The sequence below is a fragment of the Saccopteryx leptura genome, chromosome 6 (genome assembly GCF_036850995.1).
Source record: "Saccopteryx leptura isolate mSacLep1 chromosome 6, mSacLep1_pri_phased_curated, whole genome shotgun sequence".
In the NCBI taxonomy this organism is placed as follows: Eukaryota; Metazoa; Chordata; class Mammalia; order Chiroptera; family Emballonuridae; genus Saccopteryx; species Saccopteryx leptura.
The window spans coordinates 17,078,377-17,150,465 of record NC_089508.1 but is presented as its reverse complement, the minus strand read 5'-3'; positions in this window follow the sequence as shown (position 1 = coordinate 17,150,465).

The window sequence follows — 72,089 nt, the reverse complement described above, 5'->3', positions numbered from 1 at the left end:
GTAATTTGATTACACATTTAATTTTTTTTTCACAGACAGAGAAAGAGATACAGAGAGAGGACAAATAGGGACAGACAGACAGGAAGGGAGAGAGATGAGAAGCATCAATTCTTTGTTGTGGTCCTTAGTTATTCATTGATTGCTTTCTCATATGTGCCTTGTCGGCAGGCAGGAGGCTACAGCAGAGCGAGTGACCCCTTGCTCAAGCCAGCAACCTTGGGCTCAAGCTGGCGACCTTGGTGTTTTGAACCTGGGTCCTGTGTGTCGCAGTCCAATGTTCTATTCACTGTGCCACCACCTGGTCAGGCTACACATTTGCATTTTTAAAATTCTTCATTCACAGATATTTATGAAGCACCTACTAGGCGAAGACGCTGTGCTAACTAATGGGTATATACAAAGTCACTGAATAAAGAATCAAACATAGGTCCTGTCTAACAAATTGGATGTGTGATTTGAGGGGAAAAATAAGGGTTTTGTAATGTGAAATGTGTGTTTCTCTGCATCTGTGTGTGTGTGGTGAAGGGGTAAAGGGGTAACTAAAGTACTGCAAAAAAGCTTCTTAACAAAGGAGGCATTTCAGCTGCTACCTGAAGATGTAAATCATGTGAGGGACATCACTGAGGTTGGACCTGGGCCTGGGAGAAGAGATTTGGACGAAGTTGAAGGAACAGCATCTGCTAAAGTTCCATGGAACAGAAAGCTTGGCATTCTCAAGACATGGAAGGCCAACATTTTTGCGATGCATCAAGTGAGACTGAGTGAGGGGCCAGACATGGCACAACGTTTAATTATAACTCAAGAATGCTACAAAAAGCCATTGAAAATTTTAAAGTAGTGATTTCAAGCAATTTGAATACCAATGTTTTTCTCTTTGAAAGCTTGCATAATTATTGTTAAAGTATCTGCCTTTTTTTTTTTTCTAAGATGAACATTTTTTTTGTCCTAAGTCTTGCTCATTCATTATCAACCAGTGTCTTCCTATAGTACCTAATGGAAACTAGCTGTTCATTAAACAATCTTTGAATTAAATGGAAACAATTTAACTACTGATTTAGTTTTCTCAAACCTACCAATTATCTCACTGTGTATGTTAAATAGTACTATATAACAAATCCCCCAAAACTTAGTGGCTAAAACAACAAAAATCACTTATTATCTTTCATAGTTTCTGTTGGTTAGGATTTTAAGAGCATCTCAGTTGGGGAGTTCTGGCCTGAAGTCTGCCCTGGGGATGCATTGACTTGGGCTGCAGTCATCTGAAGGCTTGATTGGGGCTACAGAATCCATTTGCAAGGTGCTCACTGTCTAGAAAGTTGGTGCCGGTTGTTGATACAAAAGTCTCAGTTTCTCTCCACCTGAGCCTCTCAACAAGGATATGTAAGTGTTTTTATGTCATGTTGGTTGGCTTCCCCAAAAGAGTAATCCTGGAACCCAAGGTAGAAGCATCAATGCTTTTAATGACCTAGCCTTAATTCAGTGTGGATAGACAGTTGCAAGAGCATGGATGTGAGGAAGCAAGGCTCCCTGGGAGCCATCTTGGAACTGGGTTACTGCAGGTTATAAGCACTTAATACTAAATTTGTTTACCATAGATTGCTTAAGAGTTTCATACTATGTTTTATCTTTGCTAAGCCTATTAGTGTTCAGCGAGGCTACTGGTGAACTTAACTTCTATTGGAAAAGGAATCTGGAGGTTGCAAGCCAGATGATCTGGTCCATGCAGAACTCTCCGTCTGGCTGCTGAATCGGATACAGTCTCTCTTTCCATCTCAGTTCTGTTTCCTTTTTGCCACCATGAAAACCAGATGGTATACCTCTCAGGGGGTACTGGTGGCTTTTAAAACATATTTACAAGATTATATGAGACAGTATGTCTTTAATTTGCTATTTAGCTGAAGATAATGTTTCTCTATTTGGAAAATGATTTTGTCAAGGTACCGGAACAAGGAATATGAAATTAGGATTTGTAAGATCAATTTTCTAACTGACTTACAAGTTGCTGTGTACCCTTCAGCAAAACACCTAATGTGCTTGTCTGTAAAACAAGGATATAAAGAATAAATCCCTACTTCAAGGGAATGCATCATAGTTGAATTCACATTAATGTAATAGGCTTTGAAAAATCTCACAAGAAAAGTGCTATCAAATGCAAATTATTACAGCGTAAAGCTCTTTGGAATACAAGGTGTTATGTGCCTGCAAAATATTAAATCAGCCTATTCTACATGTTTAGAATTGTTGCCTTTTAATTTCAAAAAGCACATAATTTTCTTGAGTTGTGACATGACAAAGGACAATCTCAAATTATGTTTGGTAAATGATACATTATTATGTGGTAAATGATACATTATATTGGTAGCTGTCATCTCTATAATCTTAAAAAGTGCTCTCTATCATTCTTATGTGAGACTTACCCTTATAATCAAATAACACCATTCACATTTAATTTTGACTACAATGTTAACAGGAAAAGTTATATCACATTAATGTTCAGATTTTTTTTATTGGTGAAAGTATAATTTTAGTAATTATGAAAGTCTGGGAGAGGGTTAATGAGGAGGAAAACTAAGGTATAGTAAGTTTATGGCATGCTTAATGTATATAATATATATAATATTCCATTTGTTTTAAATTTCATATCTGATATATAATATTTAAATCAAAGATTATTATACTCAAGTTCTTAAAGGTGATTTTGGTGTTGTTTTAAGAAAGGAGAATGAGAGGTAGATATTTAATATCTTAGAAGTCTTATGAATCACTCCATTATAAGAATTGTTGACAGCACTCATGTGCACATATGATCAAGTCCACTGATGGCAAAATGTAGAGTAGCTGGATCTTTAGAGTTCTCTCCCTCCCACAAGACAATTTCTTATTTCTAATCAGTTGTACTTCCTCTCTCTACCTGTAATATTCATAATCTCTTATTGTTTCTCTATCAAAAGCTCTTTTTGAGAATGGAATTGAATTTTTTTTCTCATGAAAGCCAAATGGGACAGAAAACAGGATAAAATATGAGCTCAGCCTAGGTTGTCTGAAATTTAAACAGGGATGAAGGTCTTGTGTGGAAGTTGGCAAATGACCTTTAACTAAATGTCTCTTAGTGACCAGACTTCTTCACCCATAGCGAGTATGATTGGCTCTGCCCACAAGAAATCTAACATCAGTTTGAAATCCTGTGGGAAGTGTGAGAAATGGTGAAGAGAAGGCAAAAATTAGAATGAGAAAAGTGCAGGAATCAAGTTTAAAGCCTCCTGAGCAAATCTTCACATCCTCGGTGTTTTCTTGTCACTCTTAACACTTAAGCATTTTTTTTTATCAAGGAGAAATCACTGCATACTTTCTTCTTCTTTTTCCTAGGTACGAGGAGGGTAGATAGTGAGGCAGACTCCCACATGTGTCCTGACTGACAACCCCAGTCTAGGGCTTACGTTCAAATGCCTAGCTAGTTTTAGTGCCTGAGGCTGATGTACTGGGACCGACTGAGTTATCCTCAGTGTCCAGAGCCGCACTCAAACCAATTGAGCTGGCTGCCAGATGGGAAGTGGGAGAGAAGGGGGAGAGGAAGGGGCGGAGAAGCAGATTGTTGCCTCTTCTGTGTGCCCTACCCAGAAATTGAACCCAGGACACTCATACACTGAGTTGACACCCTATCTGCTGAGCCACCAGCAAGGGAAGGCACAGTTCCATTTATCAAGGAAAAAAAATACTCTGCTAATAGAAAAACAACAGTGATCTTATTTATTGGTTATTTTTTGGTATATAGCAAATTATTTCAAGACCTAATATTTATAACAACAAATATTTGTTTTTCATGGTTTTGTGGACGAACAAGGTATTTTTTCTGGGTTGGGTCAAGTTACCTGGGGTAGGATGATTTAGTAGTACCTCATGAACTATCTGATGGCTAGTAGTAGTTGGCCTACGGGTGCCTCACTTGCCTATCTGATGGCTGGCTTATGTTACATGGAGCAAAGGCACAGATACCTCATTATCCAGTAGGCTAATTCAGGTTTATTACTATGAAAGTAGCAGGTTCCCCAGCAGCAAGAACAGGCAAACCCCCAGTGCACAAGGGCTTTCTTTATGTCACATGTGCTCTTACTCCATTATACCAAGTCAGTCTAGTGAGTGTTTGAGAAATTGACTCTATTTTTGAATGGGAGGAGATTCAAGTAATTTGTGACCTTTTTTTTCAATCTCTCACAAATTGTAAGTTCTCTCACTATGTCCTGAGTCTCTCCTTTCTTATTGTCCCCTAACATTAAAAATATATATATTCTTTCTTTCTCAATGCATACCTAATACCCAAGTATTCTAGTTTTGTCCTCCCTAATAAAAAATACGTTTTTTGAGAAACAGTATAAAATTTTTGTTTACTTTGATGGCAGGTAATCTTCCTCTTTCCAGTAGTCTATCATTTTAACATGGGAAAAGCATAATGAGACTACTGTTAACATAGTAATTAGAATCAGAGATTTCTATAGACGGACTTGGGGAGAGATATTGTAAGGGTAAAGCTAGGAATTCCAGTTGGTTTTGAAATATCATGTTTGTTTCAAGGTTAATAGGTTGTCTTTCCTTTAAAAGAATCACTGTTCATCTAAGAGAAACCAAGCTCATGTCTGTCCTTCAAAAGCAGTGCTGACGCTGAAAGACACCATCTACTGGAAATCCAACTGCTATCATATCTATCTGTCAGTTTTCCATTTTTTTGTTTTGTCTGTTTGTGTGTTTTTTTTAATATGTGGTCACATATCTGTAATCTCAAATACATCCATTCTTCCATGCATTCACTTGCCCATCTATTCCATTAATATTTGTGTATCATGTACCACAATGTGACTGTTACTATTCTAAGAGCTGGAGATACAGCAGAGAAGATAGGGGACAATGTCATACCCATCATGGAGCTTACCTTCCAGTGGCCATGCTGGTTTTTTTACCCTTCCCTCTTCTAGATTTACTCCCATCCTTCTCCACTCTGACTTGTGCTCCAGACTTTATCAATGTACTCCTTTGTTCTTTGGCTTTTAGGAGATTTTGAACAGTGAGAGACATCAGCAAGAGAACAGAATATGAAGAGAAAGAAGTCATGGTATTTATTTCTAAGACAGGATTTTTGTTGAAATTCTATAGATTGGTTGCACCTTTCTACCTAATGTTCAGAGGCAACATTTATCATTTGAGACAAACTGGGCACAATTGTCACAATAAGTCATTAGGAAAGAGTTGTAATCAGAATGTTTATATCTACAAGGATCTGTTGTGATTATTAATTAGTCACAGAATCCTGAAGAACTAGATAAATACATTGCTTCCTAAGAAGCTGCTTGACATATATATTTATATATGAGCAGACCTTTTCTAAGCCTGATAGAAAGAAACCAAATTTGACCCAATGCCATTCAGATAATGTCCCTTTGCAAAGGGCAGAAACCAATTAACAAATCTAGATTACCTGAGGATAAGACATGGCGCCTTTGAGAAAGACCCAATAATGTGGCTTGAGATATAAACCATGAATCTTCACCTAAGCCTTTTTCAAAGTGGTGATTGGCCATTTTCAGAGTGAAAGTGGTCTTGAAAAGGTAAAGTTTCAGACTTTCTTGTTGATATTACATAGTGGCTTTGAACTTATATGAATCACCAGACTTAAAAGTACCACTCTAGTTCACTGGTTAAAGAGATTTATAGATATCAGGAGATAATTAAAGCTTAGATAAATCTATCTCAGTCTCTCCAGTAAGACTGAGAGTTCAACTTTTGAATTGTTTGGTTTTCCAGATTCAGACTGGTAAAAATGGATATGCTAAGTAACTGAAAGGATAGTCATAATGGATCCCTAAACTATAGTCTTTTATGGTAAGGAAGGGCATGTGGAAGTCTCTAAAAATGCCCATCCCATGACAGTAAATGAAAAGCAATCTGGTAATTTGGTACTTTTATAAATGTTTCAATAGATGCAAGAGTCTTGATCATTAGCTCATTCTCATTTACGTTGCAAATTGGTCAGTAAAAAGAACTAAACAATTCATGTAAAATGGCTAAGATTATTGTAGAAATAATGAAGTCATGTTGTAATTCACAGTTGCAGATCCAAATGTGATATCTTTATTGAAACAAATAAATAGAGACTTGGGCACCTTTTTACTGACCTGGATATCCAACTTTTTGACTCACCCTGCAAATCTTTGGATTTGTCCACATTCATAAATATGTGAGTAAATTCCTTAAACAAAATCTCTTTGTGTATATATCCTATTGACTCTGTTTCTCTGAAGAATCTTGACTAATATTTAGAGTAATAAATACATATTAAACAACTATTTACTTACTGGAAGAATATGCTATAACATCAACAACAACAGCAACAACAACAAGTAAACAGTCACCAACTAATTTTTTCTTTTTTATATAGCTACAAATACTTATTTTGAATGATTCATTCCTTCACCTGTCATTGCCCTAACTCTTATTTTTTAATCTCCCATTTCTGAATTAATATTACTGACATCCTGAAACATCAATGGTAAATAAAAGAGCTAATAAAAAATTTTTAAAAGCACCAATGTGTACCAGAGTTTATTCTAAAAGCCTTATTCATTAATTCACTTAGTTTTATATAAGGTAAATATTATCCTAGAAAAAGAAAACATAATTTGTTAAGCATTTTTTTAATGCCAGCCCCTATGCTAGGTGTTTCATATAAATTATCACATTAAAAGTTTACTATAAACTTATGAGTTATAGACATAGCACTGCTATTCACTGATTTTAATCATCTCTTCATACAATGTGGGAGACGTCAGTTGGAAACTAATGTCTAAGTACTAGCCAGTCTCTTTTCCCTCCAACATTCTAATTGGACTAAGGCTAAAATATAATGTCTCTTTTCTTTTCTTTTTTCTTTTCTTTTCTTTTCTTTTCTTTTCTTTTCTTTTCTTTTCTTTTCTTTTCTTTTCTCTTCTCTTCTCTTCTCTTCTTTTCTTTTCTTTTCTTTTTTTTTTAAATTTCTGAAGCTGGAAACTGGGAGAGACAGTCAGACAGACTACTGCATGCGCCCGACCGGGATCCACCCAGCACGCCCACCAGGGGCAACGCTCTGCACACCCGGGCGTCGCTCTGTTGAGACCAGAGCCACTCCAGCGCCTGGGGCAGAGGCCAAGGAGCCATCCCCAGCACGCGGGCCATCCTTGCTCCAATGGAGCCTTGGCTGCGGGAGGGGAAGAGAGAGACAGAGAGGAAGGAGGGGGGGTGGAGAAGCAAATGGGCGCCTCTCCTGTGTGCCCTGGCCAGGAATCGAACCCGGGTCCCCCGCACACCAGGCCGATGCTCCACCGCTGAGCCAACCGGCCAGGGCCTAATATCTCTTTTCTTAACGTAAGCACTTTGGAATACAGGGTTGGAGGACTATGACAACTCTTTTAGGGTATAGCAGGGTCTGTCCAAGTGAACACTGTAAACTTGTATAAGGTTCTGTACATTGAAAGTCCTGAGTGAGTGCTTATCAGTAAGGATCAGTAAATAACAAAGAATGAGAATATATAGACCTTGTTGACATAAGAAACTTCTAAGCCTGTAGAGAATTTTTAAAGAGTTTATTTGAGCCAAAATGACAACAACTGCAGGGAAGCAAAATCTCAGTGGCTTGAGAAAATTCTCCAGAGAGTAGCAATAGCACCACTTATTTCATACATCAGATTCAAAGGAGAAGATGGGAAGTGGTTACATGAAATTCCTTGGTGATAGATTAGGGAGACAGAAAAACTGAAGTGGAAAAATCTCTGAAATTGGTTAGAGTAAAATGGATAGACACATATTTCTTTTACATCGGTGGATTTAACAATGAACATTTCCAGCACATTGAGATGGTATGGGCAAGAACAAGATAATAATGAGTGGTTCTGTACTTTCATTTTCTAGTGGGAGATTATGCCTTGAAGGGTCTGGAAAAAGGAGATTACTCTGACATTCCAAAGGTATGCAATAGTAGATGCAGAAAGATAATAGACTCAGGTAAGGTAAAGGCTGACCTTTGTCAAAGGAGATGCCAGCCTAGGACATGACTACCCACCAATGCCTTGTTTTTAGTTACAAAGTTTCCATTTCAGACCATCCTATGTGGTTACTTTAGGCCCACTGCATTTGTAAGGCCCTCCGTGTAGGCTTTCCCGTACTTGTCTGGATTAGTATGGGGTCCCATTTTTATCCACAATCTTAACAAGAAACTATCTTAGAAATTTCAAAAGAGGATGAAGTCTAAGCTGCAACCAAGGTGGATCTAACACATATGTATGAAAGAAACACACATTCAGACCTGAACACCTGCCATTCCATGAGCTCCTTCCACAGCTTCTCTCTTTTCTGAATACACTCTGTGTTTATTTATTGCTTCTGAACCATTACAAAAAGTTTTCCTTGGCCTTTTAATGAGTCACCATCTTTAATATCATAGTGACCTATCTATATGTTTATATTCTATCAATTCATACATTGTGTACTTTGTCCAATCCTCCAATCAATCCAATGATGTGTTTTTATACTTAATCATGTTTCCAAACATTAGTAGAGATGGTATTGTCTATATGCCCAGAAAAATACAAGCCCACACACTTTTAAGAGTCCCTTTTCAAAGAAACAGCCCCATTGGGGTTTTCCCTGAGGCATTTTGATTGCTTGCTGCTTACCCAAAGCTCGGCGACCTTGACATTTGGGAAATACACACTGTCCCTGAAGAGCCATGCATTTAGCATTTAGCACTTGCCATTTGCTTTTTAGTTTACGAAACTAATTCCTGTTTCTGCTAGTTTGTGTCAGAAGTCTTAGCAGATGTTTTGGCCGCATGAACCATAACTGGTTTCGTTCCCTGTATGTATGCTTTTCATGCCAGAATTAATGAGTCAACCACTTACAATGTCTTATCAAAAAATAATTTCAAAATAGAACTCCAATTTACTAAATTTTAAAGCTTCTTGAAAGAATATAAATTTGCTTTTAACTATGTAACAGAGATTTAAATTGTGCAATAAATTAAATTAAGATGATAAAGAATATAAGATACTATGGATATTGTTTCTTATATGTGTTGAAACTTTGTATGTGAGGGTAATAATGAGAGTTGGTATATAACCCATGTGAAGATATCCAAACATTTTTACATTTTTTTTACTAATATTATCCCAACCTCACTGAATTATTACCTTTTGCTAGTTTTTAAAAGATTCTACTCAAAGCAGATTTGTGACTGCATACCATTATTAAAAAAAATTAAACTCGGCATAGTTCCTAGAAATCTTAACGAAGTACTCCTATTCTTATACATAGGGGGAAATCTGAAAATGCCCCACCCTCTTTTCTGTAAACAAAAGTAAAAAAGTTTGGATAAATATTTTGATAATAATGATCATTTTCCACTAATGATCAAATTATTTGATGTAGATAAAAATAATTCTTTATTTTCCCTGATTTTCTTGGCAACTATACAAGCTTTTCATATTTTTATCATGCGTGATCATGGCTAGGAATATTTTCAAAAGTATTCTTGGAGAGAAAAATATCAACATAACTTTAACATCATGATATATGATATAAGTTTAAGACTATGAATAAATTACTTCCAAATAATATGAAACCCTATGCCAACTTGTATTTTGGTCTTTTTTTTTTTTAAAGAAAATACCTTACTTACTAATTCAGTGGTAGATTCTTGGTCTTTCCAAAAAATGTTACTGTGAGCATTCAATATCAGAATTTTAAACAAAGTTTGTAATGTAGAAGGAGCTTTCAGGGAAAACCTGAAACTTGATGCAAATTACCTCTTTTATGGTTATAGTTCTTTGTAAGACTTTAGCTACAGTTGGGAATAAAGTGAAAATATTGTTTATAAGCATGGATAGTTCTATGAAAAGTAAAAGGCAGAGTTGTATGTATTAATCAAAAGATAAGCATATATAGCATATGTTCACCTCAATAAACTGAAATGATAACAATTAAGGTAGTAGCTAAAATATTAAGACTAAGTTGGGGCCCAAATATTTCTCTAAGATTAGGAGAATAATTAGAATAAATATTATAAAAATTATCTTATCAACTCTGGAGGCATGGAGTACAGAATAAAATAAGTTCAACAGCACCACAAGCAAACAGGGGACCCCAGGCTATAATCAACACAGGGTCTTAATAACTAAATTTAGTCCAGTCATCAGATTATAAATTGTTGGTATGCAAATCTCCATCAAGCCACCAACATGGAGACCTCTCTCTCTCACTCTCATTTAAGTTAGGTTGAAAATCTGTGGGTAGCACCACAATTTGCCCACTCCCTTATGAGAAGTATTGGAGATCTGTTGGGACTTGCTGTATCAGTTAAATTGTGAACGTTTGGGGTAAGAGTAGTTAAAAAACATTTCATTTTTTAAGACAAGTCTCAGAAACACAAAGTTTTCCTACCTTCCCCCCTCCTTTATTTTTTCCCTTTCTTTTTATCTCTTTAAAAAAAAATCAATATCTTTGTAAACGGATATAAGTCGTATATATCCAGAGTCCTTCCTAACAGGAAACAGATGGCACATTGTAACCAGTAATTTGAAGAAATTTAGTAAAGAGACTATTAAAAGGGCTTTGGAATAATTCAGCAAAATCAATAAGGAAAAGTGGAGAACCCTGGGGGGAATAACAGTCCTCCAAGGGCAAAAGGCTGTTGAAGTTCAATAAATTTGTGAAAAGGTAACTCTTAGGACAAGAGCTCTGGTTGAACAATGTAGGCAGAAAGAAAGTTGGCCTTATATTCCTTTCACTCCATCTCTACCTTTTGTTGGCTAAAACCAGTGCCAAGAGGGAAAGCGTCCTTTGATGCAATTCAAAAGGCTGAGTCACCCAGGGTCTAAAGCAGAGTAGTGAAGAAAGAGGTATCTGAAGAAGGCATAATGATATTTAACAGATATGAGTAAATTAAACCACCCTTCAAGAAATTTTTATATCTGCCTTGGGACAAAATGGTCTGATGCAAAAACTAAAATTCATAAATTTTCTTTAGATTTTTGAAATTGCATTGTAGTCTTTCACAGCATACAAGATAATGTCAACAGGGAAATGTTTTACGAGATCAGAAATGAAAGAAATCCACAAGGTAAGAAGAGTTCAAAGTAAAACAGGGGAAAATGCGGACTTAGAAGCAGATTGCACAGTTCTGAACAGCCAAGGAGGTCCCATGGTTTCCCAAAGTAGAGTTCTTTGAAATCTGGCCAAGGCTTGGGGTTGACCTGTCTGACTTGGACAGTCTTTTCCTTTCTATCACCCTATGTAAAGATCTACTAGTTGTTGTTTTTTTTCTAAAATTTGTATATATATCCAGTTCATTGAATATTTTCTCTCAGCTAGTTGTGTTGGTATAGAACCTGATGGGGATTTGAATCTCTTCACACTCTTCCATCTTTCCTCGCCCCTCTTGCCACGTGTTACTCAACAAAGACTGCTGGCATGAGATGCAGAGGAGTGGCTTTATTAGAAAAGGCAGAGTGACCCTGCAGTATGCATTCTCTTAACTCTTACCAGAGTGAGTTTTTGTTTTGTTTTGTTTTGGTTTGGTTTTTTTTGTTGTTTGTTTGTTTTTTGTATTTTTCTGAAGTTGGAAACAGGGAGGCAGTCAGACAGACTCCCACATGCGCCCGACCGGGATCCACCCAGCACGCCCACCAGGGGGCGATGCTCTGCCCATCTGGGGCGTTGCTCCGTTGAGACCAGAGCCATTCTAGCAGAGGCCATAGAGCCATCCTCAGTGCCTGGGCCAACTTTGCTCCAATGGAGCCTTGGCTGCAGGACGGGAAGAGAGAGACAGAGAGGAAGGAGAGGGGGAGGGGTGGAGAAGCAGATGGGCGCTTCTCCTGTGTGCCCTGGCCATGAATTAAACCCGGGACTCCTGCACACCAGGCCCACGCTCTACCACTGAGCCAACTGGCCAGGGCCCAGGGTGAGTTTTTGAAGCAATCATATGCTATAAGTTGGTCTGATAGTGACATGGTGGGGTTTAAAGAGTGGGGGGAGAGATATGAATATTGCATGAGGAACCTAGTAAGGGCTGTAAGAGAGATGAGCAAGATGAGAAACCAGCATAAATAGAAAGGAAAATTAATGAAAAATTTGAAGATATTTATGTAGGCTAGCTATATGACTATCTTTAAAACAATACATTCAACTGAACAATGCCTTCAAATATGATAGCATGAGTTTACATTCAATAAATTGTTAGGTGTTACAGAGGGGGGAAATGTAGATATTATGTGTTTAGTGCCTCAAGGACCTTTTCAACTAGTTAAGAAGGCATAAAAATCCACCCAGCAATGAGTTTCACACTGTATCTCATTGTTGTTGAAGTGCCCAGTGAGTGGTCCTGGCATTGAGTGCTGAGAAAGAATGCCACAAAAAAGCCTATGAAAGATGAAGGTCAAATTATAACCTTAGAAAAAGGGACTGTACAGATTGTAAGAGGAAATGCTTTTTTCTAAAACAAGTCTAAGCGTCTTCCATCCACTTTCAAACTAAAGGGATAAGGAATTATAGCAGCAGTGGAGTTGGCAAAGAGTATCAGGTTCTTGACCTCTGAAAACTTTCCTATCTGTACTTCTGACTTTCCCTCTGTCTCAGCAAAGATGATATCTGTCACAATTTACAGTGTCAAGAATTCTGAAACTAGAGCCATTTGGGATTCATAGTAAATCTAAAACGTTTGTACTATATCGGTTTGTGCATTTGTATATGTGTGCATAAAATACCATATTTCTAAATGTGAATATACACATACACAGATATGAATATATTTACAGTATTTTAAAGTGTTCAGAGTCAGTGGTATTATAAATAATGTACTGTTAAACATTTAAACACCACCCAGGTTTTGAAAGCATAGTAAATTTTTATAACGATTCTCAAACATTTTCGAAGAAACTTTCAGTTTTCCATTGCTTTGTTAACTTTTCATCAATATTTAGTTCTCATGAAGAAATAGTATGTTTCTCTGCATGGACTTACCATAATTTCTCTTCTCATGCTTGATTATTTAATTCAATATCAGATTGCTTGGTTTGGCAAGACCTTTTAACATCCAGGAAGATAAAATCAGGCATTAAAAATTACACCGTATTCTGTTTCATTATGTGAGCAGGGCTTATTTTACACGTTGTCTCTATTTTAACAGAGTACAATTATGTCTTCCTTTTTGTCTATGCTGATAAAGGTTTTTATATCCTTTTGAGTCTGTTACAAAAATGTGTAACCATCAGAGTTAAAAGTCAGATTCCAGATGCTCTATGTTTATGAGGACCCACTGCCCCAGGTCAGGGCTCTGTTAATTTTACCTTTCCCACCTCTAAAATGTTTGTAAAGTATAAAACCCCACTGTTTCAGATTTATGGCACAATACATTTCTGAAAATCCACCCATCTCTGTCAAAAATGCTTGAATGGCTCTCAAACATGCCTGCTGTTTTTCTTCCTTAACGTGACACTAGAAACTTTCCACAATAAGTTTTAACATCTCTTACATTTTTATTCCTCAGTACACACATTTTTCCATTTACCACATAGATTTGCCAAGACTATGCACCTACAACTGAAGATGTCATATGATTTTTATATCCATGTATTTAGTGATATTGTACCTGTTTCCTGATATGACATCTCTCTTTCTCAGTGTTGTAATATCTATTTTTATTAGGCCAAAATAAAATCTCTCTGGTCTTAATATTTTCTTCATCTATATATTTGTGCTCCATTTTTACTCCAGTGAAACATGTCATTCTTGGTCTTATGTTATAACAATGTGTGCTCATATCTCTCTTCCAATAATTTATGTTCATATCTCTTTTCTACTGTCCAACACTTTACTCAAAAACATTCTGTATGTGGGTCATGTTGTTTTGTAAGGAATTTTGGAAATAAAGTAGAATACAGCAGAATCTTTGTGTTAATAGGATATATTCTAAATTTAGTGGATCAATAGTTAAACAGAAAGTTGCAAAAACAATCTGATATGTGATCATAAAATAATATATAAATATATATATATATATATATATATATATGAAAAATACCAAAATGTATATGTAAGAGAAGGTTTCATTAATGACACATAAATAAAATAGAGTTTCTAAGGACAAAATGAAATGTATTAGTCAGGCAAAAATGTGGAAAGACTCTTAGAAAACAAGCAGATGAGTTGAGATGATTAGATTGTTGCATGAGTACAGAAGATTCTGTAAAGTTAGATTCAGGGTGCTCATAGAGGAAATGCAGAAACAGTCAAGTAATGAAAAGGATTTTATGTCCCATTAAGGCTGTAAGTAATAGGAAAGAACTGAAAACACTCCAAGCTGAACAGAGATTTGTGTATCTGAACCACTGCCCAGGTTGTGGTGTAGAGAAATGATAGGTTGGAGTACATTAGACTTGAGAAAGGGAGTGAAATTAGATGATTGCTTCTGTGGTTCAAGTGAGACATGATCAAATAATGGGCCATGGCAGTGGTCTTGGGCATGGAGAAAAGTGGGCAGATTTGAGGATGAAGAGAGGTAGCTAGTAGACATCACAGGATTTAGTGGCTGATGAAAACGGGAATGAGAGAGAAAGGATTGAAACCACTATCCGGTTTTGGCTAGGGGAACCGCAGAAGCAGGCATTCTGTTTACCAAAAGAGGAAATACGAGAGAAAAAGCTGGTAGAAGAAGCAAGGGAGTAAGACTCTGTTAGGATAAACTGAATATGAGGCACATTTAGAACTTTCACACTGAGTTATCAATTTGTAAGTTGGAAGAAAAGTTGAAAGACTCAGGAGAGATGAAGAGAGCATTCAAGAAGTATGAAGGTGATAATTCATGACTCAGAAGCAACACAGCTAATTAAAATAGTAGCATGGAATGAAGTGTTAAGGATAAGATTATGAAAAGAAAAAAAAAGAATACCGTTTATTATCATTGCAAAGAAATGATATAACTACTCATTCAACTTAATAAAATATATATGGGATCTGTATACTGAAATTGCAAAATATTTATAAAATCAAAGAAGACCTGAATAAATGGAAAGATATAAAGGCATTTATCAATAAAAAATATTCAACACAGTAAAGATGTTGATTTTCCCCAAATTAATCTGTAGGTTTAATGCAAATTCCTAGCAAGATTTTGTAGACATAGTCAAACGTATTCAAAAATTTACATGGAAAAGCAAAGGCCCTGGAATGGCTAGGACAACCTGGAAAATGAGAATAAAGTAAGAGATCACTCCATCCAACATTAAGACCTGCTGTATAGCTGTAGGAGCCAAGACAATGCGGCCTGGGTGGAGGGACAGACACAAAGAATGATGAAATTGAATAGAGAACTCAGAACTAGACCCACACTCAAATGGCCAACTGATTTTTGACAAAGGAGTACTATCAATTCAACAAATGATGATGAAGCAACTTGATATTCATAGGGGAAAAAAAAGAAATTTTGTCTAAACCCCACACCTCACACAGTGATATATTAGTTCAAAATTTGTGTGGGAAAAAAAAAAGGAAACATTGTCTTTTCATGAAATAAAGCTGGCAGACAGGGAGCCTTCCCTCCCGCTGAGATCCCCCCACCCCTTACAGCACTCCTTCACCAGCCACTGTGATGGCGACTTTCATGGATCCTCGAGGAGAGCCCATCTCAAAAGAGAATGTGCGTCAGTATCACTTGAAATGTTTATTAGAAGACAGATCACTGGGCCGCCTCTCCTCAAGAATCAGATTCCCTGCATGTCCATGGTGAGAAGCAGGATATTACATCTCTGAGGCGTTCCTAGGGAATGCCGACGATTTGAATGTGGAGACCACACTTTGAGGACCACTGTTCCGGGTATTCACAGAGCACAGGAAAAAAACCTACTATTCATGCAGTAAGGAACCAAGATAAATTTTTAAGGAAGTAACTAATGTAATAAAAATAATAGTATTTTAATTAGTATTTGGAAGATGGTACTTAGTGAGGTATTATTGAAAAGCAGTAAAAGGAATGCTACAGTATTCCAGAAAAATGGAAGGAAGAGGCATATTTAAGAAACCAGATGTCTAACAGGAAGTTATAGTGACAGATTAGAAGTCAGGAAAAAAAAGGATTAGGAAAGGTGTTGGTGATGTATTGAAACATTTTAGCTTGAGGAGCTAAGTTTCCCTTCTCTGATATAACAGAGAAAATTTCATCACTACCATTTAGCTTTGCAAAGATAATATGGTTATTATTTTCCATAATCGATCTAATTTTTATCCCAAGCCCCCATGCCACAAAATATCAAAGTGCAACTGGGACTTTACATAGCCAATGAGTGGAAATGACGAGGAAAGAAAATAAGCCTATTTCAAGAAGCCCCATCTTTTTCAGGTAAATTCTTAGTATCTTGTATATTATTTTTCTCTCTATGCTGTTAAGATGGTATCATTTTGCTACTTAAAAAGGAGGAAAGGGGATTGAAACATAGGTCTCAGAGCATCAGTGGCGTTGCAGGAGGAATGGCTGGTTGAATCTACTGAGATGTGACAGCTGTCATCTCAGTCATCTCATGGTCTCAGATGCCACTCCCTAAGTGGTTGCTGTCATTGTGCTTGGTTACTGACATTTGTGTTTGTGACTGTCTCTTCTTTCTGCACCAAACGGTCGGCGCACCTCTCCTCTCAGCATCTCTTGCTTCTACCCAGACGGGGGTGACTTCAGCTGCCCGCATGCCCCGCATGGACCATGGACCACCAGCGGTGTAACGCGGCATCTTCTCCCGGGCGTGCTCTACACCTGCTCCCGCGGTGTACTGGATCTGGATCCCCCCAAAGGTTGCCAGTCTACCCTAGGCTTCTTCCAGGAAATAAAGCTACCATGTTCTCTGGTTCTTCACATTGGAAAACTTCATCTTTACCACCGTGATATGAAAGAAACGGCGGCTTTCCTAGGCTTTTCCTGCCCCGTTTTCCTTTATTCTCTCACACTCCGAAGAAGCAAAAGGGAGCTCCCCATTTTTTATTAGTGTTGGGGGAAGAAATTCTGCTTTGTCAGATTCTCTCTTCGTTCTTGAGGTGGCATTTATCCTTCCCCTTTTCCAGAAATCATCATCATGGATGGATGCAGGTGGAAAATGGATTTGTTAATAATATGAGATAACACTGGAAGGCATGAAATATCCAAAACACCCCAGCCATGAGAAGATAGAGCCTACATAGAGGAGCTACTTCATTAGAAAATATGTCTTACCCTGCTTGAGCCGTGTTGAATTTAAATATTGATATCTCCATCAGTCATCCAGATGGAGATAATCGGACAGGGTTGGGGATATAGAACGGGAGTTTAGAAATAAGATTGTGCTTGGAAATATAGATATAATAATAATTCTTCAAGTAATTCTTTAGGTTACCTGGTCATTTAATTAAAAACAAAACAATCAGTGAATTAAAAGCTGTCTCCTTGGCTGGAATAGATTCGAGCTAATTGGAGTGGTTTTTACAATTATTATTTTTTTCAGAATGTCAGACTAGTTAACTATCTTGACTGTAACCCTGAAAGATACTCGATGTTTAATAGTTAGTTTTGAGACATTTGAAGTTGGGAGAACTCATTTCTCCATCAAAGTACAGATAGGGACAGAGTATTGTAGAAATGGCTCTATTTATTATGGAAGCGATGCGCTCTCGGCTCAGTTCTGAGTTGAACTGAAGAAGGTCCAAGTTTGTGATCACTACTGCTTCTACTTTCAGCTCAACATCTCTGGTCAGTGGGAGATGTGAGAGAGCCGACCGAGGGCCTGAGAGCCTGTCCAGAGCCTTCTGTCTTTGCTCAGTTCTCTGCTTCTCTCTTGTCTTTTCCCTCACTTTTTCCCACTCGACCCCAGGCCAGGTTTTTACCCTATAATTTTGTTTTCCCTTCTCCCTTACTGTCCACATCTTTGATTTTTTTTTTCTGGCCTTTTCCATTTTTTTTCTCCATCCCTTGAATGTTGCAGTTACCCAGAGCTTTATGCCGGCCCCTCTTCTGTATTCTCATACCCTTAGAGATCTCATCCTGTCTGCAAATTAAATACTGTCTTAACCAACACAAATACTATCTATCAGTGGATGACTTACACTTTTTATCTCTATATCTGACTTCTGTGGACGCCAGACACTTCAATCCCTGCCACCTTGGCTGGAGGATCATAACAGATCTGAAATTTAAAATATACAAGGCAGAGTTCTTGATATAGCTCTTGCATTATTGTATTCGAGCTGCTATAACAAAATGTCACAGACTGCATGGCTTACACAGCAAAAATTTATTTTCTTATAGTTCTGGAGACTGGAAGCCTAACTTCAAGGTGCCAGCGGGTGTCTGGTGTGAATTCTTCTGTTGTGGTGCAAATGACCACATTCTGAATGTGTTGTCACCTGGCCTTACTTTGCTGCATTTGTTTAGAGAGACAGGGATCTCTCTTTCTCTTTTATAAGGTCACCCACATTGTTAGATTAGGATCTCGACCTCATGATCTCATCTAACCTCAATTACCTCCTAAAAGCCCTGTCTTCATATATAGTTACCTTGGGAATTAGAGTTATAATATATAATTTGTTGGGGTTGGTGGGGGGATCTATAATCCAGTCCTAGGCTCACTTCAGGATACCAAAATTTTGTGATAGAAGAAGCTATAAGCAGATTTTACAAGAATAATTTTATTCTCTAGTTTTTCTTTTTTATACAGTTATTTATTTATTGAGTTTTAGGAGAGAGAAAGGGAGAGAGACAGAGGGGGAGAAAAAGAGAGAAAGAAAGAAATATTGACTTGTTCCACGTATCCATGCTGTCATCAGTTGATTCTTGTCTGTGCTCTGACTGAGGATTGAACCACAACCGCAGCACGTTGGACTAATTCTCTAACCAACTGCATTACCTGACCAGAGTCCTGGTGTCTCTTCCTGTAACAACAGTAATCCTATTGGATCAGTGCCTCACACTTTGACATCTTTTAACATTAATTTCTTCCCTTACAACCTTATCTCCAAACACAGCCACAGTAAGGAATTAGGGTTTCAATTTATGCACTTTGTGGGGACACAAACGTTCAGTCCATAAAATTGCCCCACCTTGAATCTTGTCTTCCTACAGTCTTTCTGATCTCAGCAAACAAAGGCATCATTATTAACTCCACCCCGCAAATCATGCTCTTAAACTGTATCTCCCAGATCTGTGCTGAGTGTGATCATGTTTCACGTTCTTTACGACTTCCTCTCCATGTAGGCCTATTGTAATAGACTCTTCACAGGTCTCCCTGCTTCCACTAATGCTTGTTTATAATTTGTTCCCATGAACATAAATCTGATCATTCCAGAGAATACGCTCAGTGTGATTTCAATCTTCCTAGTTTAGTTTTATGTCTTAACACATGGTCTTATCCTTAAGAACATTACATGCACACTAGAAAAGAATATATAATCTGCGATGAAAAATTCTATAAATATCAGGTATGTCCATTTGGTCTAATGTGTTATTTAAAACTGATATTTATTGATTTTCTGTTTAGATGATCTACCCATAACAGTTGATGGGCTATCTAGGCCCCCTACTATGATGGTGTTTTTGTCAGTTTCTCCTTTTGTTCTGTTACTAGTTGTGCTTTATATATTAATGCTTCGTGATTGTGTGCATATCTATATTGAGAAGTGCTATATCTTCTTGATGTAGTACCTTTTCATAATTATAAAATTTCCGTTTTTGTCTTTTGCTACTTTTTTAATCTAGAAATTTATTTTGTTGGCCCTAGATGGTGGCTCAGTTGGTAGTGTTGGTCTGGTGTATGGATGTCCTAGGTTCAATTCCCAGTTAGGGCACATAGGAGAAGCAACCATCTGCTTCATCTCTTCTCCCACTCCCTCTCCTCTCCCTTTGCTCCTGCCACAGCCAGTGGCTTGATTGGATTGATTGTGGCTCTGGGCACTGAGAATAGTTCCAGTGGAGCACATCAGCCTCAGACACTAAAAATAGCTCTGTACTCAAGCATCAACCCAAGGTGGGGTTTCCAGGTAGACCCCAGTAGGGCACATGTGAGAGTCTGTCTCCACTCTTCTCACCTAAAAAAAAGAAAAATTTATTTTGTCAGAATCATTTACAACCCCTTTAATTTGAGTCTGTGTCTGTCTTTGCAGCTGAGGTGTGTGTTCTGAAGGCAGCGTATGGTTGGGTTTGTTTTTTTTGATCCAGTCTGCTACCCTGTGCCTCTTTATTGATGAGTTTAGTCTACTTACATTTAGGGTGAAATCCAACAGTTTCTCCCCGGCTCTGAGGTCATACATGATGTACGAGGCTACCAACAGCAACCTCCTTTCTACCTTGTTGATCATGTTGCTTCATCCCACTTCTACTAGTCCCCTTATGAGTGCTCAGGAGTCTTCCTCTCCAACTTTGCATCTGTTCTTTTTTCTATCTGGAATGCTTTTTTTCTCAGCTCTGGGCATGGTTTGATGCCTTCCTTCAGGGCCTGTGTGAATACAGTTTGCTGCTGCTTCCTTGTCTCTGTCCTCTGCTCACCACTTAATCCCTTGAAGCCATGTATCATTCAAGAATCTGCACTTAACACCCAAGTTGCTAAATCTAACAGAAATGATGCTGCCTGTGTATAACTAACGCTTGTTGCAGCATTTGACATTCTTGGCAAATTTCTTTCTTGAACTATCTCTCTTCACCTTGCATGACATCACTTCCCGACTTATTTTTCTAGTTATTCATTTAAGCATCTTCTAACCATCGGTGTACAACATAAATATCACTCATAAAACTTATGTTCTACTAAGGAAAACAATAATGAATAAACAACTGGATGTATAGCATGAGGTCCCCTCTGTACAAGGGAACTTTTCTGACTACCTTATCTAAACAAAAGTCCTCTTTCACTCTCTCCACTGGCTCTGCAATTATCAACATCTTACCTGCTATTATACTCTAGAGTCCAAGCTCCCTGAGGGCAAGAGGTCAAGAACTTTTTTTTTCCCCTGGTACTTGCTATGATTCTGGCTCTCCGCACACTACCTAGCATGCGGTCATAGTGTCTCAATAAATATTTTCTGAGTTACTGAATGAGTCATTGCATTATTAAGCCAAGGAGAATATTACTATTTGATGCTTTACATCTTGGTGTAATTTCAAGTAATTGATTTTTTTTTTCTTATTTTTGATGTGGGAACTTCAAGCAGTCACAAGTTTTTAGAAAGCATATACAACATCTACTGGGTCCTGAGGGAAGCTGGGCAGTTTACACCATTATGATAAAATTGGAAAGAAAAGAGAGAGGTATGAGCTCACTCCACCGCCTATCCCCAGGGAGAGGTTTATTGTGCGAAAGGTAGAGATGAAAACTATAAGCTAATTTCTCCTGATTTGAATGAAAGGCTCAGTGTGCCTGGAAAACGGTTGCATACATCTGTGGCTCCGTGAGGAAGAAGTCACAGCAAGTTCACATTCAGCTGATTGCCTCTTTTACAATTTCTAGAAATAATTGCAGTATCCCTGGTTGTGCCATTAGTTTTGCTGTTCCTCGGGTACATTTTTTGATCTGTTGCAGGAAAGCTAACTAACTCCTCGAGCTTCAAAATTAACCGGCGACATCTCAGTGAATCGGACCAGCTTATAAAGTGCTAGAAGCACACCGAGGTGTAGACAGAGCGTGATAGGAAACCCAGGTGAGAAAATGAATGCATTCTTGTTGTTTTTACTGTAAAAGCACATCACACTTAATAAATTGTAATGTGTACATATTCCCCTTTGAATCCATAATGAAATCCTGTTTTCAGAATATGGGGCGCACACGTGCGCGCGCACACACACAGATGTGAAACAACTTGAGGATGAAGCATTGAAAATGACATTTTTGTTGATTATAATAGAACGGTAGACACCAGCTACTACCTGATGGTGCAGCGTCCTGTGATATATTCTTACTTGGAAGTAGGAAATCAAACATATGGTTTTTACATTGATGAAGGGAACAAAATTACTAATTGCAGCTGTGTGAAGTCCTTGCCAGTATGGATGATGAAATTGTATGATGTTTCCTCTAGCCTACCTCCCTCATCTGGTGTTAAATACTCCCTAGTATTGAGACTTCCTTGTATGGTAAGTTTGAAAAGTTCTCTACCTCTACTGTAACATCTCTGACAACCAAAAGATTCTGGGAGTGTGGCCCCACAGCTGCAAGATCCATGGCAAGAACTTGGAAGGTATGACCCATTGATTTTGCTTTATCACTATGGTCACCACTGTATGTGCGTAGGTGGCTGGGTCATGATTATGACAGTGGATGATCCATGACAAGATATGATGGGTAGTATTTTGGGATGGCTCCAAGATTCCTAGTCCTTGGTGTACATGACCTTGTATAATTCCTTCTCCTTGCAAATGAGAGAAACCTGTCATAGGGTCTTAACCAGTAGAATGTGCAAAGGTGAACAGGACTTACTGATGTAATTAACGTCCATACACATTTGACTTTGCAAAAGGGAGATGGTTCTGGGTGGGCCTGACCTAATCAGGTGAGTCTGTCTCTGAAGTTAAAGACTTGTTCTGTTAAGTTTTGAAGAATTAAGATACCTGGACTTTTTATTTATTTATTTATTTTTTATTTTTTTGTGAGAGAGAGAGACAGGGAGAGAGAGAAAGAGAGAAAGAGAGAGAGAGTGAGAGAGAGGAATATTGAGCTGCTCCTGTATGTGCCCTGACTAGAAAAGTAAATGGGCAACCTCCGTGCTCTGGGACTATGTTCTAACCATCCAAGCTATCTGGCCATATTTAAACTTTTATTGATTTTTAGAGAAGCAGAGAGAGGAAGGGAAAGAGAAGGGGAAAGGTAGCATTTGTTGTTTCACCCAGTCATGCATTTTTTGGTTGCTTCCTAAGTGTGCCCTGACCGGGTATTGAACCCTCAACTTTGTTGTTTCTAGATGACACTCTCAACAACTGAGCTAACTTGCCAGAGCCAAAATACCTTGACTTCTAAAGCTGAAAGGAAATGAATTCTGTCAACAAACTGAGGGAGTTTAATAGCAGACCTTGTTTAAATCAAGCCTGTAGACAAGGAAAGGGCTCAGCCAACACTTTGATTTCAGCCTTGTGAGACCCTGAGCATAGAACCAAGTAAGAAGTGTCTGGATCTCTGGCCTACAGATCCGGTGAGGTAATACATATGTGTTGTTCTAAGTTGATAAGTTTGTAGTAATTTATTACACACCAGAGAAAATTGATACACGTGGGTACAAGATGCTAAGTTAACACAAAGATTCAGGGCATTAGATGTGCTTCTGTTATCAGGGTGAAAGGGAACTCCAAGAATACTGATGAAATTTAAATTTAGTGCTCCTGATAACCTAAACATCTAGGTGGTGTTTTAGATGTATTTCTTTAGTTGGCTCATAATATGGTTTATATTCAGTGGTAGTCAACTTGGTCCCTACTGCCCACTAGTGGGTGTTCCAGCTTTCATGGTGGGTGGTAGCAGAGCAACCAAAGTATAAATAAAAAGATAGATTTAACTATAGTAAGTTGTTTTATAAATATTTATTCTGCCAAACTTAGCAAAAATCTGACATAAAGTACTTGGTAAGTAATTATTATTATATGCTTTAACTTGCTGTAACTCCGCTTCCAGTGAGTGGTTAGAAAATTTTACTACTAACAGATACAAAAGTGGGTGGTAGGTACAAAAAGGTTCACTGCCCCTGGTTTATATAAATCTCACATTCTCATTCTGTAAACCTACATTATTATTTTTCTTTTGTGTACCCATTACCAGTGGTTGGCAAACTCATTAGTCAACAGAGCCAAATATCAACAGTACAATGATCGAAATTTCTTTTGAGAGCCAATTTTTTTAAACTTAAACTATATAGGGAGGTACATTCCTTATCGAGGTAGCGCCGCATGTGTATTTTGTGGAAGAGCCACACTCAAGGGGCCAAAGAGCCGCAAGTGGCTCGCAAGCCACGGTTTGCCAACCACTGCACTAGACAGTACAATTTATTTATTTTTTATTTTTCTCAAGTATAAAATGCACCACCATCTGGATAAAAACTGTAAAAAGAATCAATAATTGTAAAGCTTCAAATATACAGATGTTCAGTGTTGAATAAATTAATATTGCGGACTGTTGACTAATTTGAATTTCCTTTATGTGTGTGTATAAGGATCAGGCAGATATATCACCTAAAGATGTAGATAATGACAAGAAGCCAGATTTGTTTGCTAGTGATGATAACATGTAATATGATAGTATAAATTAGAACCTTTCTAAGGTTGTGCCTATATCTTTTTGATAGACTGTTTCAATTTATTCCTCTATGTCAGAATTTAATATATACTTAAAATGAATTGTAACAAAACTTACAACCTTTCAGATAATTAAAATTACATTTGTATTTGCCTCCCATAAATAGAGCTTCTTATTGCTTCTCCCTTCTTTCACTGTGCTCTAGTCTTGTTTGCAAAGATTTATTATAATAGTAGAATGTCACACATTAAAAATAGGAATGAGTTAAGAATTTAATTTGGCAAAATAAAGAAATTCTTATTGTTTTTAGCCTGGTCATTCAAATTTGGCAAGATAGAGAGTGGCATCCATTCTATGAGAAACAGACATACAACTAAGTGTTTACTTGTGTTCCGATTCATTGAGGAGGGAACTTTGAGAAATTTGTGTAATGTCACATTCCTGGTCCCTGAGAACAATTCACAGGTAGTGACTCCAAATTGGTGCCTTTAAGTTGTTTTCAGTGACATGGGTGAGAAAATACTATTTCTCAAATAATAATAATTTAAGTCAATGTGATAAAATCTCCCTTGTTGAGGTATGAGGACTGTGATAATTCAGAGAGAAGAAGATGGGAAAGAAGTGGTTTCTATTGGGGCGATAAAGTCTGAGTTCTCAACCAACATTGAAATATGACGTGTTAGAAATATTTGATGTTTAAATCTCTCTGGTACGCAAGAATGTGTGTTTTTAATTGTTTTGATCACTGGAAGTTATAAGCATACTTTAACTTTAAAAATTCTTGACCATTCAAATGAATTTTTAGTTTGCATGTTTGTACTTTTTTTTTTTTTTTTTTTGTATTTTTCTGAAGCTAGAAACGGGGAGAGACAGTCAGACAGACTCCCACATGCGCTCGACCGGGATCCACCCGGCATGCCCACCAGGGGGCGACGCTCTGCTCTGTCACGACCAGAGCCACTCTAGTGCCTGGGGCAGAGGCCAAGGAGCCATCCCCAGTGCCTGGGCCATCTGTGCTCCAATGGAGCCTCGCTGCGGGAGGGGAAGAGAGAGACAGAGAGGAAGGAGAGGGGGAGGGGTGGAGAAGCAGATGGGCGCTTCTCCTGTGTGCCCTGGCCAGGAATCGAACCCGGGACCCCTGCACGCCAGGCGGACGCTCTACCACTGAGCCAACTGGCCAGGGCGCATGTTTGTACTTTTATCTGATGAATGGAGTAAATGATCAGTTACATTGTTAGAAAAATGCATTTTCTTGAGAATGTCTTCTAGACATACAAACTTGGTGTGTTCTGGGAATATAAAACAGCTATTTTTAAGAATCGTTGGTGGCAGAAGGCATGGGGATGAATGAGAGAGATGGGACAGAAGTATGCTGCCCCCCAAATTTCTACAATAATGTGACTTTTAAATTAATCTCTAAATGCATGACTCTTTACGGCATTTCTCATTACAAATAAATACCAATGTCTCATTAATAAGAGTAACATATTTTGATAGAATAAATATTTGAGCCCGACTAGGAGATGGCGCAGTGGAAAGAGCATCAAACTGGGACACAGAGGACCCAGGTTCAAAACCCAGAGGGTGCTGGCTTGAGTGCAGCCTCACCAGCTTGAGCAGAGGGTCACCAGCTTGAGTGTGGGATCATAGACATGACCCCATGGTCACTGGCTTGAGTCCAAGGTCACTGGCTTGAGCAAAGGGTCACTTGCTCAGCTGTAGCTCCTCCACCTATGATCAAGGCACATATAGAAAGCAATCAGTGAACAACTAAGTTGCTACAAAAAAGAACTCATGCTTCTCATCTCTCTCTTTCTTGTCTGTCTCTATCTGTCCCTCTCTCTGCCTCTCTCTCTCTATCTAAAAAAAAAAAAAAGAATAAACATTTGCATTTTAAAACGATCTCTATATGATATTCTAAGGCAAAATAATATTTTATTTATTTATTTTATCTTTTTTTTTTTTTTTGGCATTTTTTCTAAGTTAGAAGGGGGGAGGCAGGCAGTCAGACAGACTCCCGTATGCACCCAACTGGAATCAACCTGGCAAGCCCACCAGGGGAAGGGTGGAGAAGCAGACCTGGCTGGGAACTGAACCCAACACTTCTACAATCAGGCTGACACTCTACCACTGATCCACCCAGCCAGGGCTTTACTTATTTATTTTTAAATTAAATTAAAGGCGTGACATTTTTTTATAGGATGACACAGGTTACAAGTACACATATACACTGCATTGTGTGCCCGTCACCCAAAGTCAAACCACCTCTCCTCACCACATATTTAACCCTCTTTACCCCTCTGCTAACTTCTCCATCCCCTGCCTCTGGTAACCACAATACTATTGTCTATATCTGTGAAACTCAGTTTTATATCCCCCATCTTTTAGAAAGTAAGAAATAGCTCTGGCCAGTTGGCTCAGTGATAGAGTGTCGGCCCGGCATGTGGAAGTCCCTGGTTTGATTCCCAGCCAGGGCATACAGGAGAAGTGCCCATCTGCTTCTCCACCCTGCCCCCTCTCTTTTCTCTCTCTGTCTCTCTCTTTCCCTCCTGAAGCCAAGGCTCCACTGGAGCAAAGTTGGCCAGGGTGCTGAGAATGGCTCCATGGCCTCCACCTCAGGCGCTAGAATGGCTCCAGTTGCAGCACAGCAACACCTCAGATGGGCCGAGCATCACTCCCAGGTGAGCGTGTCTGGTGGATCCCAGTCGGACGCATGTGGGAGTCTGTCTGTCTGACCCCCCCATTTCTCACTTTGGAAAAATACAAAAAAAAATAGAAAGTAAGAAATAGATTGTTTTCCTGTTGAAGGCCACCTTGGGCAATTAAAAATGAAAAAAATCTTATGTATATAGATTTTTTAAAATTGTTTTTGGCTGAATTTTGTAGCAGAGAAAAGGCACTACTTCCTACTGTTTCTTGTTCTTAGTAAGACCGGCTGACTGCTGGTCATAGAGTATGAGAACACAGGCTCAGCACGTGCAGAAAAAGGCTGCCGTGGCCTTCCAACTTCGGGTTCTTCAGATGGAATTGCTAAGATTTGGCACAAACTCTAGGGAGATGCTAGTGTAGAAAAATCATCCCTTTAATAATTAATTATGGTTTTATCGGTATAATTTTCCCTTGTTTAAACTTATACTTACATTTGCATATTGATTTTTAATATTGTTTTTGCTGTGACATTGCCTTAAGATAACATTTCTACAAAAAAACAGGAAGTTGTGTTTATTTATGTTTCAAGTCAAAGTGCAGTTAGTGTGCAAATTAATGGATAGTTCTATTTGTATTTTATGGTTTATTAAATATGGAAGTGAGAGGATATTCATTGAAGCTTATGATTTAAGAACAGATGGATGAAACATTTTCAATCAAATATATCTTAGTCTTTGTGCCATTTTTTTTTTTTAACAAAAAGGAACTTCTGTATCTAGTGTTATTTTATTTAACAATCGTTTGAAATATCTAGTTTGCCAGGAATGGTGCTATGTCCCTGGCATTCGGAGAGAAATATGAGGCACCTGGCACTCAGCGCCTGGAGGAGGGGAATATACAGTGCACTCTAACTGAATGAAGAAAGAACAATAACCGTATAAGACACATTGTTTTCATCTATTTTTGCACCAATGTGCAAATGAGAGAAAAGGATGGCTGACTTACCAGCAATTAATCACCTGCAGTTAGTTAACTTGCATTTGTCTGTGGCCCTTTCGTGTTTGGCTGACACGCATGAGTTATTATTATAGATGAGAGAGCCAGACATGGAGGAGGGTGGGCTCCAGGGTCGGATGAGTTGAATGTCAGTCCCTAACTGGCCCTCACTTCCTAACTCTGTGACTGAGGGCAAATGATGAGATCCCTGTGTTACATGACTCCGTGGAAAGAGCAGGGAAATAAACATACCACTCCCATCAGATTGTGAACATTAACAGACTGATACGGACATACCACTTAGTATGCTGCATTATTAATAAGCATGTGCTATTGGTTCACAACCGCAAATTTCATGTGAGCATTACAGGTAGAAAACATTACTTTATAGTGTCTGGATTATAAGGCAATTAGAGTATTTTTATAAAGATGAGATAACCCATATGAAATACAATGTTAGATTAAAAAAAGGAATTATCAAGCATTGATCGTATTGCATTAACCAATAAGAAAATTAGTAGTATTTTAAGATAAGAAAAATAATTAAAGTGTGGCAAAGATTTATATGGTAATAAATGTTAAACTTATAAAAGCATTGAAAGTTTCATTTGATGGCTTTGCAACCATTTAAATTTGGTGTAGATTTGAATGGATTGGAAAAAACCTTGTTTAGACATCAAGAGTTGAACACTAACAATAGTCTCCTCAAGGTTCCCAGTGGGCTCTTTCTTTCCTCTCTGAAAGTCACACTAAAAACAAGAGAAATAAGGAAAGCCCAGGTTAGTTGCACTTATTGCCACCATCTAGACTCAAAGAAAAAACAATACCTTTGTTGAGAGATTAAAAATGAGAAGAAAGTGCACGAGATGAGAAACACTTTTTCCAAATGCTGCCTCTGCTATTCCCTAAGTTTAAGCTTTGACTGACTTGTTAATTTATTTTTTAAAAAATCTGTAAATGCAAGCATTGGGTTAGTGTAACACATTCTCTGAATAACTCCTTGATAGAAAAACTTTCTTTTGTGGCTTTGAGTGCCAGAAAGAAAAATATTCTGATCACAACTTTACCACTTTCCTGCTTTATGACCTGAGCAACTTCTTAAACATCCTAAAATTAATTTTCTGTTCTGAAAAATACAGGTAAACCCCTGTGTGTTAGATGGGAAAGATGGCCAGAGGGTGACGGGCAAGGAAAAGAGTCGGTTCGATCTCAGGTCTCTGCAGTGTTCGGCCATGGCATTGCCACACTGTGCTGTTTAGGGGAGTGTCTAATGGAGCGAGGATGCTTAAAAACGAGAAGACCAAGTTCTGAAAGAGATTCATGTGAACTAACTCTGGTTCCAGTGACCCACCACCAGTTCTGGACAGGCTCGGGTATTGATGTCTGTTGACATGCATTTTGTTACCTATATTGACATGTTCTCACAATGTTATCCGTGCTTCTTTTGAAAGTACTGATGAACACAGATGGCCTCTTGTTCACATCCTGTTCCTATTGCTCAGAATAAGTTTAGCCTATATTATGGACTGAAAGTTTGTGTCTCCTCCTCACAAAAAGTCATATGTTGAGAACCTGGCTGGTTGGCTCAGTGGTAGAGCATTGGCCTGGCGTGCAGGAGTCCCAGGTTCGATTCCCGGCCAGGGCACACAGGAGAAGCGCCCATCTGCTTCTCCACCCCTCCCCCTCTCCTTCCTCTCTGTCTCTCTCTTCCCCTCCCGAAGCTGAGGCTCCATTGGAGCAAAGTTGGCCCGGGCACTGAGGATGGCTCTATGCCTCTGCCTCAGGCACTAGAACGGCTCTGGTTGCAACAGAGCAACGCCCCAGATGGGCAGAGCATCGCCCCCTGGTGGGCATGTCAGGTGGATCCCAGTCAGGCACATGTGGGAGTCTGTCTGACTGTCTCCCCGTTTCCAACTTCAGAAAAATACCAAAAAAAAAAAAAGTCATATGTTGAAACCTAATCCTTGATGTGGTGGTATTTGTCAGTGAGGCCTTTGGGAGGTGATTTGATCAAGATGGTGGAGCTTTCAAAAATGAGATTAATACCCTTATAAGAAGAAGATTGAAATATTTTGCTTTCTTTTTCTCTCTCCCCATCATGGTATGGCATGAAAGAATCCATGTGCGAGCCATGAAAACAGGCTTTTCCTGGGTCTGAGTGCACTGTGTCCTGGACCTTGGACTTCCCAGCCTCAGAGTTGTGCAGAGAAACAACTTAATTTTTTAAAGGAGATTTCTTCTATTAAATATCACTCCCCATTTATTTCTCATATAGTAGTGATAATAGTAGTTGTGATTGTAATAGTAGTAATTTTAAGACAGAGTTACAGATTGAGAAAGGAAATGGGAGATAAAATATGTTGTCTGAGAAGCAGGCAACACAGGGCACTTTCAGTGGGCTTGTCCCCTGGTCTTCCTTAGCTTTGTCCCATAGGACGAGAAGTGCTTGGGTACAAAGGGCTTTGTCTAAGTCAGATTAGGTTGCTTGGGACCCTAAAATTCTCTGACCCAATCTCCGTGAACTTTCTAGCCCCGCACAGACTTGTTCCCTAGTCCCCGTCCTGAAGGCTCTGAGGTGTGGTCATTGTCAGGGTCTTGGAGGAGCAGGTGGATGGCAATGGGCGGAGCTTGGACTTCGGAGGATAGGTGTTCACATAGATGTTCATGAAACCCTTTGTACTGAGTAACAGACCTGGGGGAAAGAAGAGAAGAGGTGAAGCCCAAGGGTCTATCGAATTTTAAGGGTGCGCCCGATAGGAGAGAGAGGACAAAGGAGGCAGGGGGTTGGGAGGGAGGGGAGGGCAGTAAGTGCACCTGTAGTACAGGTCCTTGACACTGTATTCCTGTATCTTTAAGGAAAGGAGGGCTGAGGCTTTTGTAACAGACTGGATGGGGTCAGATCAGGAGCTGCCTTGGGCTCATTGTGCTCTGAGGGGAAGGAAGCACTCAGGGACACAGGGAAGGGCAGAGAAGCTGAATGTAAAGATGATTATAATTACCATGGGGAAACCAATGCTGCTGTTGTATCCTGCATTAAAAAAAAATGCCCTTGAGCCTTCAGAAGTGGCAACTGAGGCAGCTCGGTTTTCATTCTCCCCCGTGTACCCTTACAATTAACCCCAATTCCCCGAGGCTCCATTCTGTTTCTTGTGAATTCTGTTTCCTGCAACCTGAAAGTGCTGGACTCGCACAGCTGTTTCGGGGAATAATTACCCCCGCGCCATGCCGCTTTCCGCATGCCCACAGAGACCAACAGCTACGATGTTATGAGAGATCCCTGTATTTGGGTTTGAAGTTTTCAAAATCAAAGCACTTTAACAAACTACAAATCTGCCCCCTGCTTCCTTCAGCTGGTAGGAAGCACATGCTATGAAAGCCGGGACTACTTTGCAGATGGAGAAACCGACTGGGGCAGGGGGTGGATTTTAACCAGCCCTATGCAAGGGCTGAATCTCCATACAAATAAGTCTCGGGCACCTGTCTGGCTCTCGCTCCTCTCCTTCCTCCATCTGAATGTTCATGTTTCTTGACTGTACATGTTAAGAGAACAAGGTCTCCTTAGACTATTTGGGAAGTTTGGTTTAACATAGAGCATCTAGTTCAAATCCTTTTTCTGCTTTTCCCTCCCTTTTGCAAAGTGCTGAAAGATTTGGCTCACTGACCTTGTCACACAGGCCTATCTTTCTCCTCACACTTCTGCTTTCAGACTCCCGTTGAGAGCCATTGTGTGCAGGCATTGTTAGCTTCTGTGCCCACTCAATCCCAGCCTTTCTTTTGAAGCTGCCAACAGCACCAATTAGTACCACATGTGGTGTTGGTTTGCACAGGGCTTGCCGTAGCCACGTGCTTCAAATGTGGCCCCACTGCAAACTGGCTGATAGACAAGTTCTCCAGCGTGAGTTCAGGGGGAAAATTTTAAGTGCCGCAGCATAAATATCAGTTCTTTTATTCCCTCTAATTGCTACCTTTTAAATAAAGGACGTAAAAATACCTGGAGTGCTCCAATAGAGAAAATATGAAAGAAAATAAAACAGTGAAATGAAATAAAAGTAGAAGAGCAAATCATTTACCACTTAGCCAAAGAGCATTAAAGAAAAGAGGAGATGCGTGCCTGGATTATTGAGCCCCGTGCCTGGTAATCATCCCAACAGAAGCAACTGCAGTTCTCCCTTCAACTGTCAGTCAAGCACCCTTTACCTCTCCAACGCCTTGGACCTTTTGACAGTTATAAGAAGCCATGTGGTATGTGCATGTGTGCGTGTGTGTGCGTGTGCATGTGTGTGTGTTAAACCTTTCTTGAACTTTGTACATATAACACCGATGTCCCCGGTGTGTTCTTTTCCACGAATGTTCTCTATCTCCCCAAATTGTAAAAACTCTCCTGGGTTCCTGGGTAGATTGCCACACATTCTTCTCCTGTTGTTCTGTGTTGATGCTCAGCTCAAGTCTGGGTCTCTCTTCCCTGGAGAGTTCTCCTTACTCATCGCTGCCCCCATCTGCACGGGGAGAGCCGTGACATAATAAATGGACACTATTAAATGGGAGAGGCTCTCTTAGGCACTTTATTGTATCATCGATTTAATGATCAGATCATCTTTACAAGGTAATTATTATTCCCTGCTTTGTAAAGATGAAGAAACTAAAGTTCAATGAGGGAAAGAAATTTGTTCTAATTCGTATAATTACGAAAAGGTAAATCTGGTATTCCAACCTGGTTCTGTCTCATTCCCCAAATGATACGGTCATATAAAAGATGAGCAATCATAACGATTACCATTTATAAAGCACTATCAGGTACCAGGCACAATGGTAGGTGCTTTACATACATTTTCACTAAGCCTTACTGTAAACCTGAAGGTATTGCTTGTGAAGTAGGCACAGGCAGGTTAAAGGACTTACCCAAGGCCACACAGCTAGAAGTTGCAGAAATAAAAGTCCATTGCAGCTAATCTATAGAATCCTTATCCTTTTTTAATTATGTTACACTTCTTGCTGCACTAATAGGTCCCCACTGTCTGAGAGACACATTGGTCATTGGGTCCCTTCATCCTACACCAGCGCAGTGTGAGTTTCCCTGTCATCTGGGAGTCACAGCACCAAGACTTCTTCTCAAGGGGCTGTCTGCTAATCACCAGTTAGGTTTGCTCATGCAAAGACCTATGTCTCAATTTCTCCTTGTTGGGGATAAGCCAGTGCACCCTAAAGGAACCCTGATACAATCTTTCATAAAATAAACAGAAGGTACTTGGTCCCTAACACAGATTTCCATATTGTTATGCAATCTTGTTGCCCCAACTGTGTCATTTGCATGAAGTTGCTGATGCAAATAGATCATATGAGGGGAATATTCCCACGTCTTCATTTTGCCTTGTGGTAGAGCATCCCCATGAACTATCTACATATGGGCTCACCTTCTTATATCACCGACATTACCCAATAAAATGTATTTATAGTTGAGCTGGTCATTTAGCATTTTGGCCAAATCAAAATTGAATTATTTCTCTATATTCTTCTGATCATATCACATGGTCATCCAAATCAGAACTGGGGCTTTAGCAAGAAAAGGGAAAATCTTGTTTACCAAATCAACTAATTTTTCTAATGTATCAAGCTTTCATCCCCAAACTAAAAATGGTCATTCCAGATCCAGCTGGGTTAGTCAGTGAACTGGGCTCTGTATATATCCTACCACCAGTGCCCAGAGACACAAACCACAACCTAAGTATTTGCATGGAAAACAACCTTAACCGAAGATTACGCAGTTTGGGTTGGAAAAGCAATCCATTTCTTTTATACACATCTGCCGGAAAGGTCAGAAACAGGCTGGCCAGAACCTTGGGCTCTGCTTCTGGAGACTATTTTGGTTGCAAGAACTGTTTCCAAGGGAAATTAAAATCCAAAGAGAACCTAACTTCAGGCAGAAAATCTCTGACAGTGAACTCAAGTTCAATCCAAACTAAGATTGCACCATCTCTTTCAAAAGGTGCTATACTAAAGACAAGTGATTTTATTGCTTTTATGCAAGTACATAGAACAGTAGAGAGAAAGCATCTCTCTCTCTCTCTCTCTCTCTCCCTTTCTCTCTCACCGAGAGAGAGAGAGAGAGAGAGAGAGAGAGAGAGAGAGAGAGAGATTACTGTCGTCTATTTTAAATTTAGGAGTATTTTCTGTAGGGCCAGGAGCCACCACTGTCGTGGCCATGCATGTTGGATTTGGCCAGATGGAAAAGAAACAGTGAAGCCAAAAAATGGTGGGTCATTCCTTTATTAAAGTCTCAATAAGCAAACAGGCAGGGAAAACACTTTGCTCTCATTCAGACTCCCCAAACCCAGGCACATTCTCTGGTTCCACAACCAGGAGAATTTTCTTCTTGTTCCTAGAGTCAAAGGCCTCACCAGTCTCAGTAGGGCTCCCAAAGCCCCTCAGCTCTGGTTTCCCATCTGCACACCTTCTCACTCTCTGCAAAAACTGGCCTCTTCCTCAGCACTCTGCATTCTCTCTGCTCTTTCTGAAAGAACTACCTGGGCCCACAAAAGCCCCTCCTCCAGCAAAAAACTAGCATAACATAGCCCTTCCCAAGCAGGAAGGCAATCCGCAATTTGCAATCAACTGCCCTGCTCTGAGGGCAAGCACACATGTGGCTGCCCAGCGCCATTTTTTAACAATAAAAGTGAGCAAACTAAAAAAATACAAATTTTACAATCTCATTTGCCCAACATTTTCCCTTTTCTTTAAACCCATAGAAATTGTTTTCAGGTAGCCAAAATGCTGCTAGCAAAATATGGAGCCTTTGATTTATTTATTTTTTTTTTTTCATGAAAAGCTATGCTACCACTTAAGTTAATTTAAAATAAAGTCTCTTATAATAGTGTGTAGTTTAAGTAATGTAAAACAACAGACTATCAGTTTCCATTTCAAGTACTGGAACGAAACTTTCTTTCAACTTGGGGTCAGTGAACACATACCACTATAATTCCATACAAGCCTGTGCCCCCAAAGATCTCATTTCCCTGATCTGATCTGACCAGGGATGTATATCTGTCAGGAAAATGCATTTTCAGTTTCCCAGCAATGCCAAGTGAAGTGAACCTCTCCGCAGGGCACACTGAACATGTATCATACAAGACTCAAAACCTGCTACTATTGATTGGCTACTAAGAGAAACTTCCTTTTAGGATCCACAAATATGGCTTTAATTTAGTGGGGTTTATTTTGAGGCAATGAGGAAGAATGGGGGAATAAAGGAGGAGGGGAAGTTTAAGAACATTCTTTCTCATGTAAATTGAACGGCTTGTTTCCACTTCTGGTCTACCGACAGGAGAAAAACACCAGTCCAACAATCTTCCTTGAACGTATCAAATTCCTGTCTCTGCATTTGGGCTTGAGTGTGGTAAGGGTTGAATCCAGCGGGTGCATTTCCTCAAGTTGGCTGGGAAACAGCATCTATCATCGATCTCTTTAATTTTGACTGTCTAATTACAATCCAAAACATTTGCTGGAGCCATCAAAGTGAAGAGATGGGATCTGTTTCACTGATGGTTGAGGCTGTGCTTAGGTTTGCATGAGTGCTTGTCAGGATGGTAGTAAGTCTTCAGCCTTAATGAGCATTATAGCACAGGGAGTATTTGTTGGGCTTGTGTCCCTATTGTGATTTGAAGCTGAATGTGCCACAAGAGTGTGGTAAATTAAAGACAGCTGAGCATTCTTTTGGAGAAGTTAAGTTCTCTTTGGAGTATAGTTTCCCTTGGACACACTACTTGTAACTAAAATAGCCTCTAGAATCAGAGCCTGAGGTCTGGCCAGCCTATGTTTGACCTTTCCAGCTGTGTGTGTAAATGGAGTGAACTGCTATTTCTAATCTTCAACTCCTTTTGAGTTGGCCTAAGTAACTTACTTAACTAATAGGATGCAAAAGAAGTGGCAGTTGGATATTCATAGTTTAAGTGGCAAGAATTCTGACAGTTCCTCCCAAGTTTCTTCAAATACTCACTCCGCTAGTCCTGAGCTGCCATATGAAAAGTTCAACAACCTTTTACCCCAAACTAAAACCATCAACATGAAGACCCTTGGGGCACCATTCTGTGCTGAGTCCAAACTTTCATTCAAAGATGGTTTGCAGCCACTAGACTAGCCTGTCCACTTGCTGAATACCATTATGAAGATAACACCTGGAAGAAGAAAAATATTCTAGCCCATGTGCCAATCCCAAGAACCATGTGAAGCTAGTAAACAACTCTTGTTTTAAGCCATTAATTTTGGGAATATTTCTTAAGCAGCAGTAGATAACTGAGCAAAGTACAGTTCAAAAATGGAAGCCCAGTACTTTATACTTTATACACTAGAATGGTCATTTGGTTCTTGTCTGTTTTTCATCCTCTAAATCTCAGATTAATTGTTCTTCCCTCTTAATGCCTTTTCTGTTGCTGACCCCGCTCAGGACAGATTAGATCCTCATTCTTTTTATAACTGTTTCTTCCTTAAATTCAATTCCTCGAGGGCAGTGTAATTTTAAAATTGATCATTTATTCATGAAAGGAACATATTGTGAGTCTACCAAGTATTAATTCATATGTTTACTACTGGAAAAATTGGGGAATCTCTCACTTCCTTTGCCATATTTCTGAGACCTAGCACACATGTAAGTTGGAGGTCAACACATGCCACTTTTTATAAATTCAAACTGGTTTGATTAGAATGGCTACATTTATTGTTGTAAATAGAGATAATCAGGGTAGAGAGCAAATAGAACCAAGTTCATATCCTAGCTTGGCCAAATAAAGTCACACGACTGAGGCAAGACTTATTTTTGCTTTCTTTTAAGATAAAAGTAACCCACTGAAGCCTGAAATCTTGGTAGTTAAGTCCCAATTTTAACACATCTTGTCATTTTCTCTGTTTCTCCATTGATGAAATGGGCTAGCATTATTTAACTCCTAGGGTGGTTATGAGAATTAAATAAGTTAATATGAATAAAATGGCTTAGAATAGTAACTTTTACAAAATAAGTGGTGGAGAAGCATTTATAAAATAAAATTATTTTGAAATGTAGTGTGTAGAATATACACAGTATATAATGAGCATGATAAAAAATATTTTTTCTCATTCCATGATTTTTTTTTCAGTATGGGTTTCAGGCACTAATATATTTATACATTATTTATCTTTATAGTCTTAAATTATGTGTGAGTTAAAAAATAATTTGATGTTATATTCCATGCCTAATGTATTTGGGTAAACCCAGCTCAAAGCACACACTTGTTAATCCAGGATTGGTTCATGTGAGAAGTAACTCAGATGGGTATGAGATCAGTGATTTTGATTCTTCATTCTTAAAAAATCATCTCATTTATATTAGTTTATAAATCTAATGCTATTGAATGTCAATGAAGTGACACTTGGTCAAATTTTAACCAATGTATCTATTGTGCACATTTTGTCTTTACTAATGACTTCAGTGACTTACTATTTAAATCCCCACTGGGGAGAGAGGTGGGATCAAGGGAACAAAGAAGAGAGAAAGGAAAATGAATAAAGCAGATGTGTTATATGATTTTTGGGAATCTGGTGTCTAGATTCAAATCGTTTCTGTTTCATATAGATTTTCACAGTTTAATTACATTTAACTTATTAATTATATTCTTTAACTTGAGTAAATATAAAAATAAGAACTTCTAATTTTTACAATTACTACACTTAAGGGCAGTTAGATATGCTTAGACTTGGCAATCACTTTGGCAAATTATACTCGTGTATATAGCTACGTAAATATAGATAGATACATAAAAGTTTACATTTATTTCTCTGCACATTATACTGCCATTAAGTGTTTTTATTTTCAGGTAATCATGACCCAAGTATAATTCAGCAGCTCAAAGATACAGAAACAATGAGACTTTAAAAAAAACAACAACTATATTTCTATCTAATTTCTTGTGAGATATAAAATGGCAATTGCCTCTAAAAAAGCCTAACACAACACGAATCCTATGCAATTGCAAAGGCATGTGATTAAATAAAGCAAGTCATGAATATGACATAAAACAAATACTAAAAGTAATAAGGATGACTATAATTGGTGAGAAGTTAGGGGCCTCCTCTCTGCGATTTTACTCTAAATTTCATTCCTCGTCATTTGTTATACAGAGCCTCCCATTCTGTACTCTGAATGTTAATATTCTTGACTTATTTTTTGAACAGACTGTGAGTTCCTCAAGATAGGAATCTCTCTGTGACTTTCATTGGTTTTAACTATGTTGTATTGGAATGGGTTGTTTACCCACCTGCGTTCTCCACTTCCTCTTGATCTCCTAGGGGGCTTAAGATAAATCATACCCTCATCTGGCTAATTACCTCAAAGATCCGGCACGTGTGACAGAATGTCAAATGTAACTTTTCTTCATGTCTTAACTTGTCTAATGACCCAAAATTAATTATATAAAAGGTGACAAGAAATCTCGTGTTATAATGAGGGCTGCTACACATATCCTCAAAAGGTTTAATAAGATTTGGGCAAACTGGGTCTCTGACTACCAACACTCGTACCTACTCCAAAATATATAAGAAAAGGGTAGAAATTTAAGAAGTTTTTTTAAAAATGAAAACACAGAAGATAAGACAGCACCATGGTATTTTATGTCATCTGAAGGTGAAGGAGAGAACCAGATATTTCTCCTTCTCCCTTTCCCTGCCCCCATGCTGAATGAGAGGAGTAAACAGAAAAACCACTCGTGAACACTAGATGTTCCTTGTGCCACCTGGTAAAGAAAGAACATGTGAAGGACTGGGGAAGAGATCAGCAAGAATACACATGAAGCAGATTAAAGTTCTGGGCATTTCCCAAGCAGAGCTTACATTTGAGTTTGATGTGTCTTGTCAGAGTATGGGCCAGGCACTTTGGCTGAGATTACAGGTGAGAAGAGTACCCCTAGGACTGTAGCCCAGCTCTGGAAGGGGGCAGAAACTTGATATGCTTCCATAGAGGAATAGCCCCTGGCAGTGTTCACAGTGCTTCTCCAAGTACAGCCTCTCATGAAGAAACAGCAAATCATGGAAAGAACTTGCCTTCCCGTCAAGGGGTGGTTTGAGAATATGTTCCACCGACCCATTTCCGCCATGGCCAAACCTTCACGCTGACTAAGTGACATACGTACATGCAACAGAGGACACTTTGTGAGCCAGCCTACTGTCTCCAGTAATGCAGGTGATACTAGGCTCTGTAGAGAATATAGATTGCTATCCCATTCCTGTGGCAGCCTCTGCAGCCTGTAGAGAGGAAGTGAGGGAAATCCCCCTGATGCCTAGTATACAGGGGGGGTCTAATCAGGGCACCTATTCAACCCAACACTGACACCATCTGGAAGGAAGCAAGAACCCAATGGCAGCAACCAGGGAGTTCTGGCCTTGAACTCTTTTCTCTGAGAGTTGGACTATTATAAAGAGATTAATCTTATGGCTTAGACAAAGAAAAGCCAAGGGATGAATGACCATGGAAGCCCTTGTGGGATAAGACTATGTGGAAAGGCTGTTGGGTTCTCCTGTAAGAGCCTGTTGGGTTCTCCTGTAAGAGCTATTGGGTTTCCATGTCTTGGCTCATAAGGCACTGATACCCTGGTAACCAGAAAGCTGATACCATAATTCAGGTATGAGCCCTAGTAACTCACCCTTCGGTAGATACAGCAGACTGGACACATAGAAAGAGTGACCACTGAAATGCCCAAGTGGGATGGTGTATTGTTATAGATGATGGGTCACCCTTGAAGTATGGTGACTTAAATTAATACAGAAACAGCATGTCCTATGTATTCTAAACAATGTCCAAGTCAACTGTCAAAAGAGTCTGGGGCCATTTACCAGAGTTCCAACTAATGAGAAATTGGCAAATTGATTATATTGGGCCCTCCCTGAGTGAAGGTTCTAAATGTGTCCTGATTCGTGTGGACAGTGTGTCTGGTCTAACCCAAGTTTTCCCATCCCCATGCAAACCAGACTATCTTCATTAATAAAAAAGCTGAGTACCAAGTACAGATACCCTAGATGAATAGACAGTGATTGTGGGGCTCAAATTTCAAAGGTCATGGTTTGCAAGACCAAGCAAAACAAAACAAAACAAACAAACAAACATGACATTGAATGGAGGTCCCATCTCCCCTATAACCTGCAAACATCAGGGTTAGTGGAAAAGTGGAATGAAGTATCAAAGCAGCAGATGAAATTATTAACAGGTAAAACCACCTTGACTTAGTGCACTAAAAGACTATCTCAGGGTTTAACACATTTGAACTCATCAAGCAGGAGGTTCTGTTGCCCCGTATGCCAAACTCGGAACTCTTGGTAAGACTCCCAACACCATAAAGATATGGAAGTTGTGGGAAATAGCCATTGTACCCACTCACATTGCAGATTGACGTGCTATGCTACTGAGAAGGCCAAGCTCGATCATGCCTGGGAAAATGGAATTTGCAAAAAGTTGTTTCACCAGATAGAAAATTACTTCTCACCCATGGCTGAACGTGACCTGTTCCGACTCCACAGGAATCCCATGTCCTGCTGCAAGTTGAACCTGTTGAAATGCATTATACGTAGAATGGAGCACACCACACTGAAAGAGGGAAGGAGGTGGGGTCCTGGTCGACATATTTCACCCTTGTCTTTCTGCTCACACCTGACAACACTGCCTTCCCAGTCAACATGTATGGTATGCACAACCAGGCCAAATGTCTCAAACTGCAGCCACATTCATATCTAAGGGTCAGGCCACAAGTATAATTTTACAGGAAGGAATGGCCTTCCTATACAAATTTCTGATGAATATCTGTCTTTTTTAAATTAAATTTCTGCTGCTCTTAATGTATCAAACCATGAAATGGGTAATCCAGCTGGTGGCTAACTGGGTAGTTTCCCCTCTTTAGCTGGTCAGGACAGGCTAGGTGGGTATATTCACTACTCCATGGAGGAGATTGAAAGATAGTAAGCAATACATTAAGGAAAAACAAGCTAAGCCTAAAACTTTTAATTCATCTTTTACTACCATTGCTGACCCAGAAAACTGGCCTTTGGCATGCAATATCAATACCACTAGGCATAGATACTCTTCTTCTGTCAATCAAACTACAATGGCAACCCATCAAACTACTGACCAGAAGGCTCCTAAAATTACCACCATTAGAACCATGGTGGCTGTACTTAGATTTTGGGATGGGTTCACAACCCCAGGTTAAGGACTTTTGAGTACCCAGTAGCCCAGATTAAAAGGAGAAAAATTACTCTGAACAGAACCAATCCAATTGCACCGGGAAAATGGGATGGATATCAATGGAACTGCATGGTCATTCTGTCACATTAAAGGATAGTGGCTGATTTGCCATGGACTGATTGAGCTATCCAAGTATTGATTGGGTAGCCCTGAATGAGAGTCAATAATTGTGTGGCACAGATTTAGGGCATGGCTTCTGCCTGGGTGATTGAGCCATTGTATCCTAGATCTTCCCTATGTTCAAGAGATACTTGATCCTACAGCAATAAAAATTGCCAGCCTCCCTCTCCATAAAGCAAGGTAGACACGTTCTGTTACCCACTGGTCTGAAGGACATTCTAACACACATAGAAACCCTTACTAAATTCACCCAGCAAGCTGTAAGTGACAGCTGGCAAAGCTTGTCCTTACTGAACAGCAAAATGTATATAATGAGAAATTCTGTCCTCCAAAATAGAATGGCCTCAGACATTATTTCCTTATTACTGCCTCATAAGGAAGCACCTGTGCCATTATTCACACGAATGTATCATCTTTATTAAAGCACATGAGCACATAAGTGCACACCCTGAGTGATCTGACCATCAGCCTAAAGGACTAAATAAATCAGTGGTTTGGATTATGTGGCTTTTGGCAGAAAAATGATGACTTATTTAGGGAGTCATTACGTCGATCCAGGTCTTCTCTTGCACGTGCATCTATTTCTACCATGGTATCTGCTTCCAAGTCCAGCCAGACAGCCGCTAACCAGGCCATGTCTAGGCTCCTGAAACACCTTGCTGGTGGCTCAGGGCACATTGTGGAAGGAAGAGCAGGACGTGTAAGTCTATAAGAGTCGGTCGTGATCAGAAGGGGTGAAATGTTGGAAGGTCATGGAGAGGTCGTGACTGCTGGTTGACTAGAACCTGGGGAGTGGAAGGTTCCTCATCCTCATCCCCTGTCCCTGGAATGTACACTCTACCTGCCATTCCCATCACCTGAGTCATTTGCAAGCCACACAGCCTTGAGACAACAACGTAGCATTGAGACCATGTGGACAGTCTATGAGATTGAACCCCATTAAGGCCTCTGTATAAACTCAAGGTTCTGGTGGGAGGGTGAAGGGATCTCCTTCTCTTACGGAACTGAAGAGAAGCCTGAAAGGTTCCCTTGCTGAGTCCAGAGCCACTTCCCCATCCAGAATGGCTGTCTGTCTCTCTGGACTCTCCTCACCCTCCGTGGATGGTGGTTGCCTTCTGCCTCCGGGGAACTCCTGAGTTTGTGAACCAAAGGCAAATTTTTAAATTATGATTGTCATTTATTTAATAGACATAAAGGCACTTATATTTTCTATTTCTTAATTATCTTATTTTGAAAACTTGGATATTTTATGGAGTTTATGTTAATCAAAGTGTTGAAATTAATGGCTTAATGTTATTTGTAATATTTTTTCAATGACTGATTACTAATAATTTTTCCTCTTTTATGCTTAATTTGGAAGATTATTTCTCTATTTGTCTAGCTGGTGTTCTCATTTTTGATTTTTTGTTTGAGTTTCATTTTCTTACTTTTTTCTCTACTGCTTCTCTCAAGTTTCTTCTGTTACCATTTTCTTTTTTATATTTAATTTGGGACTAATGCATTCTAATGTTCTTCACTTCATAAAGTAGCAGCTGAGATCATTCGTTTTAAGAGTTTTTTTATTTTCTAATATAAATTTTGAATGGTAAGTTTTTTCCTCTAAGCACTGATTTAGTTGCAGCTCACACTTTTGACCTGTTGTGGGAATTTTTTTTCTTTAGTTGAAAGTATTTTTTAATTTTTCTTGTGTTTTTCTTTGACTCGTTTTAATATATTGGGAATGTATTATTGTAATTTTCAAATATTTCGGGATTTTCCAAATACTTTTTTGTTATTGACTTCTAGTTTAATTCTACCATAGTTACACAATACAGAGTGGGACAAAATTGGTGTACAATGGTTTGTATGGAAATTAATACATAATTAATAATTAGGAGTAAAAGAATAAACTGTCGCATACTCACAACTGTAAACCTACTTTTGCTTCACCCTGTACTTTATGGCTTCAATACTTTAAAGATTTATTTAGTGGCCCAGAATATGGTTACTCTTGTTGGATATTTCATATGCATCTGTTCACAGTGTGTAGTTGACTGGTGTTATAGAAATACCTATTAGGCCATGTTAGGCCACTTTGGTTGACAGTATTTAATCTTGCATACTCTAACTCATATTCTACATACTAATTCGACCAATTATTGAGAGAAGAGTATGGAAATAACAAATCTTAAGATTAGTTTATTTCTTATCATTATAATGTCTTCTTTATAAATTTATATTATTCATTAAATGTTTATCTTTTTCTTTAATAATATACATTTTGAGAGCCTTAGTCTAATATTAATATAAGAACTCCAACTCTCATATGTTTAGAGTTTGCAAGCCTATTGTTTTCTATTCTTTAATTTTCATTTCTTTGTTTCTTTTTAATTAAAGTAAATTTTTATAGGTGGCATAAAGTTGGGGTTTTACATTTTATTTATTCTGACAATTTCTAATTTTTAATTGAGTGTGTAGAACTTTTCTATTTAATGATTATCAATAAGGTTGTGTTTAAATTCATCATGTTGTTCATTGTTTTCCATTTGCCCCATCATTTTTTAGTCCCTTTTCCATTTTCATGCCTTCTTTTGGAATAGTTAAGTATATTTTATCATTCAGTGTTATTCCCACCATTTTCTTGAGTTATACCTCATCTATTCTTCTTTCATGGTTTCTGTCAGGTTTATAATGTTATATTTAACTTATTACATTCTACTTTAATATTATACTTCACCATTTCATATATTTTACTACAGCTCATTCTTTCTCTATCATTGTTTTAATTATACTTTTATGCTTATGTGACTTCTCAAATACATTTCTATTATTTTTGCTTTAAACAGTAAGTTATCTGAGAAAAATTTAAAAATAAGAATATACTTTTAAAATCCACAACATACTTATCATTATAGCATTCTCATTCCACTGTGTATACACATTTTTTTTTTTTTGTATTTTTCTGAAGTTGGAAATGGGGAGGCAGTCAGACAGACTCCCACATGTGCCTGACTGGGATCCACCCAGCATGCCCACCAGGGGGCGATGCTCTTCCCATCTGGGGCGTTACTCTGTTGCAACCAGAGCCATTCTAGCACCTGAGGTAGAGGCCACAGAGCCATCCCCAGCTCTGGGCCAATCTTGCTCCAATGGAGCCTTGGCTGCAGGAGGGGAAGAGAGAGACAGAGAGGAGAGACAGAGAGGAAGGAGAGGGGGAGGGATGGAGAAGCCGATGGGCGCTTCTCTTGTGTGCCCTGGCTGGGAATTGAACCCAGGACTCCTGCATGCCAGGCCGATGCTCTACCACTGTGCCAACCGGCCAGGGCCTGTATACACATTTTTATCTGCATCATTTATCTTTCACCTGAAGAATTTCTTTATGATTTTTGTACTGCCAATTTGTAGATGATATTCTCAACTTTTGTTTGTCTGAGAAATGATTTAATTTGTCTTTGACAGTGGATGATATTTTTACTCAGTAAAGAATTCTGCTTTTATAGTGTTTGCCTTTTTCCACTCTAAAGATGTCATTGTATTCTGGTTTGCATAGTTTCTGATGAGAAGTTTGTTATTATTCTTTTTTTCTTTTCTTTTTTTTTTTTTTTTCTGAAGTTGGAAATGGGGAGGCAGTCAGACAGACTCTTGCATGTGCCTGACCGGGATCCACCCGGCATGCCCACCAGGGAGCGATGCTCTGCCCATCTGGGGCGTTGCTCTGCCACGACCAGAGTCATTCTAGTGCCTGAGGCAGAGGCCACAGAGCCATCCTCAGAGCCCGGGCAAACTTTGCTCCAATGTAGCCTCGGCTGCAGGAGGGGAAGAGAGAGAGAGAGAGGAAGGAGAGGGGGAGGGGTGGAGAAGCAGATGGGTGCTTCTCCTGTATGCCCTGGCTGGAAATCGAACCCGGGAATCCTGCATGACAGGCCTACACTCTACCACTGAGCTAACTGGCCAGGGCCATTATTCTTATCTTTGTTTTTCTAGATGTAATTATTTATCTGAACTTCCAAGAATTCTAGTCTTTTATTTTTATTATGATGTATATATACTCTATTTATTCTATCTTTTATTAAAAATTTATTACCCATTTATTTAACTCTATACAATGGACTATTTCTTAGGAATACAGAGCTTTAAGACAAGCTTCCTACTCTAAGGAGGTCACAGTTCTGCTCCCTACCAATGTGTTAGAAATTGTGGGTCATCACTCATCATTCAAATTAAAGATATAGAATAAAACATGTCAGAGTTTTTTACATGTACCAGTAGTAAATGTGTTATTATATGTGTATGTGTGGGTGAGTGTTCTATGTGTCCTTTTTTATGGTATACACTATGTTTCTTAACGTAGAGCACAGTCGAAAATATTCTAGAATGACTATATTAGGACCCAGACAACCAAATCTTTAGAACATTCTCAAACTTTTAATTTCCTATCATATTGCAGGGACTTGTACCTCATTTTTCACTTTATCTCTCCTGGCACACATTCTAGTCATTTGCTCAAGGTAGCTGCTTGACACAACTGGTTGTTTTCCTGATTAAGGCAAAGTGTTTTGTTTGGAATTATTGATGTTCGTGTTTGAGTGATATCTACTTTCCTTGGATTTATTTTAGAAGTCATTGAAACAATATGTCTGACTTTGTGGTAAGAAAAACAAGTGGTTGGTTGACCAAAATTTTGAGTTTTTCAACCAATTTATTTTTTTTCTCAGAGGCAGAGCCCAAGTCTTGCTTATAGCAGCTTTCACAAGGCAATAACTCTTGTTCTCTAACCTGATTAAAGGAGATTTGTTTTGTGCATGTGGAGATAAAATGGCTTTAAATAGTATTATTAAACTCTAAGCTAAGCAATAGCTTTACCATGAGACTTGACACTTGTGGTCTCTGTGTTTTATGGATTTATTCTCCTTGCTGTCAGCATAAAAAAAAATCCAGCTGGAAAAGGCTACATTAACTGAAGACCACAAGATTTTGAACATGCTGAAGACCCAATATAAGAAATCTGGGATAGACATTTCATGTGTATGGAACAATTTCATTAGTGTCTCATGCTTCTTAACCATATCTTTCTCTTTACCTCTCGAACTTGGGCAGGCCCAGAAAAAGATGAACTGGTTTCAGTCATTTTCCTGAACTGTAAGCATTCTCTATCACCTAACCTCTGTGGAAAATGAAGGAAGAAGGAGCTGAAGGAAACAATTTGTTTTCTGTGAGTATAAGAAAATAGAATAGAACAATCTTTAAAGGGTTTGGGACTTTATATTTATTTTTTTTAAAGAATGTCTCTATCATTAAAGTTCCCATATTCATTCTTAATCTAATTTCTTTATTTTCTAAACTTGATAATCATCTTGGAAAACAATTTTTACAGGAGTTATTTATTTACAGAACATTCACTCATTTTCACTGCTGTTGAAAATGAGCCTTTAAAATTAATATTTATCTATATCTATTCATTTATCTATCATCTATCATCTCTTTTCATTTATTCATTCATTCATTCACTCACTATTTTAAACACAGCTAATGGAAAAAAGAAAACTTCAAGGAGCCTCAAATATAGTAATAGCACTCCTTTATGCTTAAATAAGTTTTTGACAAAGTTTTCTTTATAGCCACTTATATAAACATTTCTTCTCAGTAATACTGCACTAACATAAATCAATACAAAAACTACATTCACACAAACATCTTTCAAAAGTAGAGTATTGGCCCTGGCCAGTTGGCTCAGAGGTAGAACATCAGCTTAGCATGTGGAAATCCCAGGTTCAATTCCCAGTCAGGGCACATAGGAGAAGCAACCATCTCCTTCTCTACCCCTCACTCCCCTCTCTTCTCTACCTCTCTTCCTCTCCCACAGCCAGTGGCTCATCTGGTTCCAGCACAGCCTCGGGCACTGAGAATAGGTCCGTTGGAGTGCATCAACCTGAGGCGCTAAAAAGGGTTCAATATTTGAGCATCGGTCAATGATGGGGTTGCCAGGTGGATTCTTGTCAGGATGCATGCAGGAGTCTGTCTCACTATCTCCTTTCTTCTCACTTAAAAAAACATTGAGGAACATTCCAAATACTGAAGCTCTGTGTTATTTCTAAATTCTTTGCATTTAATGACATGGGGAAAATGTGCCCTTCCAGAGCTTTAGATGTAAAATGTTCTGCCATAGCTATACTTGAGATATTTGGATTAATTCTTCAATGACAGAGCAGACGCTCTATTTTAATAGATCAAAATATTCTGCAAACTCAGTTTTCATCACCTATTTCCTGTCAGATTTATATTTGTGTTGAAATGCTTTAGCAATCAAGTTAGTTCAATCTGCCTTAGCGACTCTTCACCCCAAGATTACAAATAGTCACAATGTCGTGTTACAGAATATTTTGACATGTTTCCCTGTACTAAATTTAATAGTTTAAAGTTTGCTAATGCAATCTTTTGATCAGCTAACTACTGAACTACCATCACATCAGCTCTATTGTCTGTTGCCTCAAAATTTTGTAAGAGACCTGAAATTTGACCCCATCCAAACAAGTTCTAACTAATATTTAGTACATTTTGATAATACCATTAAATGGTTTTAAGTGCTTGAGCCACAAATTGGAGAAAGTACTGTAGTTTCTTATTTAACTTTACCAAATGTCATCCCAGAGTGAATATAATATTCCAGATTAAACACTAGGAAATGCCTACTGCTTTAAGAAAATAATCAACTAAAGCCTAATTTGGTTCAGGGTGTCTTTTGATGGGGAAAACTGAATACAATAGAAATTCCTCCCTTTCTGCCATGCAGAGTGAAATGGCACTCTGACCCTCTGCATTCTTTACATGATGATGGCACTGTTCATGTTCTGAGAAGTTATGAAATTCAGCTAAGGTCATTGTTGGGTCCTTGCAATTCTGTACAAGATTAATTTTTTCAATATACTTTGTGGGTGTAGAAAAGATCAGAGGAGGCGTGTAGGTCATGCTCGTGTCTGATGAAATTTCCTTCTGACACCTGCTGCCTGCTCCATATTTCTTTTTATGAAGAAAAGTTGCTTGAACTTGATGAGCCAGGGACGTTTTCTCTGTTATGTTATTTACTTACAAACAAATAAATCCCAGAGCATGTACATTATTTCCAGACTTAGTAAATGCTAAACTAAGGCTGGGAAATTAAGATGTATTTAGCTCTCAAACATTTTTTTCAACATTTCACATTAATTAAAGCTTAAGATGCATTTAGCAATGCTATTAGAGTCATTTTAAATTCAAGACTTTAGACTGTCAACGCTTGATCAAAATAATCTCCAGTCTTTAATAAATCTCATGATTGCTTCACACAGTATTACTAGATTTCTTTTGTCTTTAAAGTAGATGTGGTATGCAAGGTATCTTTCTTTTTCTTTCTTCTTTTCTTCCTTCCTTTTTCCTTCCTTCTTTCTTTCCTTCCTTCCTTCCTTCCTTCCTTCCTTCCTTCCTTCCTTCCTTCCTTCCTTCCTTCCTTCCCTTTCCCTCCCTCCCTCCCTCCCTCCCTCCCACCTTCCTTCCTTCCTTCCTTCCTTCCTTCCTTCCTTCCTTCCTTCCTTCCTTCCTTCCTTCCTTCTTCCTTCCTTCCCTTCTTTCCTTCCTCCCTCCCTCTATCCCTCCTTTCCTCCCTGCCTTCCTTCCTTTCTTTTACTTCTAACTACAAACAAATGCATAAGAAAAAATGTTAACTTTAGTTTGAAACTTTCAAATGACTATTTTGAATACAGTGGTACCTTGAGATACGAATGTTATTTGTTCTGTAACCAAGCTCGTAAGTCAGTCAACTCGTATATCAAACTGCCGCTACTGGACCCATGCGCCAACACGCCAAGTAGTGCAGCTTCCCGAATCACAACTCGTATCTCGGAATTTTGCTCAGATCTCGAAAAAAAATATGGACCAAGTTGCATCTCGTATCTTAAAAAAATTCGTATGTTGGTCTGTTCGTATCTCAAAGTCCCACTTTTGAAATACATGTATATCAAAGCATCAGATGGGTAGGTGAAAAGACAGAGTGTTAAATGTAAATTATAGTAAGAAAAAATTTTGTGATTCTATTTTAGAAAAGGTATTGGTGATAACTGGCTTCTACTTAACCACCATAGTAGTATATCCAAATGTCCTTGGTGTATTCACTTCCTTTTGTTTTGATCATGTAACTGAACTTACCTACAAATTTCTTACATTTCCTTTCCAACTCTCCAAACTGTTTAGCACCTTCAGAGATAAGTCCATGCCATGAAGATATTTCTGAACACTTAAGTATATATCAGCCTCTCATTTCTCTCTATTTTATTCTTAATTCACTTTTATCTGATTAAGTAGTTATATTTCTTGCAAGTGAATGCTATACTTCATTTATTATATATATATACACACACAAATAGACACACACAAGGTGGAGCAAAAGTAAGTTTACAGTTGTTTGTATAAAAAATAATATAATAATTAATTAATAATAATACAAGAATAAGCTGTGTTTCACATATTCACAACTGTAAACCTACTTTTGCCCCACCTTGTGTGTATATATACATTTCAGCCCTTAGTAGCTATTTCCACTAATTGTATAGTTTTAAAATGAGCACAATAACACAGACTTTACAAAGTAGCTGTGAGAATAAATGAAGGATGATATGTTGATACCAAGCACACTTTTGAGCCTCAATCATATTTCATAAATGCTGTTTCTTTAAGCTCATGTCACGGCCAGTTCTGTTGTAGCTTCATGGTGCCTCTTGGTTTTCTTTTCTCTCTTCTTCTAGAAAACATAGTGTGAAGTAAAGGGGTATTTTTAAATAATCACTACCCTAAGGTTGTGCTATGGTAAACTTGTTTTTATTTTCACTTATCAAATTATCTTTCTAATAAGTTCCTTTGGAACAAAGCAAAGAATAAATTATAAATAAATATCAAACAAATATACTAGTAATGAAGTCTTATTTACTTCTTTAGGCTTTGGTAGAACTGGCTTTCAATGTAAGATTTATAAAGGTTAGCATTTTCTTTTCTAAGTATTTATATATTAAAAGTGGAAAGTGAACCTGTGGATAAGCAGTGTACATTTAAGGAGGTAGAAATTATGGTGACTAACAACACAGAAATAATTAAGAATCAGAACTCTAAAACAGATGTTTGCCTATTTTTATGAGAGTATATGAAGAAGCATTTTGGGTTTATGAAGAACAGTGGACTTATTGTTCTAACATGACTAAACCAAAGCATTTTTTTTTGCATTTAAAGTCTCAATAATATGAGGAAACTAACCTTGAAAAACAATTTAAATAATATAATAATAATAACAATAACTGCATCGTTGATTTATTTTGAGCATTTATTATTTATTGAACATTCTATTGAACTTGTCTAATGTTTCTTATTTCTCATGACAATTGTGTTATGTGAAAGCAATTTCTATCTCTATTTTAAATAACATAGTAACCACAGAAAAGCTATGGAAATAATCCAACATCACACACATTTCCTGATATGGTTGTGATTGGAACTCAGACATCTCTCTTAACTTTCCTTCATATTCAATGACATTAGTTACTAATGAATGATGCAAAACATTTTAACAAAATTTCCTGGTTTGCATATAGCCTGCAAAAATCAGAATCCCCAAATGTCATCTAAAGAAGAGCTTTAAGTATTACTTAAAAATCGTTGCTAGGCAAAAAGATCTACTTCATAGATGGGGCTCTCTCATCTGAGAAAGGCAAGTTCAAAAGGGGCAGCCCAAACCACGAAGAAGTTACTGCCATTTCTAGAAAGGTCATTGGTCACAGGATTTGTCAGATGGAGTAACATAAAATTTAGAAGATAAAACTAAATTCAGATAGGAAAGGAAAACTATTAAAACCAGAAAAGCATGTTTTATATAAATATGGTAAAGCCCTTTTTTCTTTCTTCCAGGTTTTCCAACCTGACTGACAAAGAGTAGTTTATGTTGGAAAATGTTTTCATCTCAGCCATCTTGGGTCAGGGATAGGTGTAACTAACACATTAAACTTCATCTCCATCCTGAAACGTTGCCTTTTCAATCAACCTGAGCTTTCAATGAGTAAAAAATAAGAGTGTGTTCTGAGCCTGTGGGAGAGCCCAGAAAACAAAGAGATAAAACTCTAATATATCTATTTTTACCTCTAAAAAGAGGCTGATACACTGATGATTGGAGCAGACACCAGGAAATTAGACCACATGGCAGTGTTAAATCCATTAGCAAACCTATGTTCTCTGGTGAAAAATGACATAACTTTTAACAGTTTGGGTGAAAAAATTAAATATGTGGCTAGAATCTTTAACTCCTTTGTGGGTTTACTCCCTTAGTAAGTATTTGCTAAAGTTTCACCATATGTATTTCCTTGGCTCGCACTTCAGATCACGTGTAAAATTTATTTAACAGGCATATTCTCAAAACAGTTTAAGCCCTGAGAGGTCCTATTCCATTTCCTTGGTAGGATTTTTTATTTCTTGCTATTTATTCAGGGTTTAGGGGTACAGATAAATGTGTTTGTGTAAATGAGATTTTTACCATTTTTACAGAAAACTTAAACATTCAATAGCCTAGTATTCTATTACTTGGATTGAAATGCTTTCTTAATGTTAAAAAAAAGTTTATTAAAATCAAAGAAAAATATGTAGAGAAAAACTATATTCTGTTATTATCCAAAACGAAGTTGGACTTTGAATTCTGCCTCTAGTGAAGGAATGTGTCACAAAACAACATCATTCTTAAAAACACACGCAAGGTAAAAAAAAAAGTTAGATGTCATTCTTCATTCAGAAAATAAAACACTTCTCTTTGTGGTCAGAACAAAACATTAGCCTTCAATGTGAACAAGTTGCTTCTAATGTAAAGTAAGAAAATGCCTTGGGTTGACATGTACATTGGTTCATTTTTCTAAAGAGAATCCCCCCACCTCTAACTTGGGCATACTTCAGGGAGGACAGAGTAAGTGACTCCCCACAGGATGCAATTTGAAGGATACTCACTGGCTCCCACTGTTCAGACTCTTGCTTGCACAGCTTGCCGTGGTACCTGACCATCACTGTGAAACAGACACTTGAACATTTAAAATGGGCTGGTTTGACAGCTGACAGCAAGCCCTTTCCAGGTTATGTCCTGGTGTGAGGCCAGGGCTAAGGATCATTAAAGGGCATCAGGAGGTAAACACTGAGGCTGGAAACAATACTACCAAAGATGTTTTGGGCTGCTTGACAACATGGCTCAGGGAGAGCCTTGAGTCCGGTGTTTAGTCATATCAGTGTGGGTTCTCTGTGAAATCCATGACAGCCACAGAGAGGCCATGGCTGTCCTTTCCCATCCTAGGCAGAGAGCACAAACTTAACTTGGAAGAAAAATTATGGCAGGGACAATTCTTTGGAGATCTTCTGTTCAAAGTCTCTGTAATTTCAACACCATGTCAATAGTGTCTGCTTATCAGCATCTGGAAGAGGGCATCTGAATTAGCAGACAGGGATGAGCCAAACCCAGCTCATGAGTGTAAAATCTCTCTGGTTTATTCTAGAGGAAAATGAGAGTTTTGTGTGGTAGCTGGTTCACGTGAATTTAAACAAGGGAAGTGAGTTTAGTAGCTCACGAAGATGGGAAGTCCAAGGAGGTACAGCAGTTCTTGTGCATGTTGCAACTTATATGTTCAAAAAAGCTCATCAGGTTTGACCCAGTGGTCTCCCTCTTTTCTCAGATTTCCTTCCTTTTGTGGTTGGTTGTAGAAATGGCCATCTGAAGCGCAAATCTGTAGCATCCTCATATTTATGATTCCAGAAAACAAAGAGGATTTTTCTGTCTCCTTGTCCGTGTTATTCTCCCCTAAAGAACTATTATTGACCCTTCTGGCTTGGTCTTAATCTAGCTTTAATTTTCTGTCCCTACAGTTATGCTGTACAGTGAAAAGTGACCTCAGTTTATTTTGATACTGAGAAAAACAGGTGCAGAGGAGACTTTGCTGATAATGATTTTTGGCAAATGTTCAGCTTGTTACTTCAGTCACAGTGACAAAAATGGCTATTTGCTGATACCTGCCATTTTATCAGGGTTTCCCCTGATCTGACATGTTTTTACCAGCAGACATAAGTTTCGGGGAATTTTGTGTCTGATACTTCGCATTCGTGGCCCCTCTGTCAATCTCCCTGGGTATCTGCTACAAAACAATCATTTTCATTCAACATTAAGAGGATGTTAGAACAAAAACAATGATAAGGAGGAAATAATGCTGTTTTTTTTTCTTCCAGATAGTTATAAAAGGAAACCTCAACTTCATAAATTTTTAAAGAATTTCAGCAAGTTGACTGTTCTCTTTGACTTTTCAAATTCTGAACAAACACAAAAGCATGATTGAGAGGAGAAAAGAGTAGAGTCCAGAAACAAAAGAAGCCTTGACTAAAGTTTTTGTAAGTACAAGAACACCTTAAAAATGAAGATAAATCAGCAACAAAGTGGTAAATCTAAAAATAACTGTTGTAAAGTATTTACTACCAGACTTAAAAAGCACAGAGCTAAAATACAGTCAATTATTTTATCGTAGATTAAACTTAAAAGAAATAATAATGTTGTATGCCAGGTAGAGAAATTAAAACTTAGAATAAGGGTTTATTGACTATATATATATATATATATATATATATATCTATATATATATATATATATATATATATCTGAAATATAAACCTAGGGTGAGCCAAAGGGGGTTAGAATTTAATTCACAAACACGCATACACACAAAACATTTTAGGTGCAAACCCACTACATAAAGGAAACATCATATCTGTGATTTGCTTGCTTTGGAATATGGAGTCAAAGCCCTTGTTACCTGAGCATCCAATAAAATGCAACCCCGTGACTGGTGATATTTTACCATTCATGTTTCTGTTCTGCAGAAACCCCATGAATGTACATCAATGATGTTTGAGAAGAACTTTAGTGTCGCTGGAATTATGTTCTATTTACAATAATTGACTCTATTTGGCTTGTAACCCAGATTTTAGGAGACCACAGAAGACAGATCTTGATACATGTGATCACTGCAGTCCATAATGCATCTAATTATACTGTATTCTGCAATGGCGAGTCACTTTTAATCTAAAAGTATGACCTTTACGGATGTGTAATGAGAGTGCATTGGACAGCGAGACTCTGAAACAACTGAACACAAATGCCTGATGACTTATTTACAGTTGTACAAGGATAGAATGCACAGTGATTTCTTACAGTTTACTCTGTCTTTGCAGAGATGCTAGAGGGAAGTGAACTGTAGAAGTGTCAATCAAGCAGTATTTATAAAGGACTTGCTGGCCTCACAGTGCTGTCTGTGCTAACCACTTCCCACAAAAGAAAAGAAAGATACTGGTACCTTTAAGTATGCTAAATTTTATCACACCGACAGTAAATTCAATTTCTATTTACCAAAGTCACTGTCCGTCATGGGCTGAAAGAGAGAATTTAAGCTGAACCTTGAAGACTTTGTTGAATTTAAAGAAACAGAACACATGGGTTTCACAGAAGTGAAGGGTAATTATGGTAAGAAGTGGTGGAAATGGGAATGCCTCTGCTGGCATAGGTGTGGGTCGGGAAGGGAGAGATGGAAGGGTATTGTTTGAATATAACAAGTGTGGCCAGATACGATAGGGTTAGATTAAGGGAGGCTTTCAAATTCACTCCAGAAATTTGGAATTTCAAGTTGATATAATAAGCAAAAATAAAAGCATTTATCTTTCTGGGTAGCTGAATGCCATCTGTACCATCATAATTTAGCCAGCTGATGGAGCAGTGTATAACATCAGATAGTAGATAAAAAATCGAAAGTCTAAATACAGAACAAAACTTAGTGATTACTGTAAGAACGATGAGAGATTTAGGTCAAATGGCAGTAAAATTTAAATTGAACATTAAAGTGACAGCTTTGCTTTTAAGCAGTTTAACTTGGTACCATCACCTACCACAGAGGTATTTTTAAGTATTTTGTGAAAGAAATTCTTATGAAACATTCAATTTTTGATTGAATTTAATATGATCAAAAGGGCTAAAAAAACAACAACTATATAATAAAAAAGCCTGACCTGTGGTGGCTCAGTGGATAAGGCGTCAACCTGGAAACACTGAGGTTGTCGGTTCAAAACCCTGGACTTGCCTGGTCAAGGCACATATGGGAGTTGATGCTTCCAGCTCCTCCCCCTTTCTCTCTCTCTCTCCCTCTCTCTCCTCTCTCTCCTCTCTAAAAATGAATAAAAAAATAAAACTATATAATAAAAGGGCTGAGATTTAAAAGAAAAAAAAATCTTCCCTTAAGTGTATATCTCAATAATGAGGGAAAGGTGGTTACTTACTTGATCAAGTTCATCAGTATGAAGTTCTTTGCATTGATTTTATTCAAACCAGAAGTTTAGTCTTGTGCTAAATTAACTCAAAACAGATTTGGACAATGTATTTGCATCATAATTCATTTTCTAGTTAACAGACCAGAAATTTGTTTTCAGGTGCAAACCGCTAGTTTGTGGAATCTGCTGTATTTTACTCTTTGAGTCACTGATACTGTCAATTCTGGGAGGCTTTCCATTTACCCTTTTAGAAAATGGAAATATTTAATGCAGCTGTTTCAACCTTATTTTAAACTAGGGTTTTTTTTAGGTGAGAGGAAGGGAGATAGAAAGACAGACTTCTGCATCTGCCTTGACCAGGATCCATCCGGCTACTCTGACTGGGGTCAATGTTTGAGTTTGAGCTATTTTTATCACTTGAGGCTGACACGCTTAGACCAACCATTCTATCCTCAGGACCCAGGGCCATGCTTGAACCAACTGAGCCACTGGTTGCAGGAGGGGAAGAGAGAAAGAAGAGGGAGAACAAGGGGGAGAGAAGCAGGTGGTTGCTTCTCTTGTGTGCCCAGATGGAGAATCAAATCCAGGATGTCCATATGCTGGGCAATGCTCTATACACTGAGCAATTTTTTTTTTTGTATTTTTCTTAAGCTGGAAACGGGGAGAGACAGTCAGACAGACTCCTGCATGTGCCCGACCGGGATCCACCTGGCACGCCCACCAGGGGCGACGCTCTGCCCACCAGGGGGCGATGCTCTGCCCCTCCGGGGGTCGCTCTGCCGCGACCAGAGCCACTCTAGTGCCTGGGACAGAGGCCAAGGAGCCATCCCCAGCGCCTGGGCCATCTTTGCTCCAATGGAGCCTCGGCTGTGGGTGGGGAAGAGAGAGACAGAGAGGAAGGAGGGGGGGTGGGGGTGGAGAAGCAAATGGGCGCTTCTCCTATGTGCCCTGGCTGGGAATCAAACCCGGGTCCCCCGCACGCCAGGCCGACGCTCTACCACTGAGACAACCGGCCAGGGCCTAGCAATTTTTTTTATGTACTAGAACTCACTGCTTTTAACAGTGGAGACAAGTTGATATTTCAATACATTGATACCTTGAGATACGAGTTTAATTCATTCTGTAACCAAGCTTGTAAATCAGTCAACTTGTATATCAAACAAATTTCTCCCATTTAAAATAACTGATATAGATTTAATCCGTTCCAGCCCTGTGAAACATCCCCAAACCATTCTAAATTATGACAAAAGGTATGTTTTAATTAAGAAGCACACATGTATACTTTACCAATTAATAACAAAATATGTAAAATAAAAGAAAATAGTGTTATTTAGTACAGTATTCTTACCTTGGAGACAGACGAGTGCGGCTAATGGAGGTGAATGGCGGAGGGGGAGGGAGGGAGGAAGGGATGCAGGCACTGTAGACATGTAAACTAAAACTGCATTTTCTTAACACAAAATGTTAACTAAAACTGCATTTTTTTACTTTAAACAAAACTAAAACTGCACTTTCTTAACTTAAAAAGAAACCACAAAAATTTAATTGTAAAAAAGAAAAAAGCACTTTCTTAGCTTTAAACTTAACCTAAGCTTAACATTATGTATTTTTTATTTAATCATCACCTGTTTTTGCCTTTTTGGCTGCACTTTTGGCACTTTCACTTGCAGGACATTTGAATAAAAATCTATCCAAAGAGGTTTGCTTTTTCCTGCCTTTTAAAATGTTATGGAAATGTGACTAACAAGTGTCATTAAAAAGTGCTGAAGCATGACCAGTTGAAACTTTTTCTGGGTGTTTCTTTTCAGTGAAACTTGAAAGCTTCTCCCACATTACCAGCATGTCTTTAATTTCACCTGTAGAAATCACTTTATCCGACTCTACCTCCTCCTCACTACTAATCTCTTGCAGAAGCTCCGTATGTTGCATCATCTGTAGTTCCTTCAACTCCTCAGTTGAGATTTTCTCCTCATGTTCCTCAAAGAGCTCATTTATGTCACCCTCATCTACCTCCAAACCAACTGACTTTCTGAGGGACACAATCTCCTCCAATGCTTCTACCTCAGTCTCAGTCTGTGGTTCGAATCCTTTGAAGTCTCTGCCTGCAACAACATTAGGTCATAACTTTTTCCATGCTGAGTTCAAGGTTCTTCTTGTAACCTCTTGCCATGTCAAGTCAATAATGCATAAACATATCATGATGCTGTAGTGATCTTTCCAAAACTCTCAAAGGGTTAGATTTGTATTTTCAGTCACCTCAAAGCAGCCATGGAACAAATGCTTTGTGCAAAGCTTTTTAAAGTTGGAAATGACCTGCTGATCCATAGGTTGCAAGATTGAAGTCGTGTTGAGTGGTAAGTGGAGGACTTTCACGAATTTGAACTCCTCGAGAATGTCATCTTCAAGACCAGGTGGGTGGACTGGAGCATTTTCAATGATTAGTAATGCTTTCATTGGGAGTTTATTTTCTTGAAGATATTTCTTCACTGCAGGACCAAAGACGAGTTTTACCCATTCAATAAAAAACTACCGCGTAACCAGGGGTCTAAAACTCGCGGCCCTCAGGCCGCATGCGGCCCGCCGAACAATTTTGTACTGATTTTTTTTTGTTTTCAACTGCAGTGAGAAAAGTGTTGCGTAACAGTTGCCTTTTGTAGACCTAGTGTGGCCCACAGAATGGCTGTGATCTTGCTCTGCGGCCCACATGCTGAGTTGAATTTGAGACCCGTGGGCCGTAACCCATGTTTTAGCATTAGAGCGCCACATAACCTGCAGTTTTTCTTTAAGAATCTTGTGAGTCTTAAAGGCTCAAGGATTTTCAGAATGATACACTAGCAGTGGCTTTACTTTACAGTCACCGCTAGCATTTGCACACAACGCAAGGGTCAGACGGTCCTTCATGGGTTTATGGCCTAGCAGATTTTTCTTCTCTGCGGGGATGAAAGTCCTCCAGGTCATTTTTTTTTCCAAAACAATTCTGTTTCATCACAGTTGAACACTTGTTGGGGGATGAAGCCGTCCTTTGCGACAAGCACAACAAAATGTGCGATATACTCCTCAGCTGCCTTAACGTCAGCAGTAGCAGCTTCACCATGCCTCACCACCAAGTGGATGCCAGATTTCTTCTTGAAATTTTTAAACCAGCCGTAACTTGCCTTAAATGTACCTTCTGCTGTCCCTTTTGAGGTTGATGGTTCTTTTTTCTTCAAGTCGCCGTAAATAATAAGTGCCTTTTTGCATATTACAGTCTCTGTCACTGTATCTCCTGCCAGCTCTTTCTCTTTCACCCACACCAGCAGAAGCTTCTCCATTTTTCATGGATATTTGTCCTTAATTGGGACAGAACTGTAGTTCCTTTCACTGGATTTGTGCTTTTGATGGCACCCTTTTTTTAAAAAAATGGTACAAATGATAGATGTATTGCGATTGTACAGCCTTGCCAGTTCAATCACTCATACACTACGCTCTTGTTTTTCTATTATTTCTTGCTTTACTTCTATCAACATCATTCTCTACTTCTTCTCACCACTGTCCTTTACACTCACTTTCTTCAGCCCCATGACAGCACACAAAAAAAGTCATTAAAAAATGCAAAAATGATGCAAGAACGAGTACAGTGCACGAGATTTGACTTGATTCTGCAGGTAACACGTGAGAAAGAAAAAGATGCTGGTGTTGGTCTGACCATACTTGACCCATGTGCCAACTAGCATCAGCTTCCCAAATCAGGACTCATATCTCGGAATTTTTCTCTGATCTTGAACAAAAATATGGACTGAGTTGCAGTTTGTATCTTAAAAAAAATCATATGTTGGTCTGCTCGTATCTCAAGGTACCATTGTATCTTGATTTTTCTGGTGGCTATATTTAAGCTGTGTGCCACATGGGAACAAGCAAGTAACCAGGAATTATAAAGGACTTTACAAATGTAACACCTGTGAGGATAAAGATGAAAACCACTTTTACCGTGAATCCAAGGACAAAGTACAATTATCTCTTTCCATTTCTACAATTCTAACCGCACTGCATTAAAACAACAACAACAAAGCCTGAATAAAATTTGTATGATTTTAAGTCTTCAGTAAGTTTGGGCCCCTTGCATATTATCTGATTGCATATATAGAGCAACATATATCCAATAACCAACTGGTTATTGCCTTACATCTTCATGAAAGGTTGTAAGAATATCATCAATAATTATTCAGTAAGAAGTGTTTATAAAAGAAACAGACTCAAGGACTGTCTTTGGTTTGTCTAGAACCCAATTTTTAATATGGATGCTCCATTAGGGTATTTAAACCTTCAATGATGCTAAGAGTCATGAAAGGTATTTAAATTAAATTCAAAAATAAAATATTTTCATGGCAATTTCCAGTTCTGGCAATTGTTGGCATGGTGATTTCTGCTACTCTAACCCAGTACTGTTATAAACAACCAATTTACTCAAAAACAGCAAGAGGAAATTTAGGCAAATGTAATTTTCTCTTCAAAATAAACTCATTTTTACTATTTTTCACTAATTGTTCACCCTATTCAACTATTCTGACCAATCAAGGTGATGTACTGGATGACCTTGGATTTAGGCCCCAGTTTTCATGCCTTGGACCTTTTCTCTTAGCATCTGTCCTACCAAAGAAATCTTGTCTCCTTGTCAGCCTCTCAAATTCTATCCATTTAAAAATTTCCAATTAAAAATCTCTTTTTCCTGTGAAGATTTTTTTTAAATGATCCTGTTAGAATAAGTTGTTCCTCTGACTTGTCTTAAAATTATTTTGATGCCTGTCTTATGGTTGTTATTGTATATATTATTAACAATGGTGTCAGGGGAAAGATATTGTGTTCTACTTTAAAAAAAAAATTACTTGTGATACTGATACCTGCAGAAAGGTTCCTTAATAATACAGATGTTCAAAAAAATGTATCTACAGACTGGAAATCAACTTAGCTTGAAATCGTTAACAAAACAATATCAGTGTAAACTGTTACTTCACCTGTCATATATCTGTGTTCCTTTCTGCATGTCGTTTAGTTATGAGCTAAAAACGGAGGATCAGCCCAATGCAGCATTTGCTCTGTTTTGTTTCTTACTCATAGCATGTTAGTAACAGGGTAATCTTAGGTGGTCAAACCAACCTGTTTCTGTGTGCCAACGTCACTAGTTCTTAGCTGAAATTACTTACCCACTCTGAGATCAATTTTTCTCATGTGTAACATGGAACTCTCTTCACCCCAGGTCTCAAGACATTAGGGATGTGATCTCTGACTGAGTTGGGAGGGATGTTGGACTAGGAAAACAAGGAGATAGGAAGTGCAATCTGTGGGAAACTAACATGGAATCATGATTAGTTTACCTTAGTTTAAATCTAGCATTTTTCTTCTCAAATGATTATGTATTTTCCTACTTAATAATGACCAGTGTGGAAAGGTAAGAGATTTTGGAAGTTCAATTGATAAATTATTTCCAGACTTTATAAAACTATCATCATCCATCTGGCTTATTGTATATTCAAATTCAATTTTGGACAATAAGAAAATTGTACCCATGTGTTGACTGTAAACACTGTGGTGTGTGTGTGTGTATATGCATGCACATACACATGTGTGCCCACATATGTGCTCATGGGGTACATGAAAATATATGATTGTTAGTAATGTATATGTGTGCATCTGATTGGAAATATGGCCAGTTGAAAAAAACCGAGTCTAAATGAAAAATGCTCAACATGAGGTTTTTATGATCCAAGAACCTATCTAATTTGAAGCTGTTAATTTTCTCTGGTATGTTCCAACATACTGCCAGGGTCATATAGGATTTCTACCTAGTGAGTGCTATTATGTTCTTTCTTATTCTGCTGTAGGAATGGAAACAAAGGTCTCAGAAACTTTGAGGATAATTATTTCCTTGGTCATATCAGAAAAGAGACTGCATTTCTCTTTATACATATAAGTTTTTCTTTTATCCTCATGGCCTTCTTTCAGAGCTCCGAGAATTTCCGTGAGCGGTCTGTCCTCCATCCAGCTAGCACATACGAGGATGATACTGTGTTCTTTTTATTATGGTCTTTTTTTTTAACACTACCTTTCTCTCTCTTTTTCTATTTTTTTTATATACAATGAAATTATTGTCTACCTTGCATGGTAGAACCCACAGTTTGTGTTTCACTTTTCAGTTAAAAACATTTCTTTTTCTCTCCCTTCCCAAATTTACTCTCTGGAAATAAAAAATTTACTTCTCTGCTAAACTGCAAGGCTTGCCAAACCCCAAACAGCTCAGGGATCATAATTCAGAAGCTGCTGGTTTAGTCTCTTGTATGCAAAATCTGTAGAAGTAACCATGGACTCTGGGATTTATTTCCCAGGACAGCCAGGAAACCCAGCAGGAAGATTCTAAAGTTGCCTGCAAGAACTTTTCAAAAGAATTGTTGGGGAGCCTGCTTCATATTTTGAACCATATGGTCATGCCAACAGTGGCTTTTCCAGGTAGGCAAAATCTCCTTTTGAAAAAAGATAAGTGATTCAGGAAATGGTACTTGATTCTCACCTTTTTTCAGGATTTAAGAGTGGTGAGCTGTGACTTAAAAATTTAAATTTTAATTCCTGCTGAAAAGTTAACTGTCACTTGAGAAAATGGCACACTTCCTTAGCCTGTTTCCATATTGTAATTGTGTTTGGAAGGAATCACCTCTGTGGCCTCCCTCCAGCCTGAAATCCTCTGATTCTTTGCTAGGATTCCTTTCCTATGCATCTTCTCTCCAAACAGCAATGTCAGAAGGTGTTGATGTTTGTTTTGTTTAGTTTGTGACTGGGTGGTTCCTTGTTTTATTATTTTTTTTACTTAATATAAAAGGGCATCTTCTAAAGTCTGTAAAACCATCACATAGTAGTGCCGGGTATTACAGCCAGTTTTTCGTTTTAATCCTCTAAAAATATCTACTAATACAAACCAAGCCTTTCCCTGACATGCAATATTTTGAGTGGGCAGACCACTATCTACACAAGTTTCAGTTGCTAAAGGAGTTGAAGTTTAAACGTAGCCTGACAACCAGGGTCTGGTGTTGTACAGCACTACGTTGCCTGCAGTTGTATTGAGGATAAGCTGTGATGAATAACAGTATAGCGCAGTCTACGTTGATTAACCTTCCTCTCCATGATTTCTCTTTGTGGGATAAAATTAAGTCATGCATTTTAAGGCTATTAATGAGACACTCTCACAAAGAAATCTGCAATAGACAAAAGAATAACTGATGAGACATGAAACAACTAAAAGACAAATGTGTTGGTGGGAAGAATAGAACAGAAAGTGAAACTTAGGGAAAAAAGGGCGATTGATGTACTTAACGTGAAGAAGCAAGTTGAAGACTTGGCAAATGATGGGCCATGAAACCAGAGGCAAATGGAAGTGATGGTTGCATTAGGACTTGTGAACCTGGATAATTGGGGGGAGGGGATGTCATTAACAGATGTGAGCTATGTTGGAAGAAGAGTTCAATTTAGGACATGGGGCATGTGAAGGCTCATGAACATGCTCAGCAGACAAATAAACATGAGAGACCTGAGGCCTCTGTCTCAAATGATATACTTTGTCCATAAGAATAAAAGCAGAATTAGAAAAGGAGGTTAATTTGGGATGAAGATATTGTAAATAATAGTTATCTTACTTGCAGATAAGTCACATGATATACTTTTTTTTTTTCTGAAGTGAGAAGTGCGGAGGTAGAGAGACAGACTCCTGCATGTGTCCAACCGGAATCCACCAGGCATGCCCACTAGGGGGTGATGGTCTGCCCATTTGGGGCATTGCTCCATGGCAACTAGAGCCATTCTGGCACCTGAGGTGGAGGCTATGGAGCTGTATTCAACACCTAGTCCAGGTTTGCACTAATGGAGCCTTGGCTGCAGGAGAGAAAGAGTGAGATAGAGAGGAAGGAGAGGGGGACAGGTGGAAAAGCAGATGGGTGCTTCTCCTGTATGCCCTGACCGGGAATTGAACCTGGGATTTACACACACTGGGCCGACACTCTACCACTGAGCCAAACAGCCAGGGCAGATCATGTACTTTCTTTTTTTTTTTTTTCTTTTTTTTTTCCTGAAGCTGGAAACAGGGAGAGACAGTCAGACAGACTCTCGCATGCGCCCGACCGGGATCCACCCGGCACGCCCACCATGGGGCGACGCTCTGCCCACCAGGGGGTGATGCTCTGCCCATCCTGGGTGTTGCCATGTTGCGACCAGAGCCACTCTAGTGCCTGAGGCAGAGGCCACAGAGCCATCCCCAGCGCCCGGGCCATCTTTTGCTCCAATGGAGCCTTGGCTGCGGGAGGGGAAGAGAGAGACAGAGAGGAAAGCGCGGCGGAGGGGTGGAGAAGCAAATGGGCGCTTCTCCTGTGTGCCCTGGCCAGGAATCGAACCCGGGTCCTCCGCACGCTAGGCCGATGCTCTACCGCTGAGCCAACCGGCCAGGGCAGATCATGTACTTTCAATGAAACTACCTGACTAGTAAGTATCTAATAGTAGACATGAAACTGGAGACCACTAAAAACAAAAGTAAGTTTATTTTAAAAATTATTTAGGCCTGACCTGTGGTGGCACAGTGGATAAAGCGTCGACCTAGAAATGCTGAGGTCGCCGGTTCGAAACCCTGGACTTGCCTGGTCAAGGCACATATGGGAGTTGATGCTTCCAGCTCCTCCCCCTGTCTCTCTCTCCTCTCTCTCTCTCTCTCTCTGTCTCTCCTTCTCTCTCTCCTCTCTAAAATGAAGAAATAAAATTAAAAATTAAAAAAAAATAAAAATAAAAATTATTTTACTTTTAACAGTTCAAATGACTAACAGCCTCAGAGGAGTTTTACTTACTCAAGAACTCATTCCTGTTTTAAAATTTTCAATTTAGTTTATCCAGATGTTATGTACATGTAGCTAACAACTGAAACTATCTTGAGAGCACTGTGGGATGAGAGGGAAATATATGATTTTGCCTTCAGTATTAGGCTATTTAAACTTAATTGCAGAAAGCAGATATACTCTTCAGAAGAAATAGCAACATAAAGGCCAATAAGATCAAACGACATTTATATATTGAAAATTGAAATCTGAGTATCTTCAACAAAAAAATCATCCAGTGATATTCAACTATGTAAATTGAGTGAACTGGTCTGGTGCTTGAGCACGGATTTTAGATTCAGCACAAAACCAAACTCGTCCTCCACCTGCTCTCATCTCCCCTTTCTCTTATAATTTCTCTTCCAACAAATAACCCCACAACCCTCCACATCACCAAACGCCAAAGCCTGGGAGTTGAGAATGTTAAGAAAATAAAAAGAGAATAACTCTTCTCTATCTGCCTATCCTTCTCTCACCTGCCCTCCAACTGAATTGTGTTCTTTGTTCTCTATTTCTAAAGAGCTGTAATGGTTTCGCAATAAAAATATAAATGAAAAGCTCTTTAGAGTTCTGGTCTCCTCTCTCACCATTCCTGTGATCTCTTCGTTAGGTTCCTTCCCAACTGAGATCTTTGGAGATTTCAATAATGTCCGTCTTCAAGTCTAATTGGTGTTGCACTTGCTGAAACCAATCTTTCACCCTGTTTCAACAGACAAAACCTTAGTTCTCCTTTCTGTCCCCAGTCAAGAGCCACCTCCTCAGCAAAACCTTCCCTGCGTCTCTCTGGCCTGAATTCTTCCATCTCTTGAGTTCCAATCCGTCCCATTACTGTCCCTGACAGGGCACGTAAACTTCACTAACATAATGGCTGTTTTCTCATCAGCCACTTCACTGCACTGTGATCTTTGTGTCTCATTTAGAAAAGTCCCTTATTGTGTTTTATCTAGCCCATGCATTACATGCATTCAAAAATGGGATTAAATGGAAAATATTCAAATTTGGAGGCTCATTTTTTCCTAAGAATATGTTCCTCTTTGCTGCCTCTCCTGTCTCACTGTCCTTCGCACTGGGTGTATGTCTTTCTTTCAGCATTTGATAACATCTCTATTTGTTTCTTTTTATTAGTCACTCTCTGTTCCCCATCTCTGATGATGTTTCTTTGTTAAACCAACCAACTTTCTTCTCATTTTTACCTAGCTAAAATTTTTTGAGCTTCTACTATGTGCCAGATGCAAAAGAGGGAATTTTCATTATTTCTTAAACTTCATAACATCTGTAAGTAAGTTTTATTCTTTGTTACATTCTACCAATAAGGAAAGCAAGGCTTAGAGAAGTGAGTAAATTTTACACAAGCTCACACAGCAAATAAGTGGTAAAAGCCAAAACAAGCCAGTTCCAGAACCAGTCTTAACAACAGTGCTTTGTTATGTGGAACAGAATTATGTTGTTTAATTTTCTTTAAAATGATTTATCCTCTCCACCAAATCATCAGAGAATAATGCTGTGGATAAGTCCTAAAAGGAAATGGAAAAATAATACTGGGAGGAAAACTGGATGAAATTTGAGGCGATTCTGAGAAAGCAATTTGAATCTATCTTAGTTTTGATCTAGTTACCAAGCAAGTCTAAATCAACTACTTCCGACTTAGGTGGAGTCTCACCATGGTAACCTGTAGGCAGTTGGGCTCTGTCGGCTGGAATCCTGCAATGCACGATCCCAAGCTTCTCACATGCCCAACGTGCACCTCTCCTGGAGTTAAGCTTGTGCACAAACACCACAAGCAGCAGGCATTCATAAAATACCACACACACAAAGGTCACGTGCTTGCAGAAAACATGTGACCCTCTCCTATTACCAGAGCTAGTTGAGCAACTAGCTCAACATCATACTGCATGGAATTTCCCCAGCTCCTGACTGAGCCAGGTGTAAGCACAATACAGCATCTTGTTCGTGACCGTGCAATAAACACTGAATCTGTACTGTGTCAGCCACAAGTGGTCCAAGTTCAATGTATTTAAGGATTTCATATTGGATTTTTGCTGGCAAGCTGACATCCCAGTTATGTAAGTGCCGCATTAAAAACAAAATTCACATATTGTTGTATGGAATTTGCAGGAAGAACTGCTGACTGGTAGCAACCTCGTGTAGACATCACAAACCAAGGTCTGGGCTAAGTTGTAAATACAGGTTATATAAGTGAGTTTCCTGAGTAAGAAAAAAAGTGGACTTACTGTACTTTTGGGTCTTATTATTCTGATTGATGAAGGTCTTAAGCCCTGGGATGTTCTTCTACACATTCAAATTATTGTGCTATTGCAAATAGAAGTAAGATATTTATACCTGAGGAATTAAATAAGGGAAAGTTGTTTTATTTTTCTGTGTTTCAAATACTAGGCAAATTGTATTCAATGTCAGTAGGGACAAACTGAAAAGCAATTAACCCTTCCTTCCCTCAAACTCATATTTTAAGTAAAAAAAGTGTTTATTTTGGTTTGTATTGTCTACAGCTCAAGAAAGTAGGATAGATTTGGTGTGTGTTTATGGCTCCACTAAATTAAATGTCACAACATAGGAGGTTGGGACCTGACCTTACTTATCAATCTTCTGGATCCAAGTTATAAGTAAATTAAATGATAGGAGCTAGCAGACGAATGAAACTTCATAAATGAAAAAAAGTCACAATAAAGTTGATGGTGTGGTCCTAGATACTGGACTGGGGTGATGCCACACATTGCCGTAAATATTTGAACATGGAAATTTTAAACCTTAGAAAGGACAGAGAAGAATATAATAAAGCCTAATGTTCTCACCTACATTCAGCTTTAACTATTAGCAACTCAGGGAATTGCCTATTTTATCACTATTCCTACTTGGCTGTCCTCACCCTCACAGAATTGTGTTGAAACTTATTTCCTAGACATCACTTAATTTTATCAGTAAATATTTTAATTTATATCTCCAAAAATACAATATTCTAAAACTGGAAATAATAACTTATTCCATAATTTAAAATTTACAGGCAGGTTTCAAATATCCCTCATTATCACCTAAAACTTTTAGTTTGTTCAAATGCAGAACAATGGCACTTTTAAGATATTTCTTAGTTTGGAATGCTTCTTTATGCTTTCTTTGTTGAAGAAATCAGGTCACTTGTAATGCAGGATTTCCCGCAACCTGGATTTCACCAAGAATAACTTTACCACTACTTTTGACTTTTTTTTATTTTATTTTATAGGGGAAAACTTGCTGTCTTCTATAAGATTCATCATTTTAAATAAAAAAGAATAACTTTTACCTCACGCCAGATATCCTTCTCACTGTTCTTTATTGAAAAACATTTCACTGTATGCCTCTGATTATGAAAATAGGACATTATGGAAAAGAAATGGGCTTTATCAGTTGTGGGAGGCCAAGTCACTTTCTTTTCACTGATTCCTATAGTTATTAAGGACCTTAAGGAGCAATCTGCTCAATTGCTTTTAACTGTTAGAAAACTGTGGCTCACAGAATTCAGGCTAGAAAAATTATTTTTAAACTTTGCTTTTTTGGGGACATAGAATTCCTCTGAGATGCTCTACTTCAAAGGACCAGAAGATCAGTGAAGATGTGGAGGGGGTGGTGCTGAGCGGTGGTGGCATGTGGAGCATGTGCAGAAGTCGCCTTTTGGTTCTCTGTTGGCAACGCTGACCTCTCTTCAAAAACAACCCTGGTGCCATCGCTGACTTCCTAACCAGTGCAGTTTCATGGGGGACAGTGAGATATGAGTGTGAGCTGGATTTCACACTCTGGCTTATTGCTACCTACTCTCTGACTTTCAGGGTCCTCATATGTTTAATTTAAGGAGAGCAATAGATTGTATTCTTGAATATAATCTCTAAGAGAGAATTGCACTTCCCAATGCCTTTGACATCAGGCTTGCACTTTGCCCTTTGCGGTTCCTCTTCTGTGGAAGGCGAAACATCCCACTCAGAACTCAGGAGCTGACACATGATTTGCTTTGTTCCATAAAATACAAGAAGAATTGAGTTGTGTCATTTTTAAGATATGGCAAACCACCATATTGCTCCTTTCTCTTCTCAGAGATGGCAATATCCCAGAGACGACAGAGCTACAATTGATTTCAAAGGACATGTAGAGTGAGGACGGAATTCATGTTAGTTGTGGAACGCCACTGAGATTCGAGGGGTTGATGTTACAACATAGGTCTGTCCTGCCTGATAGAGATGCCAGGCTCACTCTCTTGCCCTTGTCGCTGGTGGAAAAATCAAACACAGCCACATAATTGGGGGCTTTTAAGTCGATGTGAAATACCTACCACCTCTGTCCATTATTTCTTAAATATGTATTTTATATCCTCAACCAGAATGTAAGAAACTCAAGAAAACTTCAAATTTTACTGCATTTTTGGTAGTTTGGACTATATGGCCTGAACAATATTGTGTTTGCCCAGTATTTGAAGTTGCCATTGTGTTAAGGGTGTGACTCTGACAAGTATAAGCTCTGTGAAATTGGGCAAATCACTTCATTTCTCTGAGCCTCATTAAAATTGCTGCCTTGCTCTGCTCTTGGCAATGAGAACGATAACTATGTAGAAGTTATTGTTAACTCCTTAGAACCACATCATGTTTTTTAAATTATGGAAGTTTTATTGCATGTTTTAATGTCTGGTAGTGTTAGGTCCCCCATAATATTTCTTTTTTTTTAATATTTAAAGCCTTTACTTTTATATCAGTATTTTTATGTTAAAAATTTCTCAAAAAAAGGTAATGAGAAAGGTAAAAACATTTAAAAATTAGGAGTAGGGAGTAGGTAGATTTAAAAAACTGTGTATGGCATACTAAAGCTTATAAAGAAATATGTAATACAGTACAGTTTTGATGAAACTAACAAATTAAATAATAGAGCATTAAATAATTTTCTAATGTTAAAATATACATATTATAGAAGCAGAGAATCACTCTTCCTACCAATGAAATCATATCTATTTTATATTGCCTATTGGTACTTCTGACATTTGGACAAATATCTTTCTAAGAAAGCATTGTTAAAGGGTACCAAAACATCCAAAGTTAGCCTTAGTTCATATTTAAAAAGAAAAAAAAAGGAAAAGAAATAAATGAAGAATAATATGAGGTTTGTTACCTTTATATCATGTGGCAAGATCAATATTATATGAGATTTGAGAGTGGTGTATTAAATTTTATCTCTGGAGCTGGAATAAAGCCAGTTTGCAATGCCAACCATTGTTACAGATTTTATGGAAACTGCAGCGAACAAGACAAACTCCATATTGCCACGGAGCTTCCTTTGTTGTGAGGTTGTGGATGGGGGAGTTGAAAATAAAAAAAAAAAATATATGAACTAATGGTAAGTGCAGAATACAAAAAATTGAGGGTTAGGAAGGAGTGGGAGGAAAGGCTGTGTGTAGGGGGTCTACTTTACCAAGGTGACATTTGATCAGAGACTTGAGGCAGCGAGAGACATAGGGAATGAGCTCTGTACACTTATGGAGAAGAGCATTCCATGCAGAGGGAATAGCAAGTAAAATATGGGACGATACTCAGTGAATTGGAGGAGTAACAAGACCAGATGGGTGGAGGTGAGTGAGCAGGGGAAAGGAAGAGTGGGACCCAAGTTCAAGGAGATAACAGGACATGCAATACCTGAGCGTGTTCCAGTTGATTGTATGGATCTGAGAATTTAGTCAGAGTGAACGGGGCAGCTAATGCAGGATTTTGAGCAGAGAAGAGACATGATCTAATTTAACTTCTGAAGAGATTACTCTGGTCACTCTATTGAGAATAGATTTCTAGGAGAAGGGGCATTGGTGGAGGCAGAGAGGTGAGTGAGGTGACCTGTACAATAATTCAGGTCAGAAATCTTGAGACTTGGAAAAGAGTAGTTTTCATAGATGTTGAGAGAAATAATCGTATTCCAGATATATTTGAAGGCATAACAAACAGATTAAGCAGATGAGTTAGATGTGGGGTTTAAGAGAACAAGAAGGTGATGACCCTAAAGTTTCAGGTTTGAACAGTTAGAATAATGGAGTTGTTATCTATTGACCAGGTAAAGCTGCAGGTAGAGAGGTTGGGGAAATTCTTTTGTGTACTTCTAGGGGTAAAAATTTTAAAGTGGTGTACCAGGTAGAGCCCAATGCATGGTGTGAATTTTCAACAGCATTCTTGCTCTAAGTAAAAATATCTTACTCGTAATTACTCTGTAGTTTCATTTCTAAGGATTTTTTTTATATGTGAATCTTATAATAACATCTAAAACCTGATGGATCCCTTCATCCAAGGAATGGTTGTTATTCATTGTGCTATGCCAAGTTGCAAATTTCTAGTCATTATGGAATGTACACTTTGTTTCTTTAACCAGATTGTCAATATTTCAAAATACGAATTCAAGCCTTATAATTCTATCTCTAATTATACATAGGATATTTCTGACCACTGAGTCTTGGATAATACATGCTTGTCCCGGTTTGACTTCAACTTGTTTATCTCTGGAAAGCATCTGGAAAACATGATGTATATTTAAGGGACAGAGGCACGATAGAACAGAGCCTCCTTCTGATATAAACAAGGCATATTGAGGGGATGTGGTTCAGGATCATGTTGGTTGATGAATATCTCAAGCTTGAAGCTTTCTTTCCTTTATTCTTCCTTTTTTGTCTACTTTCCTACAAGGCTTAATTTGAAGTTAGTCTTTGTCTATAGTTAAAAATAACAGTGATAAAGATAAATAGTATTGTCATTACTCTAATGCATTATAACAGGACCAAAGAGAGTGTTAGAGCATTAAAACAGTGCCTGCAGCCCAGACCTTGCAGACAGGGTCTTTTTATTTAGGGAAAGACATATTTAAAGAACATTTTGTATATGAAAATGTAAGTACCCTAACCATGCTCTAGGTACAGGCCCTTAGCAATTATTTTCCTATTAACTTAGTGCACCAATCTCCAGACAAAGGCATTTCTTTCTCATCACTGCTGAAATAACCCTTCCTCAGAGAGGCCTTTCTTGATCATCTTCTGCAATGAAGTATCAAATCCTGCTCTCCTAATCTTTTTGTCCCTGGCCCCCAACATTATTATAATAAATAGTGGTTATAAACACCTGTTTTTATACGTTTGTTATTTGTATTCTACTCTTCCCTCTTGCTACAATTTCATTTCCTTGAGGGTAATGATTTCATCTGGTTTGTGTATTGCTATCTGTCTAGTCACCAGCAGAGTGCATGTTTCCTAAATATTTGTTGAATGAAGAATTGAATAAAAAAAAAAAAACAAAAAAAAAAAAAACAAGGTACAGGATGGGAAACAGTAAAAAAAGAAGTTGTAAACTGCTTTGAAAAGGAAAATCAAGTCTGCTGTTTATTTTATTGGGAGAAGAGCAGGGTGTCCGGAGGAGACGTGAATGTAACCAATCAATTGCCTTACTGGGACAGTCTACACACTTGGGTTCAACTGTCTTAGGACTAGAAGGAGTAAGAAGGGATTTTCTCTTTGTGCTGGCTTCAAAGGCAGGAAAAGACCTGTGCAGCTAAGAAATATTGGGTTCTTGTCTTACA